Source organism: Lactuca virosa, chromosome 8 (genome assembly GCF_052849685.1).
Source record: "Lactuca virosa cultivar CGN04683 chromosome 8, Lactuca_virosa_CGN04683_v6, whole genome shotgun sequence".
Lineage (NCBI taxonomy): Eukaryota > Viridiplantae > Streptophyta > Magnoliopsida > Asterales > Asteraceae > Lactuca > Lactuca virosa.
In genome coordinates this window covers 124,756,780-124,819,013 of record NC_136433.1, presented here as the reverse complement: position 1 = coordinate 124,819,013, position 62,234 = coordinate 124,756,780, and the positions used below count along the sequence as shown (strand labels likewise).

General features: G+C 38.3%; 1 non-coding gene across 1 annotated transcript; it reads right to left on the bottom strand.

The window, feature by feature from the left end:
- Positions 1-25,903: 25,903 nt before the first annotated feature.
- On the bottom strand, positions 25,904-26,010 carry LOC145135250 (small nucleolar RNA R71). The gene has a single exon (XR_013719712.1). It is a non-coding gene; the product is annotated as a small nucleolar RNA R71 (small nucleolar RNA).
- Positions 26,011-62,234: the final 36,224 nt, after the last annotated feature.

Sequence of the window (62,234 nt, the reverse complement as noted above, 5' to 3'; positions counted from 1 at the left end):
CGGATGTGATAGAGTACACTTAATTGTCTACAATGATAAGTAATATTAGAAATAGAAAAAAATACAGAAATGTATATTCAACATGTAAAAAACACTTACCTGGTGAAGGGGTTTATTTGGTGAAACTGCTGGTATGTCAGGATTGATAGTGGCAGTCTTAGAGTCAACAGCTTTTCTGGTGGGTTTGTATTTGCCTAATATAAAGGTTTAAGACATATATGTAAAATTATATTTTAATATAAAAGATAAATTAAAAGTGTTGAAAACTGTAAAGTAAGTTTAAACTACTGTTGCAGATTTCATGGAAATCAATTGTCTATCGGGAGTTGCACTTGTAGAGTTGGTTTGAACTTGTTTCTTGGTGGGTTTTGCAATAACCTAAATAAATTAAAGTCTCAAGTGAAAAAGCAGAAATTAGTATCAAAAAAAGTATATCAATGATTATCTTATAAAATGATAACATACTGGTGTTACAAGTTCTGATGGTTGCTTGGTTTTGAGACTAACAGGACTTCTTTCACTACTTTCAACAATCTTGTCACTTGAAATACCCTAGCAAATATAAAGAAACATGGAAAATGTCTAAAAAAATGCAATTTACAAGTAACATTGAAAATACATGTTGTTAATAAGATTACTTACAATAGTATGAGACAGATTTTGAAAGTCAGCTCCTTTTGCATTAAGATGAGCCAAAACTAGCTTTAGTGTTTGATCTTGTTCATTAACCTTTGTAGACAAAGCCTTGAGTTCAACATCTTTTTTCTCAAGCTCAAGTTTTCCTATGTGCAGTGCAACTTTAAGATCTTTAATTTCTTCCTTAGATGATCCTTTGCTGCGAGGAACATTGAAATATATGTTGTAAGTGACTCCTGTGCCGACACCCTTTAAAAATCCTCCCTTTTCCTTGCCAAAAACTAAGGTCATGGCATCCGTGCCTGGTTCAACATAACTTGTCCTTCTTTTATCTGCTTTTCTTGTTCCATCTAGCACACAAAATATTAGTAATTATTGTCCTAATAAAATTGATTAAAATATTTATAGTAATAGTAATAAAAAAGTTTATTGAAGTTTACTAGTTTATCCGCCATGCGTTTAACATCTTCATCCTTAAATACTCCTTTACTTTCACGTCCTTTACACCACATAATTGACCTTGGGGGCATTTCTTCCTTTGAAATCACTTTCTCTTCAATCTTGATAAAAAAAATTAAATTGTAAACAATATATAAAATTCTGTTAAGTAGCATACTATGAAGGTAATATAAAGGATCATATAGCTAAAAACAAAGCTTACCAACTTCCGCCTAAGAGTAGTATACCCCCTCGTCCCATCCGATGAGCGTACTTTGACATCTCGCACGCTTTGATTGTCTTTTGTGACACAACCTGACTAAAAAAAAAAGATTTGTCAAGCACTTTTTGGTAATTTTATGATAAATGAATGAAGAAGTTTTGGGAAAAAGTTTAACATTAAACTCCTCAGAGTGCGTATATGTCACAAATTTGTTCCAATCATCTTTTTCAGTAATTATTGCCCGATATAGAACAGAGATTTCTCCAAGCTTTTTGGAATTCCCTAGATGTGGCTTGATGTAAGCTGCATACAATTTTCTTCTGAAGTTTCGTAGAAGGATACCAAGCCTATTCATCACAAATCTTTTTCCAATTTCATCAACTTTAAAATAGCGCTAAAATGAAACAATAATGAATTTGTTAGTATTTAATACATGATTTGTAAATAAAATATGAGATGCAGTTTAAAAAAGTGAAAAAAATATTTACTATAATCTCTTCCCAAAGTTTTTCCTTCACTTCCGTATTTACTTTCTTCCAGCAAAGAGCACTTAATCCCACCTTCTCACGGACAAGATCTCCCAAATAACTAACAAACACTGCATTATTCTTCCCTGTAAACTTACCGAATTCATCAAACTTCACACGTTATTTTCTACCACCAGAATTGACATACTCAATCTTCAACTTTGGCAATCGAGTCAGTCCCCTCTTCCTAGGTGACCTTGTAGGAACTTTGCTTTGCATTTCTTCTTCCGAATCTGAATGGCTATTGTATTCAATGTCATTATTTTCACCATCTTCTGTGTCCGATTCATAAAATTGTGTTCCATCATCTTGCTCAAATTCCATATCATAGTCAGGCATATCCTCATGTTGTTCCTTGTTCACCTCCATGATTTTTCTGTTGACATGAAACATATGAATTAAGTTTGATTATTTGTATGTTTAATAAAAAGTATGACTAACTTATATTACATACAAAATTTCACATACACATTTCATCGAACAGTTGGTGTGCAACAAGCACAATAATATGAAGAATCAAAAATTTTATGTTTTATGTATAATCCCCTAATCAATACAATCAATAACATTGACACCATATACATAGAATATACTTACAGTAGAAATGCGTGATGAATGTTGTCGAATGATGAACTGAAATATAATCCAACTGGGATCGATATAACCTAGAGAAAAACCACACAATGGTTGAAAAAATCAAAGTCTTTTAAATAATACATTGTTAGTACATCCTAATTTGAGGGTGGTTACCAAATTTACCGGATTTTCCTTCATATGATGGATTGATCTTCATAGTTTTGGCGGTGAGATAGATGAATACTTCCCGCGTTGATTTGGAGCCCAAAACAAAATGGAAAAATGTTTCCCTCCCATTATATTTGCTTAATTTTGATTGACGAATTCAAGTTTTTTCCAAATTTTGATCTGATAGTGAACTCACACGATGAGAAGCATAAATCGTGGTTTGGAAACATGTTCTGGCTTTTGAAATATTATTACGAGTTATTAGATATAAATAGAAATGTTACAACTTTGGTCCTTGTAAATTAACAATTTTACGTTAGGATACAACTATATCACTATTGGAAATAATAAATATTTAACATTTAATTATGTATATACAATGGGATAATAGTATAATAAAACGAAAATAAGATAAAGGTCTAGTTAGCTTACTAATTTTTCGGTGTGAACACTTTGTTAAGATTTTTTATTTTATTTTATATTAAGTTAGAAAAAAAAATCCATACACCTACTATAAACCCATTTCGGTCCTAAACCTGTACCCATATTAGAAACACAATTTGGTCCCAAACCATTAACAACACCCCTACATGACCTAATGTTGGTCAACCATTACCAACACCTGACCACGTGGAAACCATACCCGTATTAGAAACCCAATTTGGTCCCAAACCATTACCAACACCCCTACATGACCTAATGTTGGTCAACCCGTACCAACACCCGACCACCTGGAAACCATACCCGTATTAGAAACCCAATTTGGTCCCAACACCCCTACATGACCTAATGTTGGTCAACTATTACCAACACCCGACCACCTGGAAACCATACCCGTATTAGAAACCCAATTTGGTCCCAAACCATTACCAACACCCCTACATGACCTAATGATGGTCAACCCGTACCAACACCCGACCACCTGGAAACCATACCCGTATTAGAAACCCAATTTGGTCCCAAACCATTACCAACACCCCTACATGACCTAATGTTGGTCAAACATTACCAACACCCGACCACCTGGAAACCATACCCGTATTAGAAACCCAATTTGGTCCCAAACCATTACCAACACCCCTATATGACCTAATGTTGGTCAACCCATACCAACACCCGACCACCTGCAACCCATAACCGTATTAATTTAACAAAATGATTTTATATATTTATAATTAATTTATATATAAATTTATATTTTGTATGGTAATAATAAAAAGATAGAAAGTATGGATGTTACACTTATTTAATATTATATATATTAATGTAAATAATATATTAATGTATAACACAATATCAGTAATCATTATCACAGCCGTCGTTCAAATTGCACCTCCCTTGTAGCCTGCTATTAATCGGAAGTGATGGCCTGCATCGATGTCCTTTCAGCTCCGAATGGCGATCCATTTAAAGCCTTCCCTTATATCAAAATCGTCATTCTTGCATCTTCATTACCAACATACGATAGCTTCTATTATTTTCTCCTCCTCTGTGAAAACAACTCCGACGATCAATGGAAACAAAGATGAATGCTGATCCATGGGCAAATCCAAGGTTCCAACTCTGGAGTGTAAGCAGTGAACCACCGACAATCACACCGTTAGTAGAGTACGGGAAGTCAAACGATAAGAGATTCACCATTAGAGTTGTACATGACGGGTTTTTTTACAGACTATCCAGGTAAGTCGTATCAAACGACAAAAGTTAACTTTATTTCATATGTCAACATCGATTTGCTGAACATGGAGATGCTTGGTCGTTTTTCGAAAAGCTTGGGGTATACAACTATGGGTAACTGGTATCATATGCCAACCGAAGAAAACTGTGGGTTGTCAATGATTCCAATTCTGAATGATGATTGTTTGGGAACTTTCAAGATGATCGTTAGGTCACACCAATTCTGAGAGATTGAACATCTATATGTTGAACATAGGCATGTATTTGTTCCAACCAATTTCCCCTACTTTTTGATGAACTCACCATCCAAAAGAGTTGAGAAGCTTATTCATCTATTTGTAACAGAACATCCAATGGCAACGGTTGATAATGGAATAACATACATCAGGCATATGCTAAACATGACCATTCCAAGAGAAAAAATGGAAGATGCAATGGACATGGCGAAGGAGAATGTGATAGCATGGCAAAATGTAGTGTAGGGGACCAATGTTGTACTCCATTTTTGTGTTTAATACATAGTACAAATGAAACTCTTTTTTGTAACCAATATGATGTTGTTTTGATTATAACTGTCTTAGGGGCAAAATGGGAAGTAATTATAATTATAATTTTATGTTGTTATTTATATTGTGTTTCATACTTATAACTGAGTCAGTATTGTCCCTGTTTTGCTGCATTGTTTTGTAAACAAAGCAATGTACTTTTCAACTTATTTCCACTTTAGATGTAAGTTATTGGATAGATTATTTTGTTTGTCCCATATTTGTTATCAACATATGGAGATTATGCTAAAGCAGGGGTATATCCGTCAATTAATTGTTTTTATCATAAAACAAAGAAAATGTTATAATTTCCCATTGAAACTGTGTTTGAGATATAAGGGTATAATGGTCATTCAGTCTATATAATGAATAAAAAAAGGGAACATCATCTAAGGGTATGCATCATCATAGTATTGATAGAAAAAAAATAAGTTTATCTTGGATACATATTTGATGTGCATAACTACAATTAAACAATAAGAGTGTGAGAAGAATCAGGGGTATTTTTGTCATTTGTTTTTATTTCCAATTGTGAAGGGTAATTAAAAACAATGCGCAACCACATTTAAGTATATTGTCTCAAATGAGGAAAGTATGATTGATGGTAAATGTGGTTATCTTAGATCAGTTCTAGAGGAAGCAGGGGTATTTTCGGCAAATGTTTCTCTTTTAGTTTATTGTTATGTTTTTTTCGTAAACTAATAACTTACAAACAGTCAGACACCCCAGTTGGTAAGTGTAAATGTAGTTATAGGTATATTTTGGAATATCATGGGTTCGAACCCCATTAGGAACAATTTTTTTCTCTTTTTTTGTTTTTTCTCGATATATCATTGATCATCCACACCTATTGCGTAGATATGAATTTTTAGACTATATGCATTCCCATCGAATCATTCTCTGCTTACTACAAACGCATTGCAACTATGTTTATACTTCAACCACGATTTGATACTACATCTTGAAATTCATACAGGTACACATACTACCTTAATTTATACAGGGACATAAAAAACAATTACCTTAAGAATATTAATCTTTGCTATTTCGTTTGGTCATGTTTCATTATATATTCTTCAATTAACAAGTATTTGGTTTCCAGTTATTGGATTTAATTGTAATGTGATCTTTTTCGTTTATGCACACCAACTGTTTGTTAAAATGCTTCAATGAACAGGAAACATATATTGATTGTTGATGCTGTTATAAACTGAATATGGATAAGTCTTGGATGGGAGCCTACAGAACATCAGAAACGTATGTAAAGGGTGTTGCAGAATTTTTGAAACATGCAGTACATAATTACAAGATTTCTAAAAATATGGATGCTGTAGATACCAAAAAAAAGATAAGAATTCCATGTCCATGTGTCAAATGTGTAAACCACATATCTCATTCGGTGGATGTGGTTGATGATCACCTATTCAGGAATGGAATTGATCAAACATACACGAATTGGAATAAGCATGGAGAAAAAGAGGAACCACCCAGAAATTATATATATGAACATAATTTTGACATGGACACGTCATACGTTGTTGATTCGACGACCATGAACACAGAAATGCCAACAGATGCTGCAGAAACAGTAGAGATGGTGGAAGCTGTAGAAGAAAATTTTATTGGGAACCCTGAGAAGTTTAGAGAACTAATTGGAGATGCCGAGAAGCCCCTATATAAAGGGTGTCCTAATTTCACAAAATTATCTGCAGTAATACAACTACTCAACTTAAAGAGTAAGTATGGAGTATCAGATAAGTGCTTTACAAAATTATTGGTTTTGATCAAAAATATGTTACCAGAAGGTAACGAAATGTACAGCAGTACATACGAGGCCAAAAAAGCGTTCAAGGCAATGGGTTCAGGGTATACTAAGATACATGCATGTGTCAACAACTGTATATACTTTACAGAAACGAATACACAGACATGGAAGCATGTCCTACTTGTGGTAAATCAAGATGGAAGGTCATTGAACAAAAAAAAAAATTTACAAAAATATTCCTGCAAAAGTTTTGTGGTACTTTCCAATTATTCCGCGCTTGAAACGACTTTTTCAGTCTAAGACTACTGCAAAAGATTTAATATGGCACACAACAGACAGAAAGGTGGATATTGGTGTTTTAAGTCACCCAGCCGATTCACCAGCATGGGCTGCCATTGATGACAAATATCCCGACTTTGCTAGCGAGCCAAGAAATTTGCGTCTAGGCATTTCGGCTGACGGGGTCGATGTGAATAGAGGAAATAGGAGTCATAGTGTGTGGCCTATTTTAACTGTCATTTACAACCTTCCACCATGGTTGTGTATGAAGAGAAAGTTCATCATGCTTTCGTTATTGATTTCGAGAACACAGGAAACGATATTGATGTGTTCCTAGCACCTTTTATTGATGATCTGCAATTATTATTTGATATTGGAGTTGAAACATACGATGCATACGCACAAGAGCAGTTTAAACTACATGCAATAGTGTTATGGACTATTAATGATTATCCTGCTCTAGGTACATTAAGTGGTTGTCCATACAGCGGATTTCAAGGTTGTGTTGTGTGTGGCGAAGAAACACACTGCATTAGACTCCCTGAATCGAAAAAGCAGAGTTATGCTGGTCATAGACGATTTCTACCGTATGATCACCCGTTCAGAAGACAAAAAAAGGCATTCAATGGACAACAAGAGTTCTCACCCTCTCCAGAACCTATGAATGGGGAGGAAGTATATAACAGGGTCAAATTTATAATTAATAAATGGGGAAAGGTGTCTAAGGGCAAGGAAGCAGAAATCCAACAATCTACAAGTGGAAGAGGTGGGAAGATAAATAAAAAAAATAGAAAATCACGGAAAGTGAGTACTTCAGATGTGGGCCAGCAAAATAATACATACTGGAAGAAATTCAATATATGGTATAGACAGCTAAGGTATTGGCGCGACAATTTGATTCCACATTGTATAGATTTTATGCATGTCGAAAAGAACGTGGACAAGAGTTTAATCGGAACTGTGTTGAAAGTTCCCGGGAAGACGAAAGATGGTTATAAAGCTTGATTGGATTTGGTTCATTATGGTTTAAAACCAGAGATTCATCCTAAGATAGAAGGGAACAACACAACACTTCCCGCAGCAGGTTGTGTTGGGTTTTCTACAAACAATCCTATGTGTGCATGCAACCCTAGAGTTGGATCTATGTTTTCACTATTAGTTATACAACTTTATGAACACAAAAGAACCCTAGCATGCATCTACTATTTTCGAAATTGACATAGGAGAATAGAATACATACCTTTTATTGTTATGTAGTAATAACAACTAGTTCCTTCAATTTCCTTAGCTCTTGAAAGCAAGTACCACAAGTGTAGTACCTCTAATGGCTCACAAACACACTTTGAGTGAGAGGATGAATATGAGAGAGAAGAGGAAAGGTACTAAGCTCCAAAATTCGGCCCTAGTAGGGTTTTCCCAAGGGGGTGGTTGAATTCTAGTACCTTAGGGTGCTATTTATACTTGAGGCTAGCTAGGGTTTCAAGGTGGAAACCCTAATCCCTTAGCTTAGGGCCTAAGCAAGTCCATGGACTCCTTTCCTTAAGCCCTTGGACGAAAACTCCTAGATCCTTCTAGGATTTTCGTTCAAGCCTTAATAAAGGTGATCCAATAGCCCAAAGTCTCAACTATCAAATAATTACAAAACAGCCCCTGTACTTTTAATTAATTCCTTTAATCCCAAAATTAATTCCTAATTAATTTCTGATTAAATACTAATTAATAATATGATTCCAAATTAATATATTATTCATATAATATAATAAATAAATCATATTTATGCCTTAATCAACCTCTCTCCTCAACTGTCATCCTGTCTAGTCACCCGTGTGAAGGCAACCCAAAAGGACCATGCTCACAATCGGGTCAAGTACATACCAAAATAGTTATGGACTTACACACTAATCCAACAGGTTGTGCATTGACAAAAGAGGAAAAAGACAAATTCTATGAGACTTTATACAACTTAAGGGTTCCTCAAGGGTATTGTTCTAATTTTTCTAGTTTGGTGAGTCTGAAGGATAGGAAGTTGATCGGACTAAAATCACATGACTATCACATGCTCATGCAATAATTTTTGCCCATAGCAATTCGATCTATTATGCATCCACCCACCAGAGTTGCTATTACAAGGTTTTATTTCTTTTTCAAATCAATATGTAGCAAAGAAATCATACTGGATGAGCTCGATAAGTTGCAAGAGGAATTATGTGTAACCTTATGCCTTCTTGAGAAACACTTTCCACCATCATTTTTTGATGTGATGATTCATTTAACCGTTCATCTAACTTGGGAAGTAAAATTATGCGGTCCAATATTCTTTAGATGGATGTACCCGTTCGAAAGGTTTATGAAGGTTATTAAGGGGCACGTGCGAAACAAAAATAGACCAGAAGGATGCATTGCAGAAGAAAATGTTGCAGAAAAGACGATTGAGTTTTTTAGTGAATTCCTCAAAAAGATGGATATTGTTGGTATTCCCCCTGACAATCATAACACATGTGGAATTCAGATAGGAGTAGATAGTAGTTCTATTACGGACGGTACTCCTCTATCAGCTGCTAAATCGGTAGAAGTTTCCGCAGAACTATTCAGAAAGGTACATTTCTTTGTATTGCAAAATACATCTGAAGTACTCCCGTATATCAAGTAAGTTTTTTTACATATATGTTTTTTTTGTTATAATATTAACATTAACGTATTGACAGAAGACACATGGATTTTTTTGCAACATCAACATCCTACTAAACGAAAGGCACAACTAGAACAAGAGTACAGTAATACATTTGGTCATTGGTTGCGAAAGGAGGTATATTCATTTCATATATGTTGTGTTTTTTGTTATGTATTTCTTTATATCTTAAATTCATTATCTAATTACAATTCAGGTAGAGAGAGAGAAAGTTAGGGGGCTGTAGAGAAAGTATAACAGAGACAATGAAATGGATTTCACATGGACCCAATAAGAACATTATTAAATACGATGTATATGCTATCAATGGATATACTTTTCGTACAAAAGCTCGTGAAGGTAAAGTTTACCAAAACAGTGGGGTTAGTGTCGTTGCAACTGACACACACATCAGTAAAGAAGTTGTAACATATGCCAAAAACACTTATTATGGTGTTTTACAAGTGATATGGGTACTAGATTATCATTTTAAACAAATTCCAATTTTCATGTGTGACTGGGTTGACAATAGAAATGGGGTTAAAAGGGATAAATTGGGGATACACATTAGTTGAACTAAAAAGATTAGGCCATAAAGGTGATCCCTTCATATTGGCCTCACAAGCACAACAAGTATTTTATATCACAGACACACTCGATCAAAAAATGTCTATTGTGTTCAATACACCTCCCAAAAATTACAGAGATACATATGAAGATGTAGATGAAGAATTTAGTACTGTAGTTCCTCAGAATGATAATATATTTCCACGTGTAGACACACTTGACTTGCAGAAGGAAAATGATTATTTTCGTACTGATTGTCATGGTATTATTATACGTACGGTATGTGTTTCTTAATGTCATGAATTACATTTGTAGCGATAATATTTTTCCTTCTTTTAACATTTAATGATCTTTATTTTTGTTTGTAGAAGGGAAATGCCAAACCTTCATCCTAGCGTTACGTGGAGAATAAGAAAGTGACAAAAAATGACGATGTACTTTCCTTAATATTTTTTTACCATATTATACCATCAAACTATTCTGGTGTAATATTGTTATAACTCAAAGTTATTTTTTTTTTCTGTTTTTTACTGTAATGGTGGATGACATGTTATAACATAAACTGCATGTTATAGTAATGTACTTTCGTTATGCAATGTTAGAAAAAGTTGTATTCTTTTCATTTATTTATCATACTATTTTGTTAAACTAAGTTGTATTCTTTTCATTTTTTATGGTGTCTGATCTGGTGCAATTAAAAGAATAGATGACAAAAAGGGCAATTTGGTCCTTTCTTATAGCTCTTATTCAACACAACTATATTGTTATTTGTTTTTGTTTTTATTATTTGTAGTTGTTTTTGTTTCCTTCAGAAATTGTTTCTAGCTTTACAAAATAAGCAATGTACTTTTGTAAAATGCCATGATTGAACTTTTTGTTCATTTTTAATTCTGCCAAATGATATCAAATATAATTATGGTCAAATTTAAGAGTCTTCCAAATACAATAGTACAACCCTAATAAACATTACATATGTGTCTATATTTACATATAGACACATATAATAGCTGTAATCGTAACTAAATGGTACCTACACACACAATATTTGTTTCTTCTTAAAGTCAATTCATAATATTTTGACACACATAATAAATGATACATGACCATAAGTAACCTATGCTAACTTGTTTTAATTTCTTGCGTTAACTAAGTACAACTAATACAGAACCGCCCTATGGACACACCAATATTTAGTGTGACCATATGTATCACCTTTTAGCTAATTTGTCGGTTATGTGGCTAAATAGGCACAAGGTTACAAACATACATAGAACTAACTCATGTCACGATACGTTAATATACTATCTCTCATAAAAAAAGTATGACAATCTTAATCGATACCTGTGGCTGATTGTGACTTATGGCCTCACTGGTCGAGTGTGACTAATATTTGTCACATTTGGTATAATTAAGTGTGGTTAAAGTTTTGATTATCTATATAATGGCCACACAAACTAATTTAAATGTATCCATTAACACTCTCTAACATTTTTTAGACCTTTGGCCACACTTTTAATAAAAAGTGTCACAGACCGTTTTTCAGAAAGTGTGACCGTAGGTCATTTTTGTACTAGTGGAGGGGTCTGGCCTCCGAACGCAGCGCGTTCCCGAATGCAGCGCGTTCCTTGGACGAACGCAGAGCGTTCCACCGTGCGTCATGGCTTACGAACTTCGGACTTGACATGCGACGGGACAAGCTCTGGGCTCCGAACGCGGGGCGTTCCCCCTTTGGTAAGTGTGCCTCGAACTTCAGAAATTCATATCTTTCGCATACGAGCTCCGTTTTCGACGTTCTTTATATCCACGCGAAGGTGAGATTATGCTCTACAACTCTCGTTTAGACTCCGTCGGTAAATTTTGATTTATTTTTATTATATTGTTTTTAGTAGGCCGGGACAGGAAAACTCCGTTAGAAATTCATAACTTCTTTATCCGACGTCCGTTTTCATCTGTCTTTCTTCCGTTGCACTACTATCGACGAGATCTTCGATTCTCGTTTAGATTGTTTCGGCTAGAAACCACTCGATCTCATATTCGAACTTTGGGTTGCATACCGCTAAACTGAAACTTAGAAAAATCATAACTTCATACGAAGTCAGATTTGGACGTTCTTTTTATGTACGCTCTCGGTTTAACGTATTCTACGACTTTCGTTTAGATCGCTAAGGCCAAATATCACTCTATCGTAAATTCATTATTTACGTCGCGCTGTGTCGTGCCGGTTCTGTCGCGAAACTTCGACAAGTCATAACTTCTTCATTATAACTCAGATTTCGGCATTCTTTATATATCCGAAATCCTTTTCACGACTACTACAACTTAGTTAAGATTACTCCTTCGGAATAATCTTCCACCAGAAAGTCATTTTCGACACTTATCGTCTCTAAATTGACTAGCCCGGATCTGCGGGCGTTACAGATTAGCATCCAAATTCACATTTTCCTAAAGTAATTAAGAGTGGTATTTTAAAATAGTTTAGTTACTTTTTAATCGCATTATACTTATTAATGAGAATTAATTGTCCTATCAAACCCATCCGACTAACGATCCTCCACCATGCATGAGAGCGGTGAGTAAGAGTGTATACCAAATGGCGGTCATTTTACAGACCGCTTCCTTAAACTCCCTTATAGTATGACTTCGTGAATGAGGTATACTAGCGATTTGACAGACTATTATTATACATAAAATATATATTAAACCTTTAACTATATACATAGTATATGTGTATTTTGAAACATTTTAAAATTGCAAGGGTTTTATCATTTAATAAATTAAACTTTTAATTTAATTAAATTTAAACCTTTTATGGATTTATTAATTATATTTAATTAATCGCTTAATTAAATTAATAATAAGATCCATAGGGATGTATTTAAACAATTTCAAAATACCAAATATTATTTGACATTAATTATTTCATTCAATTAATATCTAGATTTATTATGTATACACTTAAAAGATCAATCAGATTAATCATAAAACAATAATCAAGTCAAATAACTATCTCCTAAATTCTAGGCTTTTATTTTATCATCATAGATGCACCAAAATCTGATTTGGAGGATAAGTATAGCAAGTAAATATCAAACAAAAGCAGATTAGGCAGAAAAGCACAGAAAATCCGCAACAGGCCTGGGCTCACGACGTGAGCATGCATGCTCACGATGTGAACTGCGACAAATCCAAAATCAAGTTTCTTTCTTTTTGTTAACGTTACCGTATGCGACCACGTTAAATCTGACGGAAAGCACTGACGAGACGTTATCTCGCCAGGGCCTTTGTAACACCCCTGTTTCTGGACTACGCATTAGTATAATGATGTAATAGTCAAGTCAACCATTGTAACTCATTTTGAAGTAATAAAGATGGATTACTCGAATATTATGTGAATTATGTGATTTTATGTGTTTATATACTTGTTTATAAAGATATATTAAAAATAAGCGTCAAAAATAAAATGTTAGATAAACCCGATATCAATGAAGAATGTTGTAATGGTCGTGACAAGGATTACGTAGATATAAAGAACGCCAAAATCCGAGTTATAACGAAGAAGTTATGGCTTATCGAAGTTTCGCGACAGAACCGGCACGACACTGCGACGTAAATAGTGAATTTACGATAGAGCGATTTTTAGCCTTAGCGATCTAAAAGAAAGTCGTAGCATACATTAAACCGAGAGCGTTCATAAAAAGAACGCCCAAATATGACTTCGTATGAGGAAGTTATGATTTTTCTAAGTTTCGGCTTAGCAGTACGCAGCCCGGAGTTCGAATATTAGATCGACCGATTTTTAGCCGGCACAACCGAAACGAGAATCGAAGATCTCGTTAATAGTAGTGTAACGGTAAAAAGACAGATGAAACCGGACGTCGGATGAAGAAGTTATGAATTTTTAACGGACTATTCCTGTCCCAACATGTTAAAAATAAAACTTTAAAAATAAAGTCAAAATTAGCCGACGGAGTCTAAACGAAAGTTGTAGAGTACGATCCCGCCTACGTGTGGATATAAAGAACGTCGAAAACGGAGCTCGTATATGAATGTTACGGAATTTAGAAGTTGAAGGAGGCTGCTGCGAAAATCGTTGACGTGGCACAATCTCAGTCGTCACTTGTTGCCCACGGTCTCGCTTCGGATGGTGACAGCTGGTGCGAGGACTACGCCCCGTGTAATCCGAGAACACCCCGCGTCCGAGTACGCTCTGCGTACCGAAGCTCATACGCCCAACAATCTAGCCTCCTGCGGTTCGAAATCGTCCACGATGCACCAGCAGCTTGTCGAAGCGTGTTCGCGAGTACGCCCAACGTACTTCGGACTACGCCTAGCGTACCGAGGCCTCGCACGCCTATAAAAAGGCAGCGAAGGCAGCCGGTTTTCCACACCATTTCCCATTCTCTTTCTCTCTCTAACATCTCTCTAACCCTCCCCCAACCCCCCAAAGCCTAGGGTACCCCCTAGCACCCGAAGGAAGCCCCGAAGCTCCCGAAGGCTCCGAGAAAAAGAGGTTTTCGGCTCGTAAAAGCTGCTTTAGCGAAGCCCGGTTTTTAATAAAACCCGCTGTAAGTGAGATACACTTACCCTACCTTAAGTATAACTTATGTTTAAATATAGTAATATTATTAGGACCTTATAATAAATATTTGGGCTATTATTATGAGTTATATAAGTGTCGTTATAATATATTTTTAACCACTCGCGGTACGGGGAATCTGGTTTGAAGGGCCGCATGGGTTGTTGGATTTCAGAAGTGCTATAATGCCAAAATGGTCCTGCCCTCGGTGTTTCATATCTGGCCCTTGTCTGTACATAGTAGGTGAAAAGTATTGTTTTAACGCTTATATAATAGTAATAATGCTAAGATGATTAATTAGTCTCGGAGAATATTAGACTAAACTTTAGCGATAATAATGCTAGGTTTCGTCGAAGGAAAATAGAATCGTTAGAAGCGAAGCGCTGCCCGAGTTTGGAATCATCACTTTGACAAGTGAGTGCATAGTTACTTTCATCTTACACATAGATATGAAGTATTTTATATAAATTACGTGTTATGTGTGCATATTATCTGAATACTTGTTGTCTATGTTAGATGAACGATTTTAAACATGTTTTAAATGATTTAAACTGTATATGTATTTTATATCTACAAAATATGTTGGGTAAAACATGGGTAGATGTAAAAGTTGGTGTGTGATAAAATAAAATGATAAGAGGCCTCGATGTTGTTGTTGATCCAGTCATCTAGCGGAGTATAGATGACGACCACATACTTTTCTAGACAGTCTAGTGGAACGCTAGCAGATTCGCAACCTGTAGGTGTTTGTGAACGATGTGTTCATCGGTGTACTCCATCCCCCTCATGGTTGCCTTAAGGACATTTATTACTGAGGAACCCTCTTAGCAGTAGTGTCCATCCCGATGATTGTCCTTAGGCTAGGTCCCTTATGATAGGTGTTTTAGGGACGTAAAGTGAAGATAACGGGACCCACTCAGTTTCTTGTATTATAGGTAGTGGCAGTCGAGCATAGAAGTGATGTTTGGATGAGGGATTACGGATATAGGCCTGTAGATATGAATAAATGTTTATATTGCCATATTTATACATATTTTTAGGCAATATTTATTTACATTTTTACTAATAATTGGGTTATTTGCATAGAATAATGGTACTTATAAGCTAAAATTATATTTTGCAGCCAAATAGAAGCATTTTCGAAGATAGGGACTGAAATTGACAAAACATGGAACTTTGGAGGCTTGAAGGAAAGAAGGAATAAAAATTCAGCAAATGACGTACTCACGACGTGAATAGTTCATGACTCACGACGTGAGTGGAGAATTCTAGAAGATAAGCATCGGATGGAAGAAGAGTCCTTGCTGAACACGATTATCTCATATTCACGACGTGAGACTTATTGGCTCACGACGTGAACTCGACAAAATCAGAAAGTATATATATCCTTGTCCATTACGACTTGGAGGACTTTTGGCTGATAGAAAGCAGACCTAGAGACGATTTTGAGAGAAAAAGAAGTTCTGGAAGAGGCTTTTATCACCTAAGGAGAGAAAAGTACATCAATAGTTTAATTGTTTGGTACTTTCATTATGATTTCTATTTCGATTTGTGTTTGTTTGTTTGTTGCCATGAGCAGCTGAATCTAGCTACTCTTGTTTAGCTAGATGAAGCTTCTGACTTATGGTTTAGCTTATTGATATTGGATTTGCTTAGTTGGTAATTTGCTTGTGTTCAATTTGTTACTACCTAGCATGTTAATATTTGTTTCTTTAGTTACTTGAATTCATGTTCTGTGTAGCTTAGTGACCATTAAACTGCATGAACTTGTTTACCTAGTGATTTAGTGAACATTAAATTGCTAGAGCTAGGATCGACCAAAATCTTAGATAGTAATTGAAGTAAATAAATTTAGCTGTGCTAGGGAACATAAATTATGACCATAATTGTGTTTACACTATCTTACATAGCAAATTCATAATCATAACTAATTTTGTGTTTGATTGTGTGACCATGCATAGTTTTACATGAATGAGTTAATTATTGGTAAATTTAGACCTAAATTACTAATATAAAATAAATTAGATAACCAACTTTGATAATCCATGATAGTTAGCTAACCATAAAGAAGAAGTGGACTCGAACTAAACGAGAGTGTTTTCATTAATTGATTGAATTTGAGTAAAGTTCGTCTGATCTTGTAAAATCAGATAAAACCCTTTTAGGCTGTTAATAATTAGGTTAATTTAGTAGTAAGTATATTAATTAGTTAACACCGTTCCCTGTGATCGACACCCGACTTACCCAACTATTCTATAATTCGACTAGGTACACTGCCTAGGTGCATTTTAGTTAGTTAAGTTAGTTAGATTATAAATATAAAATTAGTGGGTACTTTTGTGCACATCAAGTTTTTGGCGCCGTTGCCGGGGAACAACTTAGTTAATTGTTGCTTTATTTGCTTTAATTTAATCGATCCTTTTTGTGGGGTAAAACCTGCAAAAAGTTATTTTTCAGTTTCATTTTTTTTCCTGCATTACAGAACTCAGGATGTGAGCTTGTGAAGGCTCATGGGGGGAATCCTGCGATTCCTTGTTTTCTTAGTTATTAGTTGTCTTTCTTAGTTCAGTTTTACGGTTTTTTTTGTTTATTTTGCAGAAGTACATGACCAGAGGGTCCGACACCCCTTTGGTGCCACCACTTGAAGATCCAGAGTCGGCCCTTCACAAAAAGAAAGATAAGAACGCGGAAGAGGATCACACACCAAAGAAGACACCCTTACAAGAACTCAAGTCAGTGTTCTCAAAGAAGTCGAGGAAGAAAACAGGAGAGTCAAGTTCATCTTCAAAGGATAAGAGCAAAGTTGAGAGCATCGATCAAATATCGATCCCAAACGAATCCGAATATGAATCTAAGACCAAGTTTGGACTATTTACACGTGAACCCGAAGACGAGCAAGGAGACGAGATGGCAAACATTGAAGAAATGTCCATGGGAGCTTATAAGAAGCGAATTCGAGACGATGTTGGTCCCGGTTTAGTACAACCCGCGATTCCTGCCACTGCCACATTCGAGCTGACGGGACATATCTTGACTGCACTGAAGGATATTCCATTCTATGTAAAAGATCATGAGGATGATTTTAAGCATATCGATGAGGTCAATGACATTGCGGATTATTTTAATGTCCAAAAACGTGAATAGTGTTGGATATAGTGTCTAAGTCCATAACTTTGATTTGGTATGTACTTGACCCGACCCGGCATGGTCCATTTGGGTTGCATGGCATTGCAATACTTGGATAGACTAAATGAGTGAATAAGGCACTTATGATTATTAATATATTATAAGTTATAATATATTAATAATAGTATTATTTAATTAGTATTGATCAAGTATTAATCTAGGATTAATTTGGTGATCAAAGTGAGACTAATTAAATATATAGGGTTAATTATGACAATCATCAATTCTTTTATGGTGGATTAATGATCCATGGTTTATGGGTTATGGATGTAACCAAATAGAGCTCCATGGATAGTCCATGGGAGTTACAAATCCATGGGTCATGGGAAATCAAGAGTCATGACAATTAAGGGCATTCATGTGTAAACCCTAATTGTGACAACACTATAAAAGGAACCCTATGGCTAGCAAAATCGTGACCTAGGGTTACTAGAGAGGGCATAACCGATTTTGAGTGCTAGAAGTATTCTCTCAAGTTATTCCAAGTCTTGTGGTGTTGTGTGAAGCACTTGAGGCACAACATTTGGGGTGCTAGGCTCACAAAGTCTTGAAGGAATCCAAGCAGCAACAAGGTATGTATTTCTACTAGTTTTATGTTTTATGTAATCCCCATGCCATGCTAGTTAGGAAATAACCTTGAAAAAGAAATTTGCATGTATATAGAGAAAACATAGATTCAAGGTTATTAGGGTTGCATGTATACTTAGGAAGTGGTAGAATGCTCAAAACCCATCAGTGGTATCAGAGCCTAGGATTGTTTTCTGTATACTTGATGCAAAACTGCTTGAAAATCGAAAATTCTGCACTCTGACGACTGGACTCGCCGAGTCCATGGGGAGGACTCGCCGAGTCCATGAACAAATTCATTCTACTCGCCGAGTAGAATAATGCACTCGGCGAGTAGGAGCGTGCTGAGCAGTTTTTTTGAGTTTTGTTGCTGGAAATGGATTAAGATCATTATCCCAATCTGTTTTGGACTAGTAAAAACTGTTTTTCAAAATGATAATGATTATGTTAACCCATTTTACATGACTTTTTATCAATTTTCAAGTATTGTATATGTTTATATGATTTCTTGAAATTCCTTGACATGAATTTGTGTTCTTATGAGTTTTTAGAAGATCATAGGAATTATGTGTAACCACCATGTGTGTTTAATTCATGATCTTAATGGCTATGATGGTGTCCATAACTTGTCCTCAAGTTATGGATAACCAAAAGTCACTTCTTTTAATTGTGATTAAAGAACTAAAGAGGTTTCATAAAATGAAGAGTCTTCATTTTTATGAACCATTAAAACTCATAAGCTACAAATTGAAGAGACTTGGAATAGTTTCAAATCTTGCCCTCAAGTTTTGGAATTTGAAAAGTCTTACACTTTAATACTTTAATTCCAAATTAAACCTTAGATTTTTAAAAAGTTTAAAAATCAACACTTATACTATTATTATAATTTTATTATATAGATATGTATAAGAATATGTCATTCTTACCGTTAGTAGGCCTCATTCACGAAGCCGGTCTATAAGGGGGGTATAAGGTTGTTGCCTATAAAATGGTGACTTAATGGGTGTCCACTCTCACCCACCGCTTCCTTGATCGGTGGAGGGTCGTTAGCCGAACGGGTAGGATACGACTTTAAATACTTGTTAAAAGTATAATGAATTATAAAGTAACTATACATTATAAATTCCCAATATTAGTTACTTTAGGAAAATATGAAATTGGTGCTAGCCCATAAAATTACACTTTGTACCTTACCAAGTCGTTAGTGGAGCGTGTGTGGTTAACCGGCACACTAACATGGACTAGTAAGAGTGGCAAAGGGTAACTTGACCTTATTATAGATCGGTGGAGCGTGTGTGGTTAACCGGCACATCGATTAGGTAATATTGTTGAGGGTACCAAGTCAATTTGTATGGTTATTCACACCTTGTTTGTGATCCTCGGCATCCCAGTCACAAACTTGAGAGGGCACAATCGAGATTCAAACATGCCATTGAAAAGTTCAATGTATCTCAAAAGATCTAGGAGTTTCAAAACCAATAAAACCTAATAATAAAATATTTCGTTCTTATGGTGGAAATTGGTAAATCGTCATTTACCTACCTTCAAATATTTTATAGTATGGATTACGGCATCCCTCTTCCAACTATAAATAGTTTGTTGGATCCTAGCCTTAATATTTCATTTGGGTGAATTATTAAGGATTCCTAATCTAATGAAACTTGTCTTTCTTTCCTTTCAGATGTCTTCCAACAATGCTTCTGGCTCAAACCCAACAGGCTCCTTTTCCCTTATGAACTTGTGTGGTAAGGTCATCTTTGATGGATCCAATTTCAATGAGTGGATCAGAAACATCAGAATGATTACCCGCTATGAGGACAAAGAATATGTCCTCGATAGGGAGCTTAAGGTTGTGAATGAAGCCACTGCTACTCCTGAAGAGTTTGCGGAGTTTGTTGCACATGAAAAGGATGCTACTAAAGTAGCACGCATCATGATGGCCACCATGACTCCTGAACTTCAAAAATCCTATGAAGATTTCTACCCCTATGAGATGCACCTGGATCTGATGGAAAGGCACCATCAGAGCGCGCGTCAGGATAGGTATGAAATCATCTCCTCCATGATAACCGTAAGGATGAAGGATGGTGAACCCATCACCGGTCACTTGCAGAAGATGCAAAGGTTCGTTGACCGGTTGCTGAAGCTAAATGTTGACTTTCCTGAGGAAATGGCGATTGTCATCATTCTCCATTCCTTACCTCCAAGTTATGATCAGTTTCGTATGACTTATCATATGAACAAGGAGGAAGTCACACTTAGCAAACTTCAAGGACTCTTAAGGACAGCTGAAAATGGCCTTAAGGGTAAAGCGGTTGCTACTTCAACTCCTTCAACAGCCCCTGTTCTGGCTATTGGGCAGGGAAAGGGTAAGAAGAGGAAAAGCCCTTTGAAGGGTACCAAGGGTAAGACTCTTGATGGTTCCTCTTCAAGTGGGACAAAGAAAGGTCCCATTACTCCTTCTTCAAACCCAAAGGAAGCACAGTGCTTCTATTGCCAGGATAAGGGACACTTCAAGCGAAGCTGCCCCAAATATCTGCAAGATCTAAAGGATGGGAAGGTTAAACCCACCCATGCAGGTATTTACACAATATTGTCTAACAACTCATCTAATGCTAGTTCTTGGGTGCTTGATACAAGGTGTGGTATTCACATTTGTACTGATCTGCAGGCACTAAGAAGAAGTGAGCAAGTGGAGCACGGGAAGATAAACTTAGTCATGGGCAACAGGAAAGCATCACCTGTTACCAAGATAGGAGTTTATTCTTTATTGCTTAATAATGGGTTAATGTTAGATTTGAATAAGTGTTGTTACTCGCCCGAAATGGCGAGAAATATTATTTCCTTTCATGGCTTGTACAAACAAGGTTTTACATTTTCATTTGATAATAAAAATGGTGCTATTAATGTTTATTACAATGATGTATTTTACTTTAAAGCATTACCTTGTGATGGTGTATATGAAGCCGTGAATGTTGAAGACAATCTAGGAAATAATGTGTTGTATATTGATTCTTCAGATAGCTTGGATAAAGCATCCTTGTGGCATTGTCGTCTTGGACATGTTAACAAGAAGCGCATAGGCCAACTCCAAAAGGCTGGAGTCTTGGAATCATTTGACCTCAAGTCAGATGATAGTTGCGAGTCTTGTTTACTTGGAAAAATGACAAAGTCACCCTTCACAGGTACTTGTGATAGGGGTGAAGGTTTGTTGGACCTTGTACACACGGATGTGTGTGGGCCCTTCAGAGTTGCTACAAGGGATGCTAATCGCTATTATGTGACTTTTACTGATGATTACAGTAGATATGGATATATTTACTTAATCAAGCATAAGTCAGAAACCTTTGAAAAGTTCAAAGAGTTTAAGCAGGAAGTGGAGAATCAATTGGGCAGGAACATCAAGATGCTCCGATCCGATCGGGGAGGAGAGTATCTTAGCATTGAGTTCCTTGACTATCTTAAGGAATGTGGGATTGTCTCACAATTGACACCTCCCAGAACACCACAGTTGAATGGTGTAGCTGAGAGGCGCAATCGAACCTTGTTGGATATGGTTCGTTCCATGGTGAGTCGAGCTTCGTTACCAATCTCTTTCTGGGGGTATGCCTTAGAGACTGCCGCCCATATCCTTAATCTAGTCCCTACTAAAAAAGGTTGCCAAAACACCTCACGAGATGTGGACTGGGAAAGTTCCCAATTTGGACCACATCAAGATTTGGGGTTGTGAAGCCTTCGTGAGGCGTGAGACTCATGACAAGCTTGAACCTCGAAGTGAGAGGTGTATTTTCATCGGCTACCCACAGAGATCCTTTGGTTACCTCTTCTACAGACCCAGTGATAATGTGGTCTTTGTAGCAAGAAGAGGAGTCTTTCGTGAGAGAGAATTCATAAGCCAAGGGGACAGTGGGAGGCAAATTGACCTAGAAGAGCTTCAAGAGTCAAGTGGTGAAGGAACCTCAAATGCTATCGACCAACCTGAGGAGGAAACTCCTGTTGATCTGATAGATGAGTCTGTACCTCCAAGACGTTCCACTAGGGTGAGGAACACACCTGATTTTTATTATGGTTATCACATCACCACTGAAGGTGATACATTTATTAGTGATAGTACACTAATAGATTTGGATGAACCTAATAATTACAGGAAAGCGATGGCAGGCCCTGAGTCTGCTAAATGGAAGGAGGCTATGGACAGCGAGATTCAGTCCATGTATGACAATCAAGTTTGGAACTTGGTTGACAATGTACCAGGTCGTAAGACAGTTGGGTGCAAATGGATCTTTAAGAAGAAGACCGACATGGATGGGAAGGTACACACTTATAAAGCGCGACTGGTTGCGAAGGGCTTTACTCAAACTCCGGGAGTTGACTATGATGAGACCTTCTCACCAGTAGCTAAGATTAAGTCTATTAGAGTATTGTTAGCCATAGCTGCATTTCATGATTATGAAATATGGCAAATGGATGTCAAAACCGCTTTCCTTAATGGAAAGTTGACTGAGGATGTATACATGGCTCAACCAGAGGGTTTTGTCGATACAAGATACCCTAATAGAGTGTGTAAGCTTGATAAATCCATTTATGGATTGAAACAAGCATCTCGCAGATGGAATCTTTGCTTTGATGAGAAAGTCAAAGAGTTTGGCTTTTCTAGGAGTGAGGATGAGTCTTGTGTGTATGTCAGGGCTAGTGGGAGCATAGTTAGCTTCTTGGTGTTGTATGTGGATGACATACTTCTCATAGGAAACGACGTCCGAACCTTGCAGGAGGTTAAGTCTTGGCTTGGGAAGTGTTTCGCTATGAAGGACCTTGGGTAAGCTGCCTATATCCTAGGGATAAGGATATTGAGAGATAGGAGTAAGAGACTAATTGGACTTAGTCAAAGTACTTATGTGGATAAGGTACTGAAGAGGTTCAATATGCAAGATTCCAAGAAAGGAGAATTACCAATCCAGAGTAATGCCAAGCTAAGTAAGACTCAGAGTCCGAGTACAGAGGCTGAGATAGCTGAGATGAGTCATATACCATATGCTTCCGCTGTGGGCTCAATCATGTATGCTATGACTTGTACTCGCCCTGATGTGGCCTTTGCTTTGAGCATGGTCAGTAGATATCAAGGGAACCCTGGCAAGGCACATTGGACAGCGGTAAAGAACATTCTCAAGTATCTGCGGAGGACTAAGGATTGGGTCCTTACCCTCGGAGGCAGTGATGACTTGAGAGTGGAAGGATATAGCGATGCTAGCTTCCAGACTGATAGGGATAATTTCCGCTCTCAGTCAGGCTGGGTCTTTATCCTAAATGGAGGGGCAATTACTTGGAAAAGTTCCAAGCAGGAGATAGTAGCTGATTCTACTTGTGAATCAGAGTACATAGCAGCAAGTGAAGCAGCTCAGGAGGCGATATGGCTAAAGAACTTCATCGGAGACCTTGGAGTTGTACCAGCTATAAAAGAGCCAATGGAAATTTTCTGTGACAGCGAAAGTGTGGTTGCTTTGGCTAAGGAACCGAGAGATCACGGGAGATCTAGGCACATTGACAGAAAATACCATTTCATTAGACATCGAATAGAAGAAGGACTCCTCGTGGCTAAGAGGGTATCATCAGATGAGAACCCGGCAGATCCCCTCACGAAGGGACTGAGCAGGGTTAAGCATTTACAGCATGCGAGGCGCATTGGGCTGAAGGATGATATTAGTTTCAATAATTAGATTCCTGAAACTTGTAAAATGTAATTGACATTTGATGATAAATAAAAGTTGTTATTTATTTATGAGTAAGGTGTTACTATCTTGTGTTGATTATTTACTATGTTTCAATTTTGCATGTTTTTACTTCCAGAATAATTATGTTATTATTCAAACCATCCACAGTCAGTCAAACTTTGGAAGTAAGTGTTGATTTAAGACTGTCATGAATTTGGCTTGTATGATTTGTCTAAAAGTGCTTTGGACAATGCAATGGTTGCTACAACATTCATGAGTACTCATAAGGGCTGAGTATTGGATCCAACCCACGCTCACTTGCATCACTTCATGGAATTTATCTCGAGTGATCGTGAGACGGTAATATCATATAAATCTTCAAACCTAGAAATATGAGTTGTTGACTATGAGTTGGTTATTCATTGATTGTACGAAAACGCATTGGTAACTCGATGTTATAAAACGTGCCTTTGTGAATAATTCAACAAGTAGTTAGTACAAGCATATCAGTCGAAGTTTATCTGTTCCTTCTAGAAATAGAAGCGATATCTGGGCCCCTCGATGATTTGGTTTTGACCTATGTACCGGGCCCGGTCAGAACCTAATTGATGTGTTCAATTTAGTTCTATGTCGAAACAAATCAGAGATCGAGAAACAAATGCTGGACAATAAGTAAGACCATGTTCCATGTGTTTGTCCGGCTGATATCATGAGAACAGAGGATTATATGATCACTTATCTTAAATGGCGTATCATCATCATCTCAGTTCCGAGAGACTTTGAAAGAGCAACGATTGCTAGTCGGATTTTGAAGTCATATTTGCAAATATAGTTATTAGACTTATCCAAGTGGGAGACTGTTGGATATAGTGTCTAAGTCCATAACTTTGATTTGGTATGTACTTGACCCGACCCGGCATGGTCCATTTGGGTTGCATGGCATTGCAATACTTGGATAGACTAAATGAGAGAATAAGGCACTTATGATTATTAATATATTATAAGTTCTAATATATTACTAATAGTATTATTTAATTAGTATTGATCAAGTATTAATCTAGGATTAATTTGGTGATCAAAGTGAGACTAATTAAATATATAGGGTTAATTATGACAATCATCAATTCTTTTATGGTGGATTAATGATCCATGGTTTATGGGTTATGGATGTAACCAAATAGAGCTCCATGGATAGTCCATGGGAGTTACAAATCCATGGGTCATGGGAAATCAAGAGTCATGACAATTAAGGGCATTCATGTGTAAACCCTAATTGTGACAACACTATAAAAGGAACCCTATGGCTAGCAAAATCATGACCTAGTGGACATAGTGTTACTAGAGAGGGCATAACCGATTTTGAGTGCTAGAAGTATTCTCTCAAGTTATTCCAAGTCTTGTGGTGTTGTGTGAAGCACTTGAGGCACAACATTTGGGGTGCTAGGCTCACAAAGTCTTGAAGGAATCCAAGCAGCAACAAGGTATGTATTTCTACTAGTTTTATGTTTTATGTAATCCCCATGCCATGCTAGTTAGGAAATAACCTTGAAAAAGAAATTTGCATGTATATAGAGAAAACATAGATTCAAGGTTATTAGGGTTGCATGTACACTTAGGAAGTGTTAGAATGCTCAAAACCCATCAAATAGAAATACCGTCTTACTAAGGATGCTTCCCGTTACTTTTAAGGGAGCTGCAAAAGACTGGTTAAAAGCACTACCACCGGGTACAATCACTACATGGGCTCAAATGCGTGAGCAGATTTTAGATCAATTTTGCCCACCATCCAAGATAGCTAAACTCAAGAAGGCAATAGCCAACTTTGAGCAACAACCGGGGGAGTCATTATACGAGGCATGGGAGCGTTACAAAGGGTTGATAAGAAATTATCCTCAACATGATCTTAATGTTCAATAAGAGATGTCTATTTTCTATGATGGGGTCAATGTTATGACAAGGCAACTCCTTGATTCTCAAGGACCATTGACAAAGAAAAATCCAAGGGAGGTCAAGGAGTTAGTAGAAGAATTCGCAAAGCACTCTCGTGAGTACCACAACCCAAGACAAGATGGCACAAAAGGTAGTGGAGGCACACATTCTGAAGAAATGACTGCTATGATGGCAATGCTGAATAATATGGACCGGAGATTGACACAAATGGACCAATCAATTCGTGCAGTTAAAGTTGGGTGTGAACGATGTAACGGACCACACTTGACTAAAGATTGCAACTTAGATGAGTATGGGAACAAAAGGGCTCAAGTTTGCTACTCGAGTAGGGACAAGTATGATGAGGATTGGAGAAAACCAAAGAAAGAGTGGCTGCCATATGATGAATACAAGAAGCAAAAGGAAGAGAAATTTAAGCAGACAGGCCGAGGCTTCTATCAAAAAGAGCAACCACCAGCCGAGAAGAAAGTAGACTTGGAAAATATTTTGACCCGATTTATGGAAGCATCCGAGAAAAGGCATGATGATACCGATGCAGTGCTAAAGGAACACATGAATATGATGAAAGAACAGCACAAAATGATGATTGACCAGCAAGCTTCCTTAAGAAATCATCAAGCATCGATTCATAGTTTAGAAGTCCAAGTTGGTCAACTCACTACTTTGGTGAACAACAAGTTATCCTCACAACTTCCCGAACAGAAAGCTCAACCTCATGTCATGGTTATTGATACTGAAGAAGAGGCAATATCTGAGTTTTTAAAGGCACTAGAAGTGGAACCAAAGCAGCCCGATCTAAAGCCGAAGAAGCCGAAGCTCGAAAATGAAGATGTTGCTGAAACACCAGACTCATGTCGTGAGCCCGCCATGCTCACGTCGTGGGCCCAATCTGAACAGAAAAATTCAGAATCCGTTCCGGCTTACCGACCGCCTTTGCTGTTTCCGTCTCGAGCTAATCTCAGTCCACTGGAAAGAGAACATCTGGAGTTTATCAAGCAAATACAGGGTATTCCTATTAATACTCCTTTTATAGATTCACTATCCAAAATTCCAGAATATGCGAAGTTCCTACAAGATCTTGTAAACACTCATCAGCAACTAAAGAAAAATTCTAAGGTCATTCTTAGTGAACAAAGCTCAAGAGCTGTATTGGGAGAGTTGCCTAAGAAAATGGGAGATCCTAGCCGCCTCACTCTTCCATGTGAGTTTGGTAACAATTTGAAGACTTATGCTTTAGCCGATTCCGGGGCTAGCATAAATTTGATGCCATTTTCATTCTATCAAAAGCTGAACATTCAGAAAATCAAGGCTATAAAGATGACCATTCACATGGCCAACCGTTCAGTGACACAACCGAGGGGAATTGTAGAAGACATCCTTGTTAAAATTGGGAAATTTGTTTTCCCAGTTGACTTTGTGATCATGGATATGAAGGAGGATGTAAATGTCCCAATCATTCTTGGTCGCCCCTTGCTAAATACTGCTAGCGCCTTAGTTGATGTTCGTGAATCCAAGCTTACATTGTGGGTTGGTGATGATAAGGAAGACTTTGGAATACAAGATGGGTTTCAAGGATATGATGTTAACGGTGAGGTGTTCAATATTGATGAAGATAATGAACTTGAAGAATTAGAAAAGCTCATGGAGGAAGAAATTAAGACAATTAATCAAGTCAAACGTACTAAGCCGAGAGCATCCGTTCCGTTTTTCGTTGAAGTCATTGCGTACACAAAACCAAAAACTTTAATGAGTGAGGAAAGCGATGATTTGTCGAGTGATGAAGACGAGACTACTTCCAAGGAGATGGTTCCAGTGGTGAAAGAAGAGAAGGATCCTATTGATCTAAAGAAGAATGAAGAAAAATTGGAAACAAAAGGGACCAAAAGGAAGCTTGACATAGACGAGGCAAAGGCTAAAAAGGAAAATTTGAAAAAGGCATACATTCGACGTGTTCAAGCATATAAAATGAGATGGAAGGAGCAGAAAATCCAGCTGGTGATGGACTCATCTGAAGATTCAACGTAGGAGGCACGGAGTCCGGCTCACGACTCCATCAAAAAGAAGCGCTTCTCGGGAGGCAACCCGAGTTCGGTTTGAATTTTCTTTCTTTTAGTTTTCGCGTCTTTTAGTTTTTTTTTTTCAAAATCGATCATATCATCTGAATCATTAAACACTGAGTGTGGGGTACCTAGAAAAATTAAGTGCTAAAAGATTAAGAAATATAATTAATGAAATGGAGGATTTAAAGGTCAACCAGAATTCACGACGGGAATCCTCTAGTATTCACGACGTGAGTTAAGTAAAAATCACGGACATCTGTCTGTCGGCCCAATATATGTTATAGTCCATTTATTATTAATATAATGGCCCAAATTTTCATCCCAAAACGGACTCACGACGTGAGTGTGTGCAAATTCACAACGTGAATAGTGAATAACACGGGACCACAAATTTAAGACAGAACCCAATTGACCTAATTCATTTCTTTATCCCCAACGAAGTGAACGTGTTCCTTCTGGTCCCCCTTGTTCTGCTTGCGGCCTTCACTACTCAATATTCCACTTTTGCTCACGTAATCTTCCTCTTAAGCAATGGCTCCCAGAAGAGAAATTCCGACAGGGGTGGCAAGTTTGCACCCATTTTATGTTTTTCCGACCACGATGCCACGAGACATTTTGATACGTTGCAATAACAGGCTAGGGTGGTTGTACAATAGGGAAATTGCTCTTGCTCCTACAATTCATTGGGAAAGACTGAGGGAGGTCGGAATCTTTGATCGATTATCTCCATTTCTCACGAAGATATTTTTGGGAGATGAATTTTCGTTCACGTGCAAGGGCTGGCTTAATTTATTTGGTATCCAAGAGAGGGTGTATAAATAACTATGCGTGGAATTCTTTGCCACTGTGACATTTCATGAGAATGTCCAAGATCCTACCTATCAGCGAACATTGGGTTTCCGTCTCAGGGGGCGAATACCGAGAATGTAGTTTGGTAGAGTTCTCTTGGAGAATGGGGTTATACACAGCCCAGGAAGCTATGACTCCAGAATTTGTTATGTTTTTGCGGGAGGCGACTCGAGAATATGAAAATGGAGCCTCGGGGTTTCAGTTGTGGACCAATATTGCATCCGGAATATTCAATTCAGGAGTCCCACCCGAGAGCAGCATAAGATCCCCCATTCACCGTTTGATACACCGATTCATCACTTTCTCCATCAATCATAGGCGACATGGGGATAAGGTCACGAAGCAAAATTTGTTTTTTTATGGTCCATCTAACAGCCGGGAGTGTGTTGTAACATTCCATATTTTCTGGCTCGCTTCTTGGCTGATTCTGCTGCAAGTCCCCACCCTGGAAGCCCTATCTGTGGTGGCCACTTTATTACTAGATTGGCCCGTTCTTATGGCTTAATCGTTCCTAGAATTACCCGCTCGTTGAATTGCATGGAGGGTAGAGACATCACTATGGGATACTTGGAGACATTGAGGGTTGTTAAGAATTTTGGGTCTCATTGGGGACTTTTACATACTGATGATGAGGGTGATGATGGAGAGCAGCCTGGTGCACAGTCTGAGCAACAACCACAGCCAAGGCCTCGGAGGAGGAATGTGCGAGGACGAGGAGAGAGAGGGCAACCGATGCATTAGCCCGCACCCATGGGAGGACCAAATTTTGGAGGTGATATGGCTGGTTATTTTGATCAGCTGTCTTTGAGTACTAATTGGATTGGTGGTACAATGGAGAATATGGTCCAACATTTCCAGATTGAGCAACCACCACATTTAGGTCACTACCCCATTTGCCCAACGTGGAGCTCCTATCAACATTCGAGGGAAAATGGAGCTGGTACAAGTGGAACAAGGGATGAAGAAGATGATGATTGATTGCTTATCTTTTTAGTTTTTATTGTTTTGAATTTGTTTGTTTTTTTTAAACTTGTTATGGTTTGTAAGACTTTTAAACTATTATGTTACTTTTAGTTGTCTTTTGGTGGCTTTATTTTAGATTTGCTATGGAGTCTCGGAGAGGAAGGTCGAGAGCGTATGTGTCTAGCCAAGGTTTGTCTAGAGTCTAGAGTCACGAGTCGAGACCCACAATTGAAAATAAGTTTGGGGTGAGTCGAGAGAGAGGATGAGTTTAGCAAAATATCATAGAAATTCTGCATTTGGAAGTGTCTTTATCCATTAAGATATTGGGGTGGAATGCCAAAACTAGTAAGGAAATGGGCAGTTTTAATTATTCAGTCGCCCAGTTCTCACGTCGTGAGGCTATATTTCTCACGTCGTGAGTTGGGTTATGAGGTATTTCAAAATATGCAGTTCAGCGATATCACGTCGTGAGGCATATTATTCACGTCGTGATTTTTGTGTTTTCACCACGTTGAAGTCCTTTCGTTCCTATTCACTACATGGATCACCACCATTATATTTGGAGTTCTTATGATGACTATTATGGCTCGTTTTTTTCTACTATAAATGTGGTGTATGCTTTTCCACATTATTCTACATGTTTTGAAGATTTGCATCTACTCTTATGGACGATTTAAATTTTGATTCGTTACTTGTTGGCTCGTCTACATATTTTGCATGTTCAAGGTCCGAGTTCCTATTTAGAAGAGGCTCCTATTCGAGATGCACATTTTATCCACACTTTTAGAGTTCGATCACGTCAATATCCCAGGGGAGTCTGTTCATTTTTCTCCCTTCTATTGCTTTTATTTAGTTTATGCATACAATGAGGGCATTGTATGTAATAAGTGTGGGGTAGGGGTAGAAGAACGTAAATTGCTAGAAAATTTGGTAAAATTAAAAGTTTTTAATAATTGAATCTAGTAATAATAATTTGAACTTTAGTTGCTAGTGTTGCATTGGGATGATCCGATAAGAGTTCAAATGTTTAGTTGAGCCAATATACGTTATAGTGCATTTGTGGACTCCTTTATTCTGGTGAAATCATGGGACAAAAACACAACCTCACTTAGTTTGAGGGATGCAATATGTTTAGCAGCCTGTACTTGAAATGTATCCAGGAAAACTAATATCCTTAACCAATAAAGGTTGAAGTTAAGCGCCCCTGCTTAAGCATGTAGATTTTGAGTGGAAAAAGTGAGATATTTAAAAAAAAAGAGAGAAATTACCAAAAAGTGAAAAATTGAAGAATTTTTGGAGCTATAGAAGTATCAAAGTTGAAGATCAAAGATCAAATATTCTGAAAAATCAAAGTTGAAGATACCAAAGATTACAAAAGATGGTGAATTCAAAGAAATCGAAGATCAAATATCGAAGAAGTGAAGAATTCAAGAGCTCCAAAGTGTGGTATCTTAAAAGTTGTAATTCTCTAGTTTATGTATGCTTGGTTAGCTTTACAAAAATACCTTGAGGTTAAAAAGATTTTCTGCGGATGGATTCGGAGGGATGCATAAAATGAGCGTTGTTCAAAAGAAGTGGGCGAGTGTTTATGAGGATTGTGAGTATTTAGAATTGAGGGGGGTTATTTAGGAAACATTTTAGACACAAATGCACGCGTTGAGGTCTTGCCATAATGGCTGATTTTGAGTTTGATCGTTCTATGTGATGTTGGTGATGAAGGTTTAAGTGTAAAATAATTAGATTTGCTTGAGGGCAAGCAAAGCACAAGTGTGGGGTATGTTGATATTGCCATATTTATACATATTTTTAGGCAATATTTATTTATATTTTTACTAATAATTGGGTTATTTGCATAGAATAATGGTACTTATAAGCTAAAATTATATTTTGTAGCCAAATAGAAGCATTTTTGAAGATAGGGACTGAAATTGACAAAACATGGAACTTTGGAGGCTTGAAGGAAAGAAGGAATAAAAATTCAGCAAATGACGTACTCACGACGTGAATAGTTCATGACTCACGACGTGAGTGGAGAATTCTAGAAGATAAGCACCGGATGGAAGAAGAGTCCTTGCCGAACACGATTATCTCATATTCCTGACGTGAGACTTATTGGCTCACGACGTGAACTCGGCAAAATCAGAAAGTATATATATCCTTGTCCATTACGACTTGGAGGACTTTTGGCTGATAGAAGGCAGATCTAGAGATGATTTTGAGAGAAAACGAAGTTCTGGAAGAGGCTTTTATCACCTAAGGAGAGAAAAGTACATCAATAGATTAATTGTTTGGTACTTTCATTATGATTTCTATTTCGATTTGTGTTTGTTTATTTGTTGCCATGAGCAGCTGAATCTAGCTACTCTTGTTTAGCTAGATGAAGCTTCTGACTTATGGTTTAGCTTATTGATATTGGATTTGCTTAGTTGGTAATTTGCTTGTGTTCAATTTGTTACTACCTAGCATGTTAATATTTGTTTCTTTAGTTACTTGAATTCATGTTCTGTGTAGCTTAGTGACCATTAAACTGCATGAACTTGTTTACCTAGTGATTTAGTGAACATTAAATTGCTAGAGCTAGGATCGACCAACATCTTAGATAGTAATTGAAGTAAATAAATTTAGCTGTGCTAGAGAACATAAATTATGACCATAATTGTGTTTACACAATCTTACATAGCAAATTCATAATCATAACTAATTTTGTGTTTGATTGTGTGAACATGCATAGTTTTACATGAATGAGTTAATTATTGGTAAATTTAGACCTAAATTACTAATATAAAATAAATTAGATAACCAACTTTGATAATCCATGATAGTTAGCTAACCATAAAGAAGAAGTGGACTCGAACTAAACGAGAGTGTTTTCAGTAATTGATTAAATTTGAGTAAAGTTCGTCTGATCTTGTAAAATCAGATAAAACCCTTTTAAGCTGTTAATAATTAGGTTAATTTAGTAGTAAGTAGATTAATTAGTTAACCCCGTTCCCTGTGATCGACACCCGACTTACCCAACTAATCTATAATTCGACTAGGTACACTGCCTAGGTGCATTTTAGTTAGTTAAGTTAGTTAGGTTATAAATATAAAATTAGTGGGTACTTTTGTGCACGTCAATGTTGTAAGGTTTATATTGTACTGTTTATGCTTTTGATTTGTATCGAACATGATATCCTGAGGTTTTTAATGAAATATATATATTCGGAAATGCTTCGATAAATCTTTATCATAAGGGAACAAATTCCGCGACACTTTCTTTAAAATGTTACTCTGATTTTTAAATAAGCAATTACAAAATCGGTATTTTCTGGCCGTGACAATGGAGATGTCACGGTTGGTATCAGATCATTAGTTTAAGCGAACTAGGAATTTGTAGGATTTCTAGACTTAAACTTAGAATGCTAAGCGATGATTGTGAGGTGAGTGTCTACTATATTTTAGACACGAGCACTAGTTTATTTTAGGAAGGATTCCTAAAATGCTTTTATGTGCTATATGCTATTGTTTGTTCGGATCTATGGTTTGTTGCCGACCGGATCTGGAAACCTTATGTGTTTAGGATTCTAAGCGTACGACTACGATATTAGAACTAACATGTAAACGTTTCAGAGTGATAAGGATGACTTAAACGTCTATCAAAAATAAAGATCTAAATTCACCTATTTCGGTGTATAGATCAAAATGGCAAGAACCCGAAGTGGAGTCGGGAACATGAATGGAAATAGGAATCAACAGCCTCAACCACCAATGATTGAGCAAATACCTGTTGTAGCAGCCGCTCCTGAGCCAATCACAATGGCCGGAGTACAAGCGATGATCCAAATGATGTTGGGTCGTCAAATGGAGGAGACCAGACGTTTACTTCAACAGAATCGAGAGGAAGCTACAATACTGATCGAACAGCCCGAACTGAATGATGGGCAGTCAGAAGAAGGGAACTACAGTGGGACTATTGGTCAAGCTAACCCACCGATAGTTAGACAAAACAACTAGGATGGAGGAAATGACGGACGTGGATGCAAGTACAAGGATTTCATGGCATCCAAACCACTGTGTCTATCTGGAAGCCCAACACCGGTGGAAGTTATGGACTGGATCTCCGAGATGGAGACAATGTTTGAGAGCTACGAATGTAGCAACAGGCAGAAGACCGCTCTCGCGGTTCCCCTGTTAAAATTTGGAGTACTGAGCTGGTGGAAGCTACTAGCTGATTCAATGCCCAAGGGTGAAGCGAGCAAGATGTCTTGGGAGGATTTTTTGGTGCAACTGAAGATGCAATACTGCTCGGAGCAGGATCTTCTGGAAATCAACAATGAGTTCCAGAATCTGAAGAAGGGAAGAATGAGCGTCACTGAATACGCTGCAAGTTTTACGGAGAAAATGAAGCTTGTTTCGTACCTAGTTCCAATCGAACTCTCCAATGTTAACAAGTTTTTCCACGGATTACCAACGGACTTTGGTCCGATGGTCAAGCAAGCAACCACTCTGAAAGTCGCCATCTAGGCTGCTAAGAATATGGAGACCCAGATACGAGAGAAGGGTCTAAAGAGAGCCGAGGTTGGTGCGAAAAGGAAATTTGATCGGTCGTCGAAATTCAGCAAGAAGATCAAGTTCTCAAAGTCTGGTACGAAGAAGTCTGGAGGAGGTGAAGCCAAATGGTGCGACAACTGCAAGAAGAAGCACCATGGAAAATGTGACGGGGAGGTCACTTGTTTTAAGTGTGGAACGCCCGGGCACTATGCCAATGAATACACCCTCACCAAGAAAGTCTGTTATGGGTGTAATGAAGAGGGGCACGTCTCAAGGGACTGCCCGAAGAAGAAGGAGGCAGCAAGACCCAATGTTCCACCGAAGCCGAATGCGAGAGCCTTCCAAATGACGCTTGAAGCTGCGAAGGAGGCAACAAATGTCGCTTTAGGTACCTTTCTTGTAAATGGATTACCTGCTAATGTACTATTTGATTCGGGAGCAAACTACTCCTTTGTATCACATAGATTTGGTGGGAAACTAGCATTGCCTATAGAAAAACTTGATAATGCCCTAATTGTGGAAGTTGCCAGTGGCAAGTTCATACCTGTTAGTGATCGTATTAAGAACATCGTCATCGACTTAAACGGAAACAAATTCCACGAACAGCTGTTGCCCATAGAGTTGAATGGTTTCGACATCGTTTTGGCAATGGATTGGCTTACCACCAATGATGCCGAGATACTTTGCAGGAAGAAGATAGTAAGAGTAAACCCACCCAGAAAAGAGTCATTTATGGTGTACGGGGACAAACATCGAGTGAATTCTGGAATCATTTCCCTAATGAAAGCCAAAAAATGTTTGTCCAAAGGATGTGCATCATACTTGGCATTTGTCATCGATGCAAAGAAGGAGAAAAAGGAGGTGTAGAGTATACCAGTGGTGTGTGATTATCCGAAAGTATTTCCCGAGGATCTTCTTGGATTACCGCCTGATAGACAAGTTGAGTTCTGAATAAACTTGTTACCAGGACCGACACCAATAGCGAAAGCACCATACCGATTAGCACTGACGGAGATGAAGGAGCTTATGACGCAACTTCAGGAGTTGTTGGACAATGGTTTCATTAGACCTAGTTCATCACCCTAGGGAGCTCCGGTGTTATTCGTGAAAAAGAAAGATGGAAGCATGAGGATGTGCATAGACTACCGAGAGTTGAACAAGGCAACGGTGAAGAACAAGTACCCATTGCCAAGGATTGATGACCTATTCGATCAGCTGCAAGGTTCGAGCTATTTCTCAAAGATCGATCTTAGGTCAGGATATCATCAGCCGAAGGTGAGAGAGCAGGATATTGAGAAAACTACATTCACAACAATATATGGACACTATGAGTTTTTGGTTATGTCGTTTGGACTAACCAATGCTACAACAGCGTTCATGGATTTGATGAACATGGTTTGTAAACCATTCCTTGATAAATCCGTGATAGTGTTCATAGATGACATTCTGATTTACTCGAAAAGCCAGGAGGAGCATGGCAAGCATCTGCGAGAAGTATTAGAAGTCCTAAAGAAGGAGAAGTTGTATGCAAAGTTCTCCAAATGCGATTTTTGGATTCGAGAAGTCCAATTCTTGGGTCATGTGGTTAACCAGGAAGGAATAATTGTTGACCCAACAATGATTGAAGCTGTGATGAAGTGGGAACTACCGAAGAGTCCCACGGAGATCCGAAGCTTTCTGGGATTAGCCGGATATTACCGAAGGTTTATCCAAGGCTTTTCTTTGATAGCTGCTCCATTGACAGCTTTGAACCATAAGGGAGCTTCATATGCGTGGAGTGAAAAGCATGAAGAAGCATTCGAGAAGCTAAAGAAGAAGTTATGTGAAGCACCGATTCTTTCTCTACCCGATGGAGTTGAAGACTTCGCAGTATATAGTGATGCGTCGGGAGTCAGGTTAGGATGTGTTCTAACTCAAAAGAGAAAAGGTGATAGCATACGCATCTCGATAATTGAAAGAGCACGAAAAGAACTACCCCACTCATGATCTAGAGTTGGCAGCGGTAGTATTCACCCTAAAGATATGGAGGCACTATCTTTATGGCACAAAGTGCAAAATTTTCACTGATCATAAGAGTCTCCAGTATCTCTTTAATCAGAAGGAATTGGATATGAGACAATGACGCTGGCTAGAGTTACTCAAGGACTACGACTGTGAGATACTTTACCACCCTGGTAAAGCAAATGTTGTAGCTGATGCTCTGAGTCAAAAAGTGAGCCTTGAGAGAAAAATGCGAAGAGCGTTAAGAATTGAAGTTGTCTCAATGATTGTAGAAAGCATCAAGAAAGCTCAAGAAGAAGCGTCAGATAAAAATGACCGAAAGGAAGATCGTTTGGGCAAAACGTTAGTGTTCGGTACAAATAGTCAAGGGCTGAAGGTATTCCAATATAGGATTTGGGTACCTAAGACGGGAGAAATAAGAGATCTTATCATGAAAGAAGCTCACAAGACCATGTACTCGATTCATCCCGGTAGCACTAAAATGTATAGGGACCTAAAACCCTACTACTGGTGGCCGACGGTGAAGCTCGATGTTGCAAAGTATGTGGCTGAGTGTGTAACATATGCAAGAGTTAAAGCACAACATCAGAAACCGTATGAGAGTTTATAACCTTTACATGTACCCATGGGTAAATGGGAAGAAATCACCATGGATTTTGTGACGAAACTACCCACGATGAAGAATGGTCACAACATGATTTGGGTGGTCGTGGATAGTTTCACTAAGAGTGCACACTTCATAGCAGCCAATGAGAGATGGTCTATGGATAAACTTGCAAATGCATACGTGAAGGAAGTGGTAAGACTTCATGGTGTTCCTTTAACGATTGTATCAGATCGTGATAGTCATTTTACATCAAGGTTTTGGAAGAGTCTACAAGAGGAAATGGGTACGAAGTTGTGTTTAAGTACGGCTTACCATCCGTAAACTAATGGTCAGAGCGAAAGAACGATTCAAACACTAGAAGATATCCAGAGAGCATGTACCCTGGAATTCCAAGGTAACTGGGATGAGCACTTACCTTTGGTAGAATTTTTCTACAACAACAGTTTCCACTCGAGTATCAAGATGACACTTTATCAAGCTTTGTACGGAAAGAAGTGTCGTACGCCGTCTTGTTGAGGAAGTTAAATTTGACTTCGTATGATAGAGCGATTTTAGCCTTAGCAGTCTAAACGAAAGTCGTAGCATACGTTAAACCAAGAGCGTTCATAAAAAGAACGCCCAAATATGACTTCGTATGAGGAAGTTATGATTTTTATAAGTTTCGGCTTAGCAGTACGCAGCCCAGAGTTCGAATATTAGATCGAGCGATTTTTAGCCGGCACAACCTAAATGAGAATCGAAGATCTCATTAATAGTAGTGTAATGGTAAAAAGGCAGATGAAACCGGACGTCGGATGAAGAAGTTATGAATTTTTAACGGACAATTGCTGTTCCGACCTGTTAAAAATATAACTTTAAAAATAAATTCAAAATTAACCGACGAAGTCTAAATGAAAGTTGTAGAGTACGATCCCACCTACGCGTGGATATAAATAACATTGAAAACGGAGCCCGTATGCGAAAGTTACGCAATTTAGAAGTTGGTGGGGGCTGTTGCGAGAATCGTTGACATCGCACAATCTCAGTCGTCGCTTGTTGCCCATGGTCTCGCTTCGGATGGTGACAGCTGGTGCGAGGACTACGCCCCGCGTAATCTGAGAACGCCACGCGTCCGAGTACGCTCCGCGTACCGAAGCTCGTACGCCCAGCGATCTAGCCTCCTACGGTCCGAAATCGTCCACGATGCACCATCAGCTTGTCGACGCGTGTTCGCAAGTACGCCCAGCGTACTTCGGACTACGCCTAGCGTACCGAGGCCTCGCACACCTATAAAAGGGCAGCGAAGGCAGCCGGTTTTCCACACCATTTCCCATTCTCTTTCTCTCTCTAAGATCTCTCTAACCCTCCCCCAACCCCCAAATCCTAGGGTACCCCTAGCACCCGAAGGAAGCCCCGGAGCTCCCGAAGGCTCCGAGAAAAAGAGGTTTTCGGCTCGGAAAAACTGCTTTAGCGAAGCCCGGTTTTTAATAAAACCCGCTGTAAGTGAGATACACTTACCCTACCTTAAGTATAACTTATGTTTAAATATAGTAATGTTATTAGGACCTTATAATAAATATTTGGGCTATTATTATGAGTTATATAAGTGTCGTTATAATATCTTTTTAACCACTCGCGGTACGGGGAATCTGGTTTGAAGGGCCGCATGGGTTGTTGGATTTCAGAAGTGCTATAATGCCAAAATGGTCCTGCCCTCGGTGTTTCATATCTGGCCCCTGTCTGTACATAGTAGGTGAAAAGTATTGTTTTAACGCTTATATAATAGTAATAATGCTAAGATGATTAATTAGTCTCGGAGAATATTAGACTAAACTTTAGCGATAATAATGCTAGGTTTCGTCGAAGGAAAATAGAATCGTTAGAAGCGAAGCGCTGCCCGAGTTTGGAATCATCACTTTGACAAGTGAGTGCATAGTTACTTTCATCTTACACATAGATATGAAGTATTTTATATAAATTATGTGTTATGTGTGCATATTATCTGAATACTTGCTGTCTATGTTAGATGAACGATTTTATACATGTTTTAAATGATTTAAACTGTATATGTATTTTATATCTACAAAATGTGTTGGGTAAAACATGGGTAGATGTAAAAGTTGGTGTGTGATAAAATAAAATGATAAGAGGCCTCGATGTTGTTGTTGATCCAGTCATCTAGCGGAGTATAGATGACGACCACAGACTTTTCTAGACAGTCTAATGGAACGGTAGCAGGCTCGCAACCTGTAGGTATTTGTGAGCGATGTGTTCATCGGTGTACTCCATCCCCCTCATGGTTGCCTTAAGGACATTTATTACTGAGGAACCCCCTTAGCAGTAGTGTCCATCCCGATGATGGTCCTTAGGCTAAGTCCCTTATGATAGGTGTTTTAGGGACGTAAAGTGAGGATAATGGGAACGGGTAATCGGGTTATTGTTGGTTGATGAAATTAATAAACTTATTTATTGTGGGTTGAAAACCCTATGTGCTCACCAGGCTCCCAAGCCTGACCCACTCAGTTTCTTGTATTACAGGTAGTGGCACTCGAATATAGATATGATGTTTGGATGAGGGATTACAGATATAGGACTGTAGATATGAATAAATGTTGTAAGGCTTATATTGTACTATTTATGCTTTTGATCTGTATCGAACATGACATCCCGTGGTTTTTAATGAAATACATTTATTCGGAAATGCTTTGATAAATCTTTATCATATTGGGAACAAATTCCGCAAGAATTTTCTTTAAAATGTTACTCTGATTTTTAAATAAGCATAAACAAAATCGGTCTTTTCTGGCCGTGAAAATGGGGATGTCACAGCCTTGGTCGGGTCTTAGTCTTAGCCCGGACATGCCAGTGTCAGGATGACAACTCACATTCCCCCACGAGGAAGTATATTCCTCGTGATCCTCTCATTCTCTCATGACCAATCAGGTCATGACAAAGAGGCTGATGACGCCCAGAACTGACGTCACCTGGCTGTTAGACGACGTGAGCGTACTTCTCCCAGCAGGAAAGTGTCACGTCTCACTCCCACATGGGGAGAGTCACCCTATTTTGTTAGCAACATGTACAAAAGGATCCCTTCCTGACCAAGGAAGGGGATCATCTTCTTCCCTATACAATTTTACCTAAACATCTCTCATAAATAAAGCTAACATGATCGTCAGAGTGACGTCCCGGGAGAACCCTCGGTCGTCCTCTAACGCCTCTTTTGTGTTGTGTTCTCAGGTAAACCTCCAAGACCAACTCGTCAACAAACGACCAATTCCCTGAAGAGCTTGTCACAACATTTGGTGTCATCCGGACGTATCCTTAGAGTGATACAGCCAATAGACGACGTTGGTTCTCTACAAAAGGGGGATCTAAACACATTTGGTGTCAGAAAGACTTGACAACAATCATTACAGAGCATTCCAAAGGAGATCAGTTCCTTGGAAACATCCTTCTTTCATTAAGTTTCCTAATCTTACACAGATTGAATAATTTCTAACTTTGAAACATTTCCATATTCCATTTTGACTATCACTTCTGAACAAGAGTTGCCTCCTTACAGATTATGTCAATATGGTCCTTCCAGAATTAACATTATACTTCCAACTGTCCTTGAGCAACCAATATTTGGTAAACCTTAGATTGTCCTCGACAATTGCTTAATCATTTTAGTCATATCCAATTCTAGACCTTTTCCCTTCATAATGCCCCAGGCATTTGGAAAATTTTAGAAAGGATGAATATAGCACATGTAATCGATCCTATATCCGAAGCATATGAGACACGATTCATGATGTCTCACATAAAGACTAAACCAGTCTTTTGATATAATATTTCCATTTCAATTTGCCAAGTTCTCAAAATTCAGATTATGAAAAGGGATGCCGTAATCATAATCGAATTTTAGAACGCAAATAATGGACCCATATATAGAATTTCCTTATGTTGAGCCATTCCAACATGAAATTCATATATATACCCTTGATTAAATACGATTAAAATCTCAATCTAAGCTTTTAGAATTGAAATGAAGTATAATTTCCTCTCCCTTAATTATAGCAAAACAACTTTTTCAACCCCTGCAACCTCACGAATTGAAACTTTTGTTTTCTGTAATTAACATTGCTAACTTGCAACCTTTGTCATAATTATCATGCTCCCACTAACATGATGATTATTAGCATAACACTTATGCTCCCACTAGCTTTGACATGTACTCAGAAATCAGCTGACTTTCTTACCAAAGTTCAGATTTCTGATACTAGATTGTTTTGATAAAACTTTATCAAAATCATACACCTCTCTTAGATAGCTCACATGTGTGTCTAAAAAATTTTAGAACTATGAAAAGGGATGCCGTAATCATAGTCTCAATTGTTTAGACCTTTGCCACTTCTCACAAGTCCATGTTAGTGTGCCGGTAAACCACACACGCTCCACTAACGACTTTGAGAATGCAAATATCACAATTGCTATCTAGCTAAAATCTACTTAGTGAAAGTGTTTCCTCACCATCATTTTCATGAATCAGAGAGAAACCTTATGACACTTAGATTTAATAGTGTATGTGTTCTTATCCATGTGAATTTGTCAAAACCATAATCACAAGACAAGGTTAGTGACAAATCCAAACTCATATTGATTAAACTTGTGCAATCTTAAATTCTTGCCATTTGGCAGCTCAGGTGCCTGCCATTGCTTCCAAGTAGTTGTGCAACCAATTGAGAACTCTCAGAACTCCTATGCAAAGCCAACTTGAATAGGCACAAAAATTTCAACACGATAGGTTATAAACCTCAAGTCGTGTGCTAGTGAAGGACTTTAGGTTTTATTCTTGATTAAGTCTTGAAACTTTCAAGAGCTTTAAGACTCCCACTGTCCTCTTGACATATAAGACACCCTTGTCAAATATTCAAGAGATAGTGCGGATTCTTTATCAAGACTAACACTTTACACAATTGGCCTAAGTTGGTCTCTGTTTTATCCAAAACATCACAACTTACCAATTTCAAATGTACAAGAGTAGATAACCTTTTACACTTACATTTGACTAGTATTAACAAACCCTCTTTAAGATATGTCACTCAAGTTACAATCTTGGAGTATGACTCTACGAATTGTTTTGGAACGAAGTATGACTCATCTTTTTGATTTAACCATTTCAACAATTCATGACTCCTCTTCTTAGTCATAAGAATGCACTAAGATGACTTTAGAGGACCAATTGTGATATGGTATCTTAATCATTAAGATGATCATAAACATGATACTAAAGTACTCTCCCATCTTTTCAGATTTGAGAAACTTTTATTTTTCTGCCATACTTTGATTCTTCTTATTCGTTCTGTCTCACATTGAAACTTCTCCAATACTACAGACTTATACTTAAACTTATAAGTATAACCATATTTACTGAACTTAAGTAAATCATGACGAATAGTCTTCTTGATCTTTTGTGGTGGACTTGACCAGTGCACAAGAATGTGTACTCGATCCCTTAGTCCTTTCCTTATTCACATAAGGAATTAGTATTAATTTTCCAAGCTGAAAGTTCTCATTCATCATACTATACAACTTGCATGATTCCAAGTTTCGGTCCAATTGAACCTTGGGTGATGAGAATCTTTCCTTATTTGGTAATATTAGACACTACCACAACCGAAAGAATCAAATCCATTTTTCCAATATTGCTATCAATGGAATCTTATAAGCAACAACTTTTCACAAATGCCATTGTAAGGATACTTAAAATAAATAAAATCAAAACCTTTTTCTTTTATTTTAAAACTTTGCGGAAAAACTTATCCTTACAATCCATATGAAAACCTTGTTGTTATCTATTCCTAAGCAATATAAATATCATAACTCTTAAGTAATAGCCCAAAATTCTGATCACCGAACCATGCGATTGAAATCCATCTTCGCGATCAGAATCAGCATGTACTTAATAGAGTTAGACAATGGACTTTACCTGAAGTAGAGCCAAACTTATTGACTTTAACATCCTTAGGTAAATTTGGCAGCTTCGTAACCAATGCCCCTTCCTTTGGCAATAGTTACCTATGAACCCTTGATAATGGGACTATCTCAGACTTCGCCTCTCTCTTTACCATTGGGTCAACCGAGTTGACTATGGCCGATCCCTTTCCATTGGGAGAAGAGAGCTTTACTGGATATCCAATGTCATCATTGTCAATGTCCATAGCGTTTTAGGAAGTTGATCTTAGCAAATAGATAAGATCATTAAGGGTCTTGTCTTAGTCTGTTTCATAGGATTCCCAAAAGAACTCACTATGTGACTTAGAAAGTAGTTGAGCCACCAACTTTCTCAAGACTTTGACACCCAACTCTCCCGGCTTGTCAATATGTGACTACATCTCCAAGATGTGATCACACCTAGACCTTGCGTTGCCAATAGGGCTTGAGTGACCTTAAACTTTTTAGGAACTTGTGGGTTAGGGAGAATAATTGGAGGAGGTGAAAGAAGTATGATATCCATGGGACATCATCTTCATTTAGGAAAGCTTGTTTCAAGAGATTTGGGAAGATCATAAATGTCTAGACCAGACATCTTTTTGGGAGATATTCAAGATAGTTGATTTAAAGTCCTTAATATGACACCCAATATGAAATATTAAGGCTAGGACCCAACAAACTATTTTATAACTTAGAAGAGGGATGCCGTAATCCAAGCTATAAAATATTTGAAGGTAGGTGAATGACGATTCACCAATTTCCACCATGAAAAACGAAATAATTTATTAGGTTTTAATTGGATTTGAAAGTCCTAGATCTTTGAGATTCATTGAACTGTTCAAAGGCATGTTTCAATCTCGAGTGTGCCCTTCAGGTTTTGTGACTGGGATGCCGAGGATCACAAAACAAGGTGTGAATAACCATGCAAATATACTTGGTACCCTTAATATTTACCCCTTAATCAGTGTGCCGGTTAACCACACAAGCTCCACCGATACTATGATAAATATTAAGTTACCCTTTGCCTACCTTGTTAAGTCTAGGTTAGTGTGCCGGTTAACCACACACGCTCCACTAACGACTTAAGCAAAGTGCAAAGTGTAATTTCATGGGTTAGCACCAAATTCACATTTTCCTAAGTAACTAAGATTGGGTATTAATAAGAGTTTAGTTACTTAGTATTTATCATTAATACTTTTAATGAAAGGAGAATTATAGTCCTTGTCCTACCCGTTCGGCTAACGACTCTCCACCAGTCAAGGAAGCGGTGGGTGAGAGTGGACACCCATTAGACTGCCATTTTATAGGCAGTAACCTTATACCCCCCCTTATAGACCGGCTTCGTGAATGAGGCCTACTAACGGTAAGACTGACTTTACTCTTATACATATATATAAATATTATTAACTTATAATATTATAAAGTATAAGGGTTGAATTTTAACTTTTAAAATTCTAAGGGCTAACTTGGAATTAAAGTATTCATAAGTAAAAACTTTTCAAATTCCAAAACTTGAGGGCAAGTTTTGAAACTATTCAAAACTAATTAATTCCATAACTTATGAGTTTAAAGTAGTTTTAATTAAAAAAAAAAAAAAAACTCTTCAAGTTCCATAACTTGAGGACAAGTTATGGAATTAAACTAATTAATAAAAAAAATAACTTTTTTTATTGTAACTTATGGAACTAATTAAGGTTACACTTTTTTTTTAATTTAATGAAGAGACTCTTGAACCTCCATAACTTGAGGACAAGTTATGGAGTCATAAAACCATTTAATTAGAACTAGACTCTTCATTTTGTAACCTTTGCCAACTTTTATGAGTTTTATGATTCTTAAATGTGACTTTTCATATAACTTGAGGACAAGTTACAAAAACACACTTTGGAATCAACTCTTAGATTAAAATGGATTGAAAAAACTATTTCACACAACTTTTCTATTAATCTAAGAACCTCATAAGAACAAGATAATTCAAATCATCAATCTTCAAGAAATTAGCATGAACATACAAACTAATACAAATCTTGAAATTATGACAATTATCTTAGAAATTGGATTAGCATGAACATTACCACATCAAAAACAAGTTTATAAGTCCAAAAACATCTTAGGGTAATGTTCCTAGTCCAATTCCAGCCAAAACAATCAAATATATGCATCCAACTCGATTTTTCAGCTACTTTTGCAAGTATAACAAGAAAACAAGCCTAGGCTCTGACACCACTGTTGGGTTATGAGCATTCTAACACTCCTAAGTGTACATGTAACCATAAATACCTTGGATCTATGTTTTCTCTATTATACATACAATTATGAACATCCAAGGTATTATCCTAATCTAGCATACAAAATAATAAATATAACAAGATAGAATACATACCTCTTTGATGTAGAATGTCTTCATGAAGCTTGAGTGCCTAGTGCCCCAAGTGTGACACCTCAAATGGTTCACACAACACCAAATACACTTGGAATAACTTGAGAGAAACTTGAACACTCCTTGAAATCGTCTAGCCCTCACACTCACACATTAGTGCACGATTTCTTGAGCCATGGGATTCTTTTATATGGTGGCTATTAGGGTTACACCATGTAACTCATAACTTTACCCATTCCTTATGCTCCATGGATTTTAACCTCCATGGAGTATCCATGGGTCACCCCATGGACTTAGTCCAACATAAGGAATCTTGGATCACAAGCCCACATATATAAGAATGAGATTTACACAATCAACCCATATATTTAATTAGTCTCCTTTTGATCACTTAATTAATTCCAAATTAATTCTTGATCAATACTAATTAAATAACCTTATTAATATATTAGAACTTATAATATATTAACCAACCTTAAGTGTTATTTCTCTCATTATAGTCTATCCAAATGCATGATGCCATGCAACCCAAATGGACCATGCCGGGTCGGGTCAAGTCTTACCAATTATAGTTATGGACTTAGACATTAATCCAACACAACTATCGTCATAAGGTTCGCTGCCTCAAATGGCGATAACACATCTCGATTTTCTGCAGGAACCTCCGTATGATGGCAACGAGGTACTCACTCTAAATCCCGTAAGAGAAACACAACTCACCAAACGGAGGATGAGATAGAGGTACTCTCGAGAAATCTACTCAATATCACTTTTTCGAGTAGCGATCCCAGGCTGCCGAACTGTGATCCACGAGATCCACTCTTCATATCTAGATTCATTCGCCATTTGAAAATCCATTGGATATACATCGACAATGGTAGTAGCTCCGACATACTCTACGAGCATTGTTTCAGGCAACTACTAGAAACATGGAAGGAGGGGATAAGGCCCCTATCTGGAGGACCATTGGTGGGGTTCACCGGTCACAGCTTGTGGCCATTGGGCACTATCCGGCTGCCTTTAACGTTGGTCAGTCATGAAGACAGGGACAGAATCACAAGAACAATCGATTTTTTTGTGATTCGGTTTCCAGCAGAACACAATATTCTGCTCGGACGATCAACAATATCCCTACTACAGTTAGTGCCATCGACGATACATGGCATAATTAAATTTAGCACACGCCAGGGACAATTATTGCCACAAACACCAGGGCGCCGCACTGCCATCAGATCATAGTTGCTCCTAAGTTGGTGCGAGCTCCAAAAAAGTCGAAGGAGGATTGTTCCACTGAACAACACCAGGTAAACGCAGAATACCCAGAGCAGCCTGTGCGAATCGGTGCTCACCTATCAAGCGAGACAAAGGCACGACTGGTAGTACTCCTGAAGCAATATTCCGTTGTTTTCGCCTGGAAGCCAACAGATCTGACAGGCGTAGACCGACAGGTTATAAAGCACAGTCTCAACATCACGTCTGAAAGCAATCCTGTCATACAAAAGAAGAGGGGCCAGGCGGAAGACCGGAACAGGGCTATAAATGTAGAAGTAGCCGACCTAGTGAGTGCCGACATACTTAGGGAAGCAATGTGCCCGACATGGATAGGAAATCCCGTTATGTTAAAGAAAGCCAATGGGTCATGGCGAATGTGCATTGACTACTCAGACCTTAATAACGCTTGTCTAAAGGATCATTACCCCCTTCCGGAGATAGATCAGAAAGTCCAATCGCTCGAAGAGTTTCAGTTCAAATGTTTCCTTGACGCGTACAAAGGTTATCATCAAGTACAGATGGAATGAGTAGACGAGGCAAAAACAACTTTTCATACAGAGAATGGCACTTTCTGCAACCAGAAAATGCCGCTTGGACTCAAAAACGCGGGTGCTACATATAAGAGACTAATGGACAAGATATTCACTGATCAAATTGGTAGGAACATCGAGGTCTACGTTGATGACATGGTAATCAATAGCCGTAACAAAGAAACATTACTCCATGATGTGGAAGAGACTCTTAAAACGCTAGCTAAAGCGCATATGAGGTTAAACCCAGCCAAGTGTACTTTCGGCGTAGAAGAAGGTCAATTCCTTGGGTATCAGATATCCAAGGAAGGGATTCTGCCCAACCCCATCAAAATCCAGGAGTTCCTCGAGTCAAAAACTCCCCACAACCTCAAAGGTGTACAAGAGATCAATGGTCGACTAATGGCATTAGGAAGATCTATTGCCAAATCAGCAGAAAAGGCGCTTCCCCTGTACCAAACCCTCAAAGGGTGCTTAGATAAAAAGCAATTCAAATGGACAGAAAGAACAGACGAAGCATTACAACGACTGAAAGATGCCTTACACCAGCTACCGACCCTCGCTTTCCCGCTACCAGGAGAAACGCTACAGATGTACCTAGCAACATCGGAAGATGCTATCTCCTCCGTGTTGGCAGTGAAAAGGGAAGGCAAACAGGTCCCCATCCACTTTGTAAGTAGGGCCTTGCAAGGGCCATAGGTTAATTACCCAGTTTTAGAGAAACTGGTCCTCACCCTAGTATACGCTGCCAGGCGGCTACGATGGTATTTCCAAGCTCACCAGATGGATGTCCTAACCAGCTACCCAATAAAGCAAGTTCTGCTCAGGCCGGAAAAAGTTTGGACGCCTAGCCAAGTGGGCCATAGAATTAGGCGAACACGATATCAATTACCACCCCGGACTAACATCAATGCCTAGGCCCTAGCAGATTTCCTAGTCGAAATCCCAGATACTATCAAGTGAACACCAACGACAATTTCCGTCGACCCATTGGAGCCTAAACCCAGCAAAGAGCTTTGGAAATTATACACTGACGGCGCAGCAAGTAAGGAAGTCTCAGGCACAGGCCTGGTCCATCAAAGCCCCAAAGGCGAAGAAATCACTTACGCACCGCGATTCGATTTCCAATTATCTAATAACAAAGCAGAATATGAGGCACTCCTAGCATGCCTGAGGTTAGCAAGGGAGGTTGGTGCAAAGCGATTAACAGCTCTCAGTGATTCGCTACTCATCACGAATCAAATAAACGGAACATATGATGCCAAAGATGCAAGGATGCAGAAGTACCTAGATGCAGTCCGCATGTTAACAAGCACGTTTAAAAACTTTTCAATAAAGCAAATCTTCCATGGAAAAAATACGAGGGAGGACGTTCTCAGCAATCTAGCCTCAACTTCCTTTGATCACCTAACAAAGAAAGCGTTCGTCGAAGTGCTCCCAGAGAGAAGCATCAATAACCAAAAGGTTAATATAGTCTCGACTACCACAGAATGGACCAAACCATACGTCGATTACTTGCGCCACGGTGTACTCCCAGACGACTCGGCAGAAGCGAGAAAAGTCAAGGTCAGGGCGTCACATTTCGCAATTAGAGACAACCAACTGTATCGAAGAGGATATTTAAGCCCATGGCTAAAGTGCATCTCTAAGACAGAAGGACATGCACTCCTGGAGGAAAGTCATTCCGGAGACACGGCAGCGCACGAAGGGGCTCGAGCACTCACATGAAAAATACTCCACCCAGGAGTATATTGGCCAGACATATACAATGAGGAAGCAACCCTAACCAAGAAATGTAAAGAATTCCAGATATTCGATCCTTTCCAGAATCAACCAGCCATGTCGTTGAGCTGCATCACCAGCCCCTGGCCCTTCCATCAGTGGGGGATTGACATAGTGGGACCATTCCCACCAGCGCCAGGGGGTGTGAAATTCTTGTTAGTTGATGTGGACTATTTTACAAAGTGGATAGAGGCGGAACCGCTGGCCACCGTCTCGGGAAAGAAAATGATAAAGTTCATGACCAAAAATATCTTGGCTCGCTTTGGCACACCCAAAGTTCTCACAAGTGACAATGACACACAATTTGAAGGGAGCCCCTTCAAGGAGTGGTGTGAAAACAAGAAGATCCACCGCCGGTTCACGTCCGCGGCACACCCTCAGGCCAATGCACAAACCGAGATATCAAACAAAACCATAGTTAATGGTTTAAAGAAAAGGTTGCTCAGTTCAAATTCTACCTGGGTAGACGAGCTCCCGGTAGTGTTGTGGTCATATCGTACCGCCGCAAGGTCGAGCACAGGAGAAACGCTATTCAGCCTTACCTATGGGACGAAAGCAGTCCTCCCATTGGAAATAGTAGACGGCTCACTGCGAACATAGAGTTTCGAGGAAACAGCCAATGAAGCAGGGCGATGCCAAGACTTAGACATGCTATATGAAAAATGTGAGGCTGCACAGATGCTCTAAATATTGTACAAATCGCGTACCGAGAACTATTACAACCGCCAAGTCCGGGTCAAGAACTTCAAAATTGGAGAATGGGTGTTAAGGAAAAACGAGTCCAGCCACGCCGAACCATTATGAAAACTCAGCGTCACTTGGGAGGGACCGTACAAAACTGTAGAAGTCAATAAGAATGGTGCTTACGTACTAGAAACCCAAGACGGCCGTGCAATACCAAGAACTTGGAATGCGCAGAGCCTGCGCCATTTCTACTCTTAAACGAGTGTCAAAGATAAATTAAATGTTAGAAAAGGCATTGATTATTGGTCTTGGAATGTAAAATTAATCAGTAAGAACTAGTTTACTATTTCCAGTTTTGTGACACTCTAACAATAGATGAATTAGAAAGAAAAAAAAGAGAAAGAGCAATTCAGATGCTCCTTATTTTCACGCTTGAAAAATAAAATAAAGAGGTTGTGTACATTTAGCATGTGACAACAAGGATTGATCATCCAACGTCACATGAGCGAAATCGTTACAAGAAGGCAGCCAAGGGGTTAAAAATGTTGATAACCTTTCCCCCAAAACATGTTCACCACACATATTATTGCAAATGTTTCCAAAAACAAACGTACAAAAGAACATGTAACATAAGTGTAGAAGAGTCATAACCTTCCACTGATAAGAAAAGCACAACCAGGTGAGCCTCAAGATGATGATCTCGGTTACACCTAGGGTCTTTAAGCAGGAAATTAGAACAGATTTCTCAAAGACAAGCATGAGTAAAGCTCAAAGAGTTCACAAGTAAAAGGACTCAGACCAGGGATTTAAGTAAGCCCTGCACAAATACTACGTGATGACCAACATAAATCATTTACGAAACAATCAATATATATATATATATATATATATATATATATATATATATATATATAATAACAGGAAACATTCATATTCATAAAATAAAAATAAGCATTGTCAGTTGCCGGACTCCCGGGCATTTAAGCTGCCACGAAGGGCAGAAAAGACAAAAAAAACATTGTTCACAAAAGCTGTATAAACCAAATCAAGCAGATGACACTACTCGTGAGCAGGGGCAGTACCATCACCGGGTGGAGAACTTGGGCCAAGACCCAAATCATCACTTTGAGCATCCTGGCAGAGAACACGGAGCCAGCCAAATCTATGTCGCCAAGACGAAGATATCCAACAAAATCTGTCTCTATGAACGTAGCAATGGCGTCCTCCATCTCCCGAGTTTTGGTGGCCACATCCACCTCCAATTATGGGTCAAACTTCCTAGAAACCACCAGTTCTCTCAAAGCTCCCTTCCTCTGCTCCATACCCGCTCCCACGCAAGCAACCTGCACGTACACCAATCCCCTGAGGAAGTGAGGGCTTTTGATCACCTTGTCCACAATCCGGAAGAGCCCATCACGAAGGATACACACAATTTCCTTCTCCAACACACCCCTCGCAACGCTTTACCCAACCAGTTCTGCCTTTCGTTCGCTCAGTCCGGTGTTCTCCAAGGTCAGGGACCTTACACGATCAGTTAAGCGCTTCACCTCCTCGTCCAACCTTGCCACATGTTCTTCCAGGATCGCCTTCTCGCACAATGCAAGCTCTTGCTGGGCCTCCCAGTTGCGCTTATCAGCCTCCATCTTCGCCACCTGAGCCTTCGACTCCGCACATTCGACGCTCATCTTGTCCGAATCGGATTGGATAGCCTCTATGTCGGAAATGTGCTCGGCAGCCGATACCAAGTAAGACGAAACTTGGTCGGCGACATAACGAATACCGTCAGCTATGTTCTCATCCTCCATAACGGTCAAAGCTTCAGTTGTGGCGGGCGGAAAAGTATGCCGAAACCACTCAAGAGCAGTGTCGTGGTCGAATACAAGGTCTTTAGGGGTTAAGCTCCAAGACAGCCTATAGATGCCCGAGTGAGACCCTGAAGGAGGAGGGATAACTCCCACTTTACCAGGAGAAGTTGACACATGACCACGAGAAGGCACAGATCCAACCTTCTCCTTGGCTCTCTCAGCAGCAGGATCGGGGTCAGTCACATCGGTAGTTTTCTTCTCTTTATTACCGGGCAGTTCAGTCGCCCTATTGTGTGCCCCCTCCAGCAGTTTCGAAGAACTTTCATCGGGGACACTGGTGGAACCTTTGGAACCCCCTAACAAGAAACTCAAGTTACGTTTCTTGCAAAGCGGGGGCTCGGTGCTAGCCATCTCAACGCTACCGCCGGAAGAGGTTTCCAACAAAGCGAATCGCCTTCTGACATGTCGGAGACCCCTTGGGGACCCGGAAGGGACACAATCCTTCTAAGAAGCATCGGTGACAACGACGTCCTGCAAATCCGACTCATCGCCAGCGCCAACAGCATCTTCTGAACCGACAGAAGACTCAGATATAGCCCCGATACCCCGACCAGGAACAGGTGGCGGGATAGTCTCTGCAAGGTCGATGTCGCAACACTCAAGATTATAGTTGAATAAAACTCGTAGATCTCTCTTTAAAGAGATAATCTCCTCCACACCTGAGAAAGAACAAAGGTAACAACGGTTAACAAAATTGCCGATTTCAAAGTACTTTTCCGAGTAGAAAAGGGGGGGGGGCAAGGGAAAGCAGAGGAAGAAGCATCGCACCTCCTCTCTCGACGAAAAACCCAGGCATTTTCCCATGAGCCCTCCAAGCGTCGCTCATCCCACCAGCAACCAAGAAGCAGTCGAGTCAGTCCTCACCATAGATGCTAACCTTCTCTAGGGCATCTGCCAACTCTTTTTCAGCACCAAAGAACGTTGGAGCACGGTCTACATACACCTTGGTCTTAGGATAGCTAAGCAGCAGAAGGTCACTGTTCACCCACAAAAACTTCTCCTGCCAATTCTTTTTGGATTTTTGATCATGGATGAGGGTAGGGACTCCTCGTCGGCGAGAAAGGGTCCGAGTCCCAGACTGGGTGGAAGCATTGAAAAAGTGATTGTACGCCGGGACAGTCGGCTGGTAACCTAGGGCACGACAGAGAAGCTCAAATCCCACAATCTTGTTTATGGAGATTGGGGTCAGTTCCCTCATAGAAAACCCATATTCGCGAATGATCAGGTTGAAAAAGTCCGTAGTGGGTAAGCGTAGACCCGCCTCGAACAAAGCAATCGGAATGCCGACCTTGCCCTCAGGGGGACTACAGAGCGATGCATCAGGGTGAGGAATTTAAACCCCATGTTCAGGGACAAACCGAAACTGGAACTGGAAGGATTCCCATTCCTCAGCAGTAAGTTCCCTTCCTAAAAGACGAGAGAAAGCCATGTAAGAATGCAAGGAAAGATCGAAAGGGTTCTTTAGAGCAAAGAAGCAAAGTGAGAAAGGCAGAGAGTGAGGAGGAAATGCCTAGAGAAACAAGGGTTTAAATGCTACAAAAGAGCAGTGAACCGTCTCATGATGAAACCGTCGAACAACGACAACTCCGTCTTGTCAACCGCACAGACTAGCAATAGTAGTCTTCCACGTGTCTATGACTAGACCAGAACGACTCTGCTACGTCCCCAACATAGAAGCCTACTGGTCTAAGGGACTTGTTAACGTTACCGTATGCGACCACGTTAAATCTGACGGAAAGCACTGACGGGACGTTATCTCCCCAGGGCCTTGGCCGGGTCTCAGTTTTAGTTCGGACAGGCCAGCGCCAAGATGACAACTCACTTTCCCCCACGAGGAAGAATATTGCTCGTGATCCTCTCATTTTCTCATGACCAATCAGGTCATGACAAAGAGCCTGATGACGCCCAAAACTGACGTCGACTGGCTGTTAGACGGCGTGAGCATACCTCTCCCAGTAGGAAAGTGCCACGTCTCACTCCCACATGGGGCGAGTCACCCCATTCAATTAGCAACAGGTATAAAAGGATCCCTTCCTAACCAATGAAGGGGATCATCTTCTTCCCTATACAATTTTACCTAAATCTCTCTCAGAAATAAAGCTAACTTGATCGTCGGAGTGACGTGCCGGGAGAACCCCAGGTCATCCTTTAACGATTCTTCTGTGTTGTGTTCTCAGGTAAACCTCCAAGACCAACTCGTCAACAAACGACCAATTCCCTGAAGAGTTTCTCACAACACTTTCTTTGATCGAATCACCAATATACAAACACATGAAAGATAACCAGAGGCTCTGATACCACTGATGGATTATTAGGGTTACAACTACAATGCTCTAAGCGGAAAAACAATCAAACAATTCAATTGATTAGGGCACATGCAACCTAATAAAAATCTATGTCTTTCACATATAGTAACATACTATGAATGGTTATCCTAAAAAACTTTTCTATGAAAAAAACTATTCATAAGATAAGAAAACTAACCTTAAATATTGTTATATCAAACAATATTGAATTCCTCCTTGAAAAAACTCTTGGAAGCAAGCGCCGCAGGTGTCATACCTCTAATGGTTCACACACAAACCCTAGTAACCAAGGGGCTTGAAGAGAGAGAGAGAGAGAGAGAGAGGAGAGGTGGAAATTTCGGCCTTATGCCTATAGGAAGAGCATGAATGAAATATCAAACCCTTAGGGGTTTATATAGGAGTATAGGAAGGTGTTGGATAAGGTAGGTATCTCCAAGATAACCCTAATCCATTTTCTTCCTCCCTAAGGCATCCAAAGCACCCTCAAAGCCCAAGGAAACCCTAGAAGGCTTCTAGATTTCATCACATCCTCTCCTTATGGGAGGTTCAAGAAATCCTCAATGTTTAACTATTGAACATTATCACCTTTAGTCCTCCTACTTTTAATTAATCCCAAAATTAATTCCAATTAATTTCTGATTAATTATTAATTAAATAATACTATTTCCAATTAATATATTATTCTCATAATATATTAACAAACTATTTATTTTGATTTCCAATTAATTTATTAATCATTTAATAAATTAATAAATCAATCAATCTCTCTCTCTCTCTCTAAAAGATATCCTATTCAATTGCTAGGTTTGAGGGCAATCCAAAAGGACGGTGCTACTATCAATTCAAGTATATACCAATTATAGTTATGGGCTTAGACACCCAATCCAACAACTACAACCTATCCGGACTCCCTGGGCCTTTGGCCTGACTGGACCGCCCCACAGGGCCTATAGCCTATCCGAACCGCCCCAGCTATCTTGGCCTTCAACACAAAGCAGGACGGCCTCAACCCAACAAATCATAACATATCGACATATAATATAACAATCATTAACCATCAAGTGCATGTAATCATACAAATCTACCAGTCTAACACATATCCAGTTAACACATGTAGTCATACATATCTACCAGTCTATCATATACCACCATAACATCATCCAATATACCAGGATACATAATCTAGTAGGCCGACATTGGTGCCTTCGACCCATAAGTACAATGAGGAAAATTCACCTCATAGTCTGAAAGATAGCTGAAATGAAGGTTTCTCCAAATACCAACTCTACATGTCATCACCTATACGACAAACAGGGACCTAATCTCATACTACTGCTCAAATTACCCAAAATGCCCCTAAGTCAAACTTAGTCAAATTCTTGGTCAAAGTCAAAGTTAAAAGGCCAAAGGGTCAATACAAACTAAGTACGTCCTATGTACTCAGTCACCACGCTGGACGTAGCGAGGCGCTTCCTGGTTACGGGGCTCCAAACTGGTACGCGCAACGTACCACCAAGTATGCGTGACGTACTAGTGCTGAATCCAAAACCTCTTGTTAAGTCCTTAATGCAGAAAGCCAACACACCAGACTTTAGATCTAGGCATAAAGGGGCGTCTCAATAGATAAAGTCTCTGACTTTATCCATTTGCATGCACACAAAAGGGTATAAATTCAAACCCTAGGTATAAAAGTCATCCAAGGCTCCAAAACTCATGCATGGCTTAATAAGAGTGACTAAGCTCTCATTTTTACGAATCATGAGCTCAATACTACAAAAAAATACACCTCAAGGACCTGGAGTAGCTCATACTCCACTAGACCAAGACTATATGACCTAAAATGTACACATACTCTAGAACTAGCAAGATCTTAGCAAATAACTCATCAAGTTCCGAGCTTTCTACCTTATGGGGATGCTTACAGGTTAGATACTTCTGGATCTAAGCTGCCTTGAACTTCCAAGCTAGTCTACCACCTTCTTCCTCCTTCACAAGCACAAGAACACACACTTACAAGCTCAAAAACACACACCAAGGGAGTAGGGTTTGCAAGGGACGTTTTTGGGAGTTGGAGGCCGATGAGGGAAAGGTCTCAAAAGAGTGAATGACATTATATAGGTCTCAAACCCTAAAAACTTAGAATTGAGCAATACGACAGTACACCCCACGTACCTAAGGTACGCCCATCGTACCACCACAAGTCTTCGCATCCGATTAAATGAGTTACGTCATGAATAACTCTAACTTACGCTCGACGTAAGGACCAAATTTCCAACATTTTAAGCCTTGAACAATCAGTGTTACAATTCTCCCCCATTTGAATCAGACTTCATCCTCAAAGTTCTCCGATACAAAAAACTCTTGATAATGCTCCCTCATCTCCGCCTCAAGCTCCCAAGTCCACGCCGAGCCTTTCCGATGTTGCCATTGGACCTTTACCAAAGGTACCACCTTGTTGCATAAGGCCTTCATCTTCCTATCCAAAATTTCCACTGGTCTCTTAACATAGTTCAGGCATTCATCAACCTACATATCGTCCAATGGAACCGCTGCTAAATCATTAGCTACACACTTTCGTAGCTGGGAAACATGGAAGGTGTTGTGAATCTGACTGAGCTCCCTAGGCTGATCCAGTCAATAGGCCACCCTGCCTACCCTGGCAACTACTTGAAACGGCCCGATAAATCGGGCCTCTAACTTTCCCCTCTTCCTAAAGCGTATTACACCCTTCTAGGGTGATACCTTTAGTAAAACCATATCTCCGACCTGGAACTCCAACTCGGATCGACGTCAGTTAGTATAAATCTTCTTCCAACTATGAGCTGTCTGCAACCTTTGCTTGATCTGCTGGATAAGCTTTGTCGTCTGAAGGACTACCTCGGTCTTTTACGAAAGAAGCCCAAAACATCGTTTTTCCCATTTTACCCTTTGAATCCAAAACACAAACTAAGAGATTGGATCACATAACCAATATTATCCACATACAATGGGGTCTAAACCCTATTCCTTGAAGCCCAAGGCCTTCATTTGATCCATTTATTGTCCAAAATCATGAAATAAGAACTTCTCGAAACATGATGTTTCATGGGAGGTCAATCTAAACACTCCATGTCGAAAACCAACATGTAACCTTTTTAGGATCTAGACATCATCACCGGAAAATGGTAGAAAACTGATCTTTGAGATATGAAGCACGAAAACAAGACTATCAGATGGATCAGACAAATGGGGAGGAAGAGAACCATGTGTATGACCGGACGATTCATTTTCCCTCTAACCCCCGCCGTCTCTGTATTTTGCGATCAAACTCACTCGGGTGCTCCTCCACTCGCTGGAACTGCCGACTTATCATATTTTCGATATTTTCCAAGATATCCTACTCCTCTTGGGGAAAATGGTACACAAAATGAACCCACAATTTCCATATTTATTAATCACCTTCATCTGTAAAAGAAATGGAAGCTTCATCTGTTGTATTTCGTTGGTGACGATGGATATGGTTTTGTGTATGTGTGTATATGTTTTGAGTTGCAAATATGTATTGTTTTTTTATTGGGTAGAACATGGCTTGGGAAGATGGTGAATATAACCCTTTTTTAGAACCCTAACTTCCAAGCACTAGTTACAAATCTCACTATCAAACTCATACTCATTCCCTTTGATCGATTGGAGGCTTCCTGCAATTTGGAGAAGGGATAAAGAGGTCTAGGAGTGGAAGGGGTGGACACATAAAACTTGTCATCGATTGAGAGAGAGAGAGAGAGAGAGAGAGAGAGAGAGAGTGGGGGTTTAATTTGGCCCGTTTTTTCTTTTCTAATTATTTAAATATTAGTAAAATATAAAAAAAAAATACAAAAATGAATTAAAAGGGTAAAACAATATTTTAAGGTTTTTTAGGACCAAAACCACAAAATTTTACGATTTTGAACATTTCGTGCAAGTTGAAAACTGTTTTGACCGTATCCATAGTTTTTTGCAAACCACAATGACTAATTTTTGTTTTGTCTAAAAAAATGAAAAAAATACAAACTTGTTTTTTTGAGAACCGGTTTGATTAAAATCGAACCGTCGATTAGAAATAGAAATATATATTTATAAAAAGCTGAAACCATTTTTTTGGTTTTTCTAAAAAAATAGAACCGAACTTGTTTTTTTAATGGAATTTTATTTTTAAAAAAACCAAAAAATTTAAACTGGTTATAACGAAAATCGGTATTTATGCGTCTACATATATTTCAATTATATTTATAATAATGAGTTCTTAAAATGAAGAAAAATGAAATATACGACCTTTCCAGATTTAGCAAAGGGACTAAGTAGAGGGTTAGGTAGGACAGACTAGAGGTGGCTTGGCCTCCGGGTTGGTGTGATGTGGCATTGCTGGTGCCATCACAACACAGCTCCATTATGGCTGACACCGATAATTTTAAATTCGATGCAACATCATAAACTCAGCTCTATCTCTCTCTCTCTCTCTCTCTCTCTCTCTAAATGTGTCATTAACTTTCGGACCAAAAAAACATAGATTTTTCTTTATTGCAAAGAGTCCGACACCTTAAAACAATTAATCATAACGACAAAATTATATAGGTCAATGTACAACAAACCGTAGCACAACATGACTTATTTTAATCATTGTTTTTATGATTTTTATATTTTTTTAGGCTTTTTGTTATCATTTTTGGGATTTTAATTATCATTTTTAAAATTGTCATTTTATTTAATGAAATGCTATTTTAAATTTAAGTTTTATTTATAATTAGTTTTGTATATCTGTGTATATATATTTTTTTAAAAATACTTTTCGTGGTTAGGGTAGGAAAATATCAAAGTAAGAGGATATGGGGCCTATATGACATGAAGGTTAGGAGGTTCAAATGATATGGAAACTCTTGATTTATATACTCAACGCCATGATCTGATTGTATGGCTTTAACGATCTTTTCGGACTGATTTTCTACTTCATGTTAGAAAACATTGAACATTTCAATGGCTTTATGTTTATGTGTAATAAGATAAACATAATCATATATATATATATATATATATATATATATATATATATATATATATATATCAAAATCATTAGTAAATCCGATGAAGTGGATGTGACCATCTCTAATGGAAGTCTTGAAAGGGCCACACATGTTTGTATGTATAGTAGTATAGGTCGTAACAAGTCTTTAGCTCTTTCTCTAATACCAAAGTAAAGAGCCTTTGATACTGTCCTACGTAAATAGGATTCACATAAATCAATTGACTATAAGCCAATTAATTCCAAAGTTTCTTATGATTAGAGTTTTGTTATGCGCTTCTTGTTAATGCTAGGGAAACGACAATTTCATAGATTAATATGAATTTATTCGGATTTAACTTAGATACGAGCATTCAATACATATAGTATCTTTTCATTTGAAACTTTAACCGTACATATCAAGTTCATAAATGCCATTTTGTGGAATGACATTAATATAAACATATTGTTTTTATAAACTAAAATATCACAATCACTAAACATAGGTTCATAACCAATATATCTCGAAATTGAAACTGATATATTTCATGCACTAGTGCTCAGAGCATAATCACAATAACCTTATGTGAGAACGAGACCATACGATAGTTTTAGCTCATGACTTCTAATTGCTTCAACATTGACTCTTGTATTGTTTCCAATGATTAGTCTAAATCGTCTCTTATCTAGCTTCATGCTTCTTCTTAATCCATGCACATTGTTACAAACATGAGTTTCACAACATTTGTTAACCACCTAATAATCACATGAAAAAGCATATAGTTCTACTGCATAGACTGGTAAAAATACAATTGACTTGTTGGACGATCAACCTCTGTTATCTTTCAGCTTGAGGAGATACTTATGATAATTTCTCTTTGGGTGTATGGTTTCTCCAAAATGGAAGCAATTGGCATCCTTTGATGGGATATCTTGCTTCTTCTTGGGTCAACAAACAATTGTGTTAGTGTATTAGATGGTCCATGCGGATGTTAATGCAATGTGATTTTGGCCCGGTGCTCTCATACCGTGAAAATATATGTGGAGCCTAAGATTGTCTATCAAAAATGACATTGTAGAGAGAATGGAAACCATAACATATATAGTTATTTATAATATCATGTCACACCGATGTGAGATACACTAAAAAATTATTTGTCCCTTAACTTCGAATATGGTCTCTTTCTACTTTGGACGAGAGCCTCTTGTTCATAAGCATTCATCTGATATTGCTCTAGATTGGGGCTCTCCCACTGATTCTTGAACTCCTTTTCAACATCTTGTGAACTTTTCTTTCAACTAACATGTCTCACACAAGGGGAAGTGGCATTATATATTTGAGTTTACACCAAATATTTGAACTTTAATTTGGAGTGGAAACACTTAAAAGAGTTGCGTCAAATAAATATTTTTGCAATATGATAAATATTTATGCTTTAAAAACTGTATCTATATTTATATAATTTTTTTGTGTGTTATATTTTTGTTGTGTTGTGTTATCGATTGATACCCGTCGGGTCAAGTCAACCGGTTTGGTTTATTGAGTTTTGACAATTTTCATGTGATTATAAATGATAACTTCATGGTTAAGTGTTAATAAAAATTAATATGGGTTAGTTCTACATTAATCTTGGAGGTTTTATGTATTTTTCCAAATTCTAATGTATTTTTTTTGTGTGTATGTGTGTTATAGCATGTGCACTGTGACTATTTAGTAAACAGAATATAGACGTAACAGGTTGTAGCAATTCGTACTCTAGAAGATTTCGTGAATGTAACCTCATTAAACGTATATATCAAAATTGTTGCTACATTTAATACACATTATGTAACAAGCTATCTCTCTAACAGTCATTTTTTTTTTCTGTATTTTGAAAATTCACTTGGATATAAAACTTTATCATTATCAATCCATATATGTCTTCTATAAATTACAAATGGTATTACTTATTAAAAAATTGCCAATAGTACTCTTCAAGGACATTAATATATTTTTTTTGTAACTGTAATTTTAACATTTTTAATCTGTTTCTTCTTCTTATTAATACCATTTAAATATCGTATTAATTACAAAGGGTAATAATAAAGAGTTGTTAAGGTGTATTAGTATATGAAATTAAAACATATGGTACTTTAGGAAAGAATCTCAATACAGTAAAGAATTTATAAAATATGGTGATTAAGGAAAAAGTTTAAATACAAAAATTTTGTAATTATTGTTTACGTTAACTAAATATATCTATAAATTGTAGCAAAATCCAACATTATTGTCTCATATATTCGGTTTACATTTCATTCAAAATGAAGATGGTGTCGGGTGTTCTTGTTGCTGCAACCATGGTGGCAGTGATGGTGGTTCTGGTGGCGGCAGAGGAGGCAAATTGTGATGTGAACCTGCTACTAGGTGCATGTGAAATGGAACTAAAAGAAGGAGGAATGCCATCGGAAAAATGTTGTGGCATCTTAACAGAACAGTTACCATGCATATGTGGTTACCCAGAAAGACATGATTGGCCCGGTATCACCAAAACATGTGGTTTCTGTGATGTCCCATTTCCACCTTGTCCCTAAATTGTTTTTTGTGTTTGCATTACTTACTCGAGGATTTGTAGTCCCAAAGAGGATGCATTTTGATTTTGATATGTCTCTTGATTACCAAATGTCCTACGTAATATGTGTTTGCATTACAATATATTTACTTGATTATTTGCTTTTTTGTGCATCCTTTTTCCTTACACACCTGATTATTTTTATTATTGTATTCACTAGCTCATCAAAGACTTAAAATTGTAACCGAATACTACTAGCTACTAGGTCAACTTGATGGCAATTTTACACATTTGAATTTTGTGTCGGGTATATAGTCTTTATAACTAACATGTCCGACACATGCGGAAGTGAGTTTATATATTTGAATTTTAATTTGGGCATAACACTTAAAAGAGTTATGCTTTAAAATTTTGTATATATCTTTATGTTTAAAAATTTGTATATATCTTGATGTAAAAAAAAAAGTCAGAAACAATGTTGAACAATTGTGCTAATCTATATCTATATCTATACTATTTTATACTAGAGGTCATTCAAATGAATATAGTTCAAGATAGTTCTTATTCTTAAACCATATTAATTTGAAACTCCAAAACTCTTCAACTTATACTACTTAAATATTCAATTTCTTCAAGTTATACTAATTAATTTTGATTGATTACTAAAATTGTTTTGCCTATATAAGAACAATTTCACACTTATTTCTCTTTTCATTTTGTTTTTAGTATCTAGAGTATAAGTATTAATATGGACAGAACGTACGCTACATATACATACATGTACATATAAACAAGATTTAAGGTGATTGTTTACTTTTGTTAATT